Below are 72,089 nucleotides of genomic sequence, written 5' to 3' on the forward strand. Positions count from 1 at the left end.
AAATGCTGCAGACAAATCAAGGAGGGTGAGGACTGTAATCTTCCCGCTATCCAACGCAGAGAGAATGGCATTAGCTACGTTTAGAAGGGTAGTATCAGTACTGTGGCAAGGGCGATATGCAGATTGTACATTGCTAAAATGACTGTTTGAATTCAGATGAGATACAAGCTGGGATAGAACAATATTTCCTAAGACTTTTTCATATGAATGGGAGATTAGAAACTGGGCGGTAGTTCTTTAAATCGTTATGGTCTAGTGTTGGTTTCTTCAGCAGAGGCTTTACAGTGGCAGTTTTGAAAAATGATGAGAATTCCCCGAATGTGAGAGAGGTATTAATAACATCAGTTAGTGAAGGCAATACTGCGTTTAAGCACTCAAGCAGCAGTGATGTTGGAATTGGATCAAGTTCACATGACTTTGGTGCACTCTTCATCAGGATTGTGCGTACGAAAGCCATAGAGACAGGTTCAAATGCTGCTAATGGTTGCCGCTCAAATTCTGTATCCCAACTGTATGGTGTGAAGCTTATCTCTAATGGTTTGTACCTTGTCACGGAAGAAATTTGCAAACATGTCCGGAAGGTCGACTGGAGAGAAGGTAGTTGGAAGTGGTGTTGATTTGTTCCTTGACATTAGCTTGTTAGTAATCTTGAAGAGCTCTTTGCAGCTGGAACTTTACATGATCTTAGTACTGTAGTGGGCTGATTTCGCTGCATTGACTATATTTGTGACATTCTTCTTAGCGACTGCTTATGAATAGTGAGTCTGGCGGAAAGCCAGAGCCTCTCAGCCTTACGGCGGTCACTTTTAGTAGTGCGAAGCTGGTCCCTAAAAAACTATACCATGGAGAACATTTTTGAATTGATACTCTTCACTTGGTAGCTGGGGCATGCTTGTCACGCAATGAACGCAGGCAGTTAACGAGTTGTTCTGCTGTAGGAGGTAAGTAAGTTGTGAGGTTGTCTTGGGTGTCATGCATTAGTTTGGTTTTATTTATAATACAGAGGTTTCTCTTAGTAGTAGATAAAGGTGGAGGGTTAGGGACTGATATGTCAAGATGGCATATAATGCAGAGGTGATCGGATGCATGGTCATGGGATACCAGGGAGGACCGTAGAATGTTATCATCAGGTCTATGAAGAATCCAGTCTAAAATGTGACCATGTTTATGGGTGGGTTGGTTAACTGACTGTTTGAGGTTGAAAACATTAAAGGAATCTATGAGCTTTGGTGCTTGTGGGTTTCCGTGACAGTCAAAGTGAAAGTTGAAATCTCCAAGAATAATCAGGTTGCCACCTATCGAATTTCCATATTCCAGGAGATTCGGAAACTGGTCCAAAAAGAGAGAGTCAGCCAGCTTGTTTTTTCTACTAGGAGGAGGGCTGTATAGGCAGAAACAATGGACTGACCATTGCTCCAGTATGAGTGTGGTTTGGACTAGCTCAAACGATGTGTGGTCGAAATTGAATATTGTGGTGTGTTTAAGACGTTTGATTATGGAGTTCTTTGTGATGACAGAAATTCCACCTCTGCGAGAATTACATGGGAACGATTTGATGGAGTGACCAGTGGGTGTTAGATCCGCACACTTGGGCTCATCGCCTGATGTTTTTAGCCATGTTTCTGTCAGGAAAAAGAGGTAAATATTCTGTTCGTTGATAAAATTAACTATTTCTGTGCTCTTTTCCGGTGGTCCTACTGACTGGGCATTGAATAATGCAATACGCAGAGGTATCTATTGGATAGTTGGCACAAAGGTTGACGAATTGATAGGGATTTGAATTAGGTTATCTAAATTAACGGTCAAATTGTATTAAATTGTTGAGCCGAAATAAGGGAGATAACTGGAATTCTACGCCGGCCAGCTTTGAAACTTCGTTTCTTTTTTTTGCTTCTGTTTACCTTTAGGTAATGATGAATGTAGTCTAAGTTCGTTTAATCTAGAGCACAATGTAGTGTGGAGAGCCAAGGAGTGATCATTTAAAGCAATTCATGAGGGTCCATCATAGCATAAACGGGTTGACTTACGAGTATCACGTGGTAGCGGTTTGTTCAAAAACAGTGGAGCAAGACAGCTGAGAAAAAGTCTAATTGTTCTCATTTCGAAAACAAGGAGATGATGAAACACATACGAATTGAACAGCCAATACATAATGAACACAATATCGTAGATGAAGACAGGCAACAAGCACAAATGTCATGAAAACGGCACTATAAAAAAGAACGGAACAGCTGCTTCAAGCCGGTTAAGCGATAGCGGCCATCCTGTTTCTTATTACTAAGAGGACGACGTTGCAATAATCATATAGGTTCCTGCATATCAGTACAAGTATTAGTAAAATTCATGTTTGGGAATGTGTCCAAGAATTGTACAACTGTTGGGAAAGACATAGCTCTTGCCGTATAAATAATGATGTTTATTTGGTGGAGGAATTCAGCAGGTACAAAAACTGAGTGATTTTGTTACAATGGGTCTAGTGCAGTACAGAGCCCATTGCAATGATTACCTTTTCTGATACCTCTCCAAAACTTGATTATATGGTAATAAAACTGTATCCGAAATCTTTTCAAGGAATATTTAGTAGGATATATAAATGAAGGCCCGGCTGCCAGACATATCATAATCTTAACAGCAACACGGTGCCATAAGCACATGCCTCTTTTATTGGTTTCTTGTTCTCTCCTCTCTGCCGGTTTTTGTTTTCATTTTTTTCTGTAGGTGACTGGTAGTCTGACAAATATATTGTTTTATCCACATTTATTCTTAACCATATGTATTAATGGCAATATTTGAAGTATTTCTGGCAATTAATTGATAAAGTCTGAACATGGCAAATGTCTGCATTCACTGCTAAAAAAAAAATTATTTATTAGTTATGAATGCAACGTATATAACATATCAATTTGGCTGTATTTATCAACGGATATCCGTACTAGGGGCGAATATTCATTCAAAAAAATAGTGAAATCGCATACGGTTAACAGCAAGTTTCACCATGGATTTATGTTAATTGTTTGTTCCATGTTAGAAGCTTGTTTTCTTTACTAACCTTTCGGCAAAATGTCACACAAAATCAAAACTTTTAGCTTTTCAGATAAAGTTCCTGTGCCACCTTAGCAATATAACCATTCGTCATTGTACTGAACCGTATTCCAAGTATATAATGTATGTGCAAATATGTCTTGGCATATTTCGATGTAAAAGTGACTTGGCTTAGATCGGTGTTAAAATGTCTCGGCATAGGTCGGTGTAAACGTGTCGTAGCATAGGTCGGTATTACATTGTCTTGTCATAGGTCCCTGTAAAAGTGTCTTCTCATAGGTTGGTGTTAAAGTGTCTTGGCATAGGTCTGTGTCAACCTGTCTTGGCATAGATCAGTGTTAAATTGTCTTGGCATAGGTTGCTATAAAAGCGTCTTGGTATAGCTAGGTATTAAAGTGCGGTGGCATAGGTCGGTGTAAAATTGTCTTGGCATTGGTCATTGTTAGAGTGTCTTGGTATATTTTGGTTCAAACGTGTCTTGATATTGGTCTGTGTACGAGTGTCTTGGCATAATGCAGTATAATGTATAAATGTGACCTGGCATATGTCTGTGTAAACGTGTATGGCATAGGTCGGTCGGTTGGAAAGTGCCTTACCCTAGATCCATGCAAACGAGTATTGGCATTGGTCGGTGAGATGTGTCTTGGAATAGGTCGACATGAATGTGTCTTGGCATGTGTCCTTGTAAAGGTATATTGGTATAGGTTCATGTGAAAGTGTCTTAGAATAGATCAGTTTAAAATTTTGTCTTTGCATAAGTCGGTGTAAATATTTATTGGCACATGTCGGTGTTAAAGTGTCCTGGCATAGGTTGGTGTAACATTGTTTCAGCATAGGCCCATAGAAAGTGTATATTCACTGACAATAATCAAAGAGCCACTGATTCGCGAAAAACATGAAAAAAAAACTCTGTTGTAAAACAGCAATTATATCATAAAAGAAAAAGATTGGTAAATTAGGAACGAATTCGTAAACTAAATGAGGCATGGGTGGTTTCCAAAGCATTATGATCACTGAAACGTGAGATATTCAGTTATAAACCTAAACATAAAATGTTTAAATTTCCTAACATTGTTTAAGCATTATAAACTTTCCTAGCATCAATATACAATATTTGAACATTATGGAATATGACAAAGTATATAGCTCTATCTGCAAAACCAAACTGGTCGCTTGTAACGATTAAAATATTGTAATAAACCTAGGATATGTGATACTTGTAGTTACGTATTCGTTTACAGCTTTGTTACAGTTTAATTTTTATTTGTTGTTTATTGGGAGTCGAGAGTAATTAGCTTAGTTATAGGAGCAAACATTATAATGCACCATAATCACGATACTTTATGACGTCATGTATTATGTTACATGGACTCTACTTAATTTTCCAACTTAAAAAATTATCTGGATATTTCAGATTTTCGTATTTAATAATTTGATATACAAATACTTGTACATGTTGGTTGTTTGGATAGTATATTGCATTGCACAATGTGAAGTACTGGTATTCACTTTAACTTTGGAGAGGTTTGTTCAGGAATCATGCAAGAGTTTTGTAACAAAATCATGCAAGCGTGAAATTAGAGTTTAATTGTATGTGGTCATTAGAAGATTGGAGAGATATTACTTGTAGTATACACTTGCTTGGGAACGCTTCAGCTGACAACGAAAGTTTTGAGGTCCTTCGAAATCAGATAAACAATGAATTTCAAGCCAATCTCCAGCTATTGTTTAATTCTCTCTCTCTATCATGCACCGTGCTTGTAACAATATGGCAGCTTTAAACGCTTTGACTACAGAAAATTTCAGGAACAGAATAATGCGTTGAGTATATACAATGGTTGAGTAATTTTGTTCAATTGGGCCTCAAAAGACGAAAGACTTCTACGCTCAAGGCGTCTCATCTAATCCCAAAACTTGAATTATAATGCTCGTTTTATTATTATTTATCAAGAGGCGATAACAATAATGATACCTTATCTTCACAAGAAGAATCAAACTATCACTGACAAGTGGTTCAACTCGCAAACAGATTTAACCTTGATAGTCTGAAAATCTATATGGCCTATCAAAGGTTGTCTACTTTAAATTAATTCGATTCCTTAGCATTATGAAGCGGAATATTTATCATATGTGTTCATTTATGATCTCAAGAAATATTCATAAGATATGTTCTTGTGTGATCTCTAGAAATATCTAAGAGATTTTCATTTATAACGTCCAAAAATATAATGGTAAGTCATTTCGCCTCGTGTTTCCTTTTTTGTTTCTAGCTATATTCATTGTATGAATCTGACAATATCAAACTAATATGCAGTGAAGCTAATGAGATGTTAAACAAGCAATCTTGTTTTTTTATTTCATTCTGCTTTGTGAATTACGTTTTTTGTTCTTTATTGTTGCAATACTATTAAAGGTGGACAGGATTAGTCACATGTATATTTGTTTTCGTTTATACCCGTTTTGCATAGTAATTCCAGTAAAGCAAATGCCATATTGTGTGAAGAGGGCGTACTATTGAGCACAAACAAATAACAGTGCAAGCTGTGGGGTTTTGGATAGGTTAATTTGTGATTTCTGCTTGAACATGCTAAAACATCATGCTGTTTTCGTTTATTGCATTAATTGTTGGGTAGGTCTCTTAGAACAAAATATGCTGCTCTCCAGGACTACAAGGGTAAATGAAGTTATGCATCAATCAGTATACACGCAATCGTAGATAATTAGTGATCAAGTAGCAACAATTAGTTCAAAGCATGTGCATCTTGCCGTATTGTTTTCGACATACACCATTTTTATAAAATTGTCTCTGAACTTCAATATTGATTATTGTACAGGTTACATGAACAATTATAAACGTATCTATGTGTTTCTTGATGATCCAAGATGGCGACATTTGTAGTAATGTTCTAATCATTTCGATTTGCGGTAGCTACTACCATACACACGCTATGTTACACTTATTGCAAGAAAATGACATTAACATACAACTTTGAAACACTGCTAACTTGTATTAGGACATCATATGCAACCGTCACATTTACCTGCATACACCGTATGGACAAAATATAAATTTGAACAAGTACAGAAGCTGAGTAATTTTGTTAAAGAAGTCCAGCTGTGGCATACTCCTTTTGACATTTTTTCTAATCCCTTGATTTTTTTTTTACAATATACTTTCTATTACCTCCTTTCCAAAAAATAAGCGAATGTCACATTGGTACGGAAAGTATATAAGTATATAATAAGACTTCAACTGATTCAAATTGCAACGATTGATCCTTGTGTTATGCTGATAAGAGATCAGGCTGCAAGCTCCTTACATTTTTTACATGTTTCCCTAACAAAAGAAACAAGACTAAAGCAATGGCATTGATTATACAATAATGAGATTATGTGTCATTTGAACAACGTGTCATTAAGTGAAAGTTTCCAGGACTCGGCTTATTTAATAATGTATATGCATTCCTCAGAAGAAATTCAATGTTTTAAGTATTTTCCCTCGCTAAATTAGCGCGAGTTTCTCTGCGAAAGGAAAAGTTCTTGACTCCCGTTATGGTATAACGGTACCAATTGCGCAAGTCCAGGTGGGCGGAGCTTAAGGTGTATGGAACATTGTATTCAGAATTAAAGAACAACACTAGCTGTGATTGGTGCATTATGTAAGAGTTGTACTTTCTGTTTGGCTTAAAAAAGTTGAGCCTCTTGGCAACATGTGAGTTTGTGTTAATTTCTATCTAGATCATATTTTGTATTTTTTATGATTTTTTTAAAATATGGTACACATGGCTGAAAATGTGCTTGTTGTGACTAGATAACTCTTACCCCTGTCTAGTTCCAGTAGAGTTATCTCTCTTAAATGCAATGGAGTACCTGGTTATGTCATTGTCAAATTGACAATCTAGCATTGTTCTATATGACAGTGTGTGACATGCATGCCCAAGTAGGACAGAAAGTATATTTATTTCACAAAACATTAGCATTGAGGTATATGGAAAAACAATTGGTACCGTGATACCTAAAGGAAAGAATAGCCTCACAGTGTATCCATAGAAACGCATACATGTGGGCGGCATTTATGAACTATACTAGTTTGATGTAGGAAAACAAATGTGTGCTGAACAGTTTTGGTCAAATATTGAAAGTTCTTTAAGAATAAAATGTATGAAATCTTCAGAAAATAGCACAAGATGGCTTTGGATGGGGACTTTTGATAACTATAGCTATGATATATATAGACTTGTGTTACCTGATGCCTTTATGTATGTGCTGTTACCTCCTAGATTTGAATGCATGCAACAAAATAAGTTATGTGAACATAATATAGTTGATTTTGGCTAAATATTGGCTATTTTACCTGCAAAAGATGAAAAATCATGTGTACAAAAACAACTATCTTGTTCTTGTAAGGCATGCCATAAACAAGGATAGAGAACACTCTCACTTGTACCATGTGGGATGTTCTGGCATGAGTAATTTTAGGTAATTTATTAAGGATATGGTATCCCTTCCCACTTTGATTTGAATTGTTCTGCTCTAATTGTCCTTTTTTATTATAAACTTTCCAGCTTTGAAATTGTTCATGTAGTTAGTTCAGTTCTCTTGCATTCCCTTTTGTTGAAGTAGCAGTGAACACCAACAAACAAGAACAGTTTCCTTAAGTCATCATTTCCCATTGGCACTTGTTTAAGCCCAATTATAATCTACTATTGACTTTCAATTAATCCTATTTCTTTCTGTCAAGCTGCTCTTGTGGAATTTCCATGTTTGGTCCAACATTACAGAATGATAACCATTTTAGTCACACAGTGTGTATTCATTCCATAAAAATCCACACTGTTCTTGAAACTTTGCATCCCATCGCAAGAATCCAAATTGGCATGAGATGATATCTGCGTGGTTATGGAAGGCTGCACTCTACATGCCGGCATTGTAGAAAATATGAACTATGTGATATGAAAGAGCTCCGTCATCTTAGAAATTAAAATTACATGACTCTTGAGGTCTCCACTAAATATAGGAGTTTAAATGTTAGGTTCTCACTTTATCAGTAATGTATTTTGAGATAATTTAATTACAATGAAGTTAATACAGGTTGTTGATGAACTCATCTATATTACATGGATAATGTATTAGAGGTTACCACACCTTATGTATATCATTCAGTTATCTCCCTTACACCAGTCATAACATTTCAAGGAAATAAAATCTCACATTTTCAGTGACTTGTTATGAAAATAAAGAGAAGATTTGTGAAGTATTATATTAGCCCTCAATCTTGATGCAAATGTAAGTAGAATCAATTTAATAATTTCTCACAGTAAAGTTTACAGGTTTAAAGACTGATAAGGTATGTTCTGCTTGGATTTGAGATAAGTTTCTCTCTATCTTATGCCAATTATTATTAAATTCTTATGTAGAAGAAATATACTTTATATGTATCTATATTATTTAAATTATTCACCCTTTTATATTAGATGGAAATGAACACAACTTCACTTGAAATGTGGGTACCTGTAAGGGATGTGATAGCACAGTTGCCTTTGGGCTGTCCTTGGACCTGTTGGGCCCTGCCCCATATATTTGTCCAAGGTAAGGTCATCAAACTTTCACTTCTCATTTTTTGCATTGCCAATTTTGCCTCCTTTAATTCCTTTATCATAAGCTACCTCTCCCTTTTAGATAAACACTTTCCTCCTGTTTTTAACTCCATTTGATGTGCTATACTTAGTGTTTATATTTGGCATTTTTCTGTATTTTATTCCCCTAATTTCACCCCCCAATCCAACATAACCACTTAGAAGCTGTGATTTACTATATTTTGTGACTGATTGGCTTACTGAAACAATTTTATTCACATTACAAAGGAGGGAAGGTTACTATTTGTGTTACAAAGAGGATGGGTAGGTGGACCTTCGTGTGAGGACTGGTGGTTAGTGACCTCTTATATCTGCAGATACTGTAAAGTGGTCAAAGCTTATACTTTATAATAAGATTGGGTCATGTCCACCTGTCTCTGATGTTAAGTTCTGCACCTACCAAACAAATGTAAATTCCCTTCTTTTAGGTGAATTGTACATTTTGAAGTAGGACAGGTACATACTATTTGGTACATTGACCTTTGACCTAGTTATTACCTAATATGACATAATGTGATTTATCCCATATCACCTATGTGAAGTTCAATAAGTGCTGATAAGAATAAGATACAACTCATAGTTGAAAGAATTCATTTTATTTCAAAAGATGATTTTGATGGTGATGCAAAAGTTAGAAAACAATAGTTCAAACAGCTCAATGACATTTCTATACACATTCATATAAGACATAGGTTAGTACCTCATCAAATTGTTTTTCACAAGTGAGACTAAGTATATTTGTTACTTATACAGTCCTGAACTATTCCGCAGATTATTGGAAAAATTAAGGTTTGCTATAGGTATAACGGTACCAATTGCGCAAGTCCAGGTGGGCGGAGCTTAAGGTGTATGGAACATTGTATTCAGAATTAAAGAACAACACTAGCTGTGATTGGTGCATTATGTAAGAGTTGTACTTTCTGTTTGGCTTAAAAAAAGTTGAGCCTCTTGGCAACATGTGAGTTTGTGTTAATTTCTATCTAGATCATATTTTGTATTTTTTATGATTTTTTTAAAATATGGTACACATGGCTGAAAATGTGCTTGTTGTGACTAGATAACTCTTACCCCTGTCTAGTTCCAGTAGAGTTATCTCTCTTAAATGCAATGGAGTACCTGGTTATGTCATTGTCAAATTGACAATCTAGCATTGTTCTATATGACAGTGTGTGACATGCATGCCCAAGTAGGACAGAAAGTATATTTATTTCACAAAACATTAGCATTGAGGTATATGGAAAAACAATTGGTACCGTGATACCTTATATAGTGTCCAGGGTACAAGCTTCTGTGAGTTTGAAGGACACGGAACTTAAACATCAGGATAGATTCTTCCAGGTAGACCGAGAGAGTCTCGAAAAGAACAAGGTTTTTCTCAATCTCGTGATATTTCTTGACGCTAGTGTGTTATTATTTGTTTCAATTTGTTTGTTTTAAATTTATACATCACGCTTCATGTGTTGATTTCGGAAATTAACTGTTTGCATACATTCTTCTTGAATGATATATCATCTATTTATTCTATGAATTTCATGCATTACTTTTAAAACGAGTTTGATAAAATATTGTGAATCTATCTGTCTTAATTCAGATGAATATTGCAGACTTGCAACTGATATTTCTGTGTCTGGATATGTTATGCCAATGAATTGTTAGTAAGCAATTATTTACGCGTGATTACTTAAACCGAAACTTAATGTTATTAACATTAATAAAGCCGCCGGCCTACATTTAATCCAGTTAGTGCTTTATAGTCCACAGCATGGCGTAGAATAAATGGTTTATTAAGAGGTCTGGTCTATGTCATAGTTCAATTAAGGATATAGAGTGAGATATATAAACTTCTTGTACTAAGGTTTGTGTATCAGTTATCAGACAGTGAACTGGTCGTTTCTGTTGAACTACGATATGACGATCTCTGACGAAATAAGACAATGGGTACTGTTCATGATTGATTGATTTATTTTTAACGGCGCATCGGCACTGTTAGGCTATTTAGCGCCAAACAAAGTATTATTTCTATAATCTTTTAAAACTTATAAAAGGTCCTATATCGACCAGCGATATAAAAGAACAAATGGTTGAAATTAAAAAACGGTAAGATGATAACGGTGCAAAATAAAGCTTCCCGATCAACGGGAGATGTAAAAATGATGAATAGGTATTAAAATGGGACGGTATATATATTGCATAAAACTGCACAAGGTGATAGCATTAAAGTCAGATTTTAGAGTAAATATTTACGGCTTTCAAGAACTCTATAATACGAGTGATGTTTATATAATCAAAAAGTTCTTTCATGTCATGCACAATGTAATAATGATCGCGCGTAGGTTGTAGGTCAAAGCACTCTATCATAAAGTGCTTGACAGTGAATGGTTCATTGCAAGAAACGCACTCTGGTGGGTCTTCACCTTTTAGTATGTGGGTGTGGGTGATATAAGTATGACCAATTCGGATTCTTGCAATGACTACCTCCTCCCTACGAATGGTTCTGTAGGAAGGAGTCCATTCTCCTAGAGTTGGTTTGATTGCATGAAGTTTGTTATTTACAGCATCATTCCATGATGCCTGCCACTTCTGACGTAAGAACTTTCTGATACAAGGTTTAAAATCAGAATATGGTATTTTAAAATTAGATGGTTCTTGAGAAAGGGCCATTTTAGCAGCGCGATCTGCTTTTTCGTTACCTTTAATACCAATGTGGCTAGGTAACCAACAGTATATTATATTGTGGGAGACACTCAGCTCGGTATTTTTTACAAGTATGTTTTTCAATAATGGGTTCTCCAGTTTTCTATTGTGTAGTGACTGGAGTACTGATAGCGAGTCGGAGAAGATGATGCAGTTTGAAATACGGTTCTTTTCTATATGTTGCAGAGCAAGGTCTATTGCTCTGATTTCGGCTGTAAAAATTGATGCTCCATTTGCTAAGCGAACTTGCGTTGTGTGATTTCCACAAACAAAGGCTGCAGCAGCCTTTTCCTCATCCTTTGATCCATCAGTGTAAATTCTGGTGTAGTTTTTAAATTCGGTGAGGAGTTCATGGTAAGAGTTGTGGAAGATAGAAGGGTTTGTTTCGGATTTTTTTCCATCGTGTAGCGTAAAACGTACTTTTGGCTGTTTAATTAGCCAGGGTGGTGTTTCGGAGATGGATGTTTTCTGAATTTTAGAACGATCTATATTTGTAGTGTCAAGGCTGGATGATATTCTAATGCCAAAGGAAGTTATGGCGTTTGGTTTATTTTCGTATAAAGTTTTGTATTTGGGTTGAAAAACAGCCGAAAAAGCAGGATTCAGAGGGTTTGATTTTAATTTGAGAGTATACTGTGCGGAAAGCATTTCTCTACGATGCGATAACGGTGGTTCATTCGCCTCAGCTAGAAGGCTTCCACACGGGGATGTTTTAAATGCTCCCAGAGCCAGTCTTATTCCCTGATGATGAATTGGATCAAGCATTTTAAGATACGATTTTCTGGCTGAACCATACACAACGCAACCATAGTCTAGTTTGGAGCGAATAAACGTTCTGTATAAATTTAGGATGACTTTTCTATCAGCACCCCAGTCAGTGTGCGCTACTACTTTAAGTAGGTTAAGTGCTTTTAAGCATTTAGCTGTTAAGTTCTTTAGGTGTGGAATAAAGGTCAGTTTCCTGTCAAAGATTATACCTAAAAATTTGGTTTCCTCAACAACTGGAATAGGTGTTCCGTCCAGCGTGAGGTTCGGTTCATCATGATGTTTTCGTAACTGACAGAAATGCATGCATACCGTTTTTGATTTCGAGAATTTGAAACCGTTTGCATTGGCCCAATTTTGAATTTTGTTTATATTTTGCTGCAGTTGTCTTTCAATTGTATGCATGTGCTTTGACCAATAACATATTAGAAAATCATCAACGTATAACGAGTAATCCACACCAGGAGTCAAACACTTGGTGATGCTATTAATTTTGATGTTAAAGAGCGTCAAAGATAAAATACTGCCCTGGGGCACACCCATCTATTGCTCGTGCAGATCTGAGAGGGTAGAGCCCACTCGTACTTTGAATTCTCTGTCGGAAAGAAAGTTGGATATGAAAGAGGGCAGACGGCCTTTTAGACCTATATCGTGCAGGTCATTTAGTATCCCGTACTTCCATGTCGTGTCATAGGCCTTTTCTAAATCAAAGAAAACCGCTACTAAGTGTTCTTTCTTGATAAATGCATCTCGAATAAATGTTTCTAGTCTAACCAGATGATCGTTGGTGCTCCGGCCATATCGAAAGCCACTTTGGAAAGGAGATATCAAATTATTAGTTTCCAAGTACCAGACAAGCCGAGAATTGATCATTCGTTCCATTGTTTTGCACACACAGCTTGTGAGTGCAATTGGTCGATAGCTGTTAGGATCTGCGCTATCTTTACCGGGTTTGGGAACTGGTATTACTGTTGCCTCTTTCCAGATTTTAGGTACATTACCAGTAATCCATAAATTGTTGAAAATTTCTAGAAGGGCTGTTAATGAAGGTTCTGGGAGGTGTTTCAAAAACTGGTAATGTATTTCGTCAGGCCCAGTGGATGTATCGTGGGCCTTATTCAGAGATTCCTTCAGCTCATACATTGTAAACGGTTGATTATAACTTTCTGAGTTATTCGATGTGAATTTCAACCGTGTCTTTTCTTTGTGAGTTTTTAATCTTCTGAATGCTTCTGAGTAATTAGAGGATGAGGAATTTTTTGAGAAGCTATCAGCAAGTATGTTAACAATGTCATGTTTGGAATTGATATTCTTGTTGTTTACTTTGAGATGTCGAAAGGAATTGTATTTCCTATTTCCAATGATTTTGCGGATCGTGTCCCAAACTTTCTTTATAGAGGAACGAGAGTTTAGAGTTGAAACATATTTTTTCCATGATGTTCTTTTACTTTGTTTAATCGTGCGGCGAGCATTGGCCCGAACAATACGGTACTTAGTTAAATTTTCGGGTGTTGGACGATTATTAAAATTTTTCAGTGCTTCTCGGCGTTGTCTAATGGCCTCTTTACATTCTTTTGTGAACCATGGTTTTGTGAGTTTTTTACCATTTGGTGAGGACTTGGGAATGGATTCTTCTGCATTGTCGATTAAAACAGAAGTAAAATATTGAAAAGGGTTATTGTCGTTTAAGACAGTATCCCTATTAAGTCTAGTTGTACAAAGTGTTTCAAATTTGGCCCAGTCGGCCTTCTTTAAATTCCAATGTGGAACTGCTTCGTCAATTGTAACGTTGGTATTGTTAAGAGAGATTGGAAAGTGATCACTGCTATGAATGTCATCAGCGACCTTCCATTCATAGTCCAAAAGCAGCGATGGGGTACAAATTATCAAATTAATACACGTGTATGTACCAGTTCCTGGGTGTAAATATGTCGGTGATTTGGTATTATATAGACACAAATCGTGTCTGGAAATGAAGTCTTCTATTTTGTGACCTCTGTCACTTATGTGATTTGAACCCCATAAAATGTTATGGGCATTAAAATCACCGAGTAGAATAAAGGGTGCGGGGAGTTGTTGAACAAGGTCGTCTAATTCATTTGTTACTAAATTGGTGTTTGGTGGTATGTAGATAGAACAAAAGGTAATCACCCGATGCAGAGTGACGCTCACAGCAGTGGCTTGTAAATTTGTGTTTAGAGGGATGACGCTATGAGGGGCTCTGTTGTTCACAATAACAGAGACTCCTCCTGAGGCTCTGTCAACATTATGAGAGTAGTTGTTAAACAGGGAGTAGTTTTTAAGTGTGATGTTATCTATATCTTTCAAAAATGTTTCCTGAAGACATAGTACTGCAGGATCACGCTCGTTTAAGAGCAAAAGAATATCATTGTAGTTGGCTTTAAGTCCTCTACAGTTCCATTGTATGATGGTGTTCTTCATTACAAGTTTATATTGAAGATTCTGGAGCTAGGTTAGACCTTTCGCGGAGGCAATGTCTTTGGTTATTTATCTGGAGGAAGTACGGGGGTGAATTTTTTGTTGTTAGGTCTGGAGCCACCTTGAGGACATGGAGCAGATTCTTCTGCATCCATATCCTCAAAGTCTCCAAACCTATTGTGCAGTTTTATTGGGTCATCAGACCCTTTTTGCTGCCTATTTGCTGTCGACTTTTTCTTACTGTTTGGTGATTTTGATGGTGGAGGATTGTTGAACGTTGTTTGCGTCGATGTTGAGTTTTTTGGGGGTTTGTAATGCGACATGTTCGAGACGGAAGGGGATTCAGGTGGGTCTGTTTGGGTTTGGGCGTCTTTCGTTGCCTTTTGATTGCTCTTTACTATGGATGAGAAGGATGGGCCGGGGAGTGATGTTCTAGTTTGTACAAGCTTCCTGGCCTCTGGATACGGGATGTTGGATGTGTATTTGATCCTTTGGATTTCCTTCTCCTGTTTCCATATATCGCAATCTTTTGAATTTGCATGGTGTTCCTTGCCGCAGTTGACGCAATGCGGAGTGGCTTTGCACTCGGATTCCCGATGAGAAGGGTCTCCACATCGTCCACATACTTGTTTTCTGGAACAGCGGTCTTCATGATGACCGTATTTTTGACATTTGTAGCATCGGAGGGGATTTGGTATGTATACCGCAACCCTAACTTGTAAGAACCCAACTTTGAAAACTTTAGGTACCGTTGGTCTGTTGAAGGTGAGTATAATGGTGTTGGTGTCTTGCAGATCGTTGTTTCGTTTGATACGAATCCTACGAACTGCAGTGACACCTTCACTTTTCATCCCCTCTACGATGTCTATGTCGCTGACTCCAGCCAAGTCACGGCAACGAATGACGCCTTTTGATGTATTTAGAGATGTGTGTGCGAAACAAGTCACTGGGATGTCATGAAATACCTTAATGTTTTGAATGTTCTCAGTGTGTGCTTTACGTTCGCACTCCACAAGCAGACCACCTGATTTAATCTTTTTAACGCTTTTCGGTTTGCCGACTAATCCAAGTATAGTCTTTTCGATTATAAATGGCGATAGTGCGGCTAGGGGTTTGGTTTCATCTTTTGATTTGATGACCATGAAGCGAGGAAACGATTCCACACTACATGGTTCATCATCTGAGTCAGTTCCCGTTTTGGTACGCTTATTTTGATTTTTTTGATTTTCCATTTTGGCTTGAATAACAATTCAGCAACCGTGCTCCCCACCCACCAAGGAGCCCAACAAGGGGACACTTTTCAAGTGCCAGGGATACACAGATGCCATACTCAGTTGATAAAATTACCTTTGGTTGACCCTGAAGTCGCCAATTTCTAAGGTCGGTAAAATTACCCCCCGATTGACCCGTTAAGCCACCGCCTTCTAGGAAGTCTTCTAAGACTTGGAAAAGGGAAAGATAAAGCAAGACAATTTAGGGGCAACGGTGGTATCAAGAGAGATACAAGGAGACAGATAAAGAAGGTGAGAGAGTAAATAAAGACCTCCTAGGGCTCGGCGTGACCAGCCGATTTGTCGGAACCGGGCCCATCCCGACCACCCGTCTAAGAGAAGTAGAGGCCAAAGTAGTGTGTTGCAGGGAAAGCCTCTGCTCAATTACCAGGATCCTTTCCTCCTCCGACACGGGACGCAACCCACGGCAAACAGGTTGCCTCTACTTAGTCGCCTTTTACGACACGTAGCGAGGCACGTCGGGCCAATTCTACAACCCCGGACCCGCGGGGGGGAGGGGGTACTGTTCAAACCCGACGAATAATCCTGACTAATATTTAGGTTTTCTATTATTTTTAAAAGGTGAAATAACTCACTCTATATACGTGCCCATACAGAGACAAAAGAGAGGAAAATACGGTTGATGACCCGAAATGAGGCTGGAGAGAGAAAGAGAAAACTTGCGACCGATGACCAGAAATGGGGCGTGAGAGAGAGAATAGAAATGTGGACTCTAACCTATCACCATCGTTAAATTTGAACTGTATATTATGTTTAGCAGCAGGGAGGGCGAATCCTACAACTTTTCAGGCAAAGGTAGGGCGAAATAAGCCCTTTAAAACACCGCGATGACGCTTTATGTAAACGCAATTGTCGCCGTCGTGTATGCCCTTTGTTGTCGTTGCCATTCCTGCAGCTTCCTGCGTACCTTTTCGAAAACTAAGGTCTTTATCGATGTACGAAAAAATATCCAAAAGTCGTATCTAACCCGACTCGATACCGTGTTCTAGTATCATGTAAATTTATCGTGATAAATCAGTGCGGGGGGTTGACTGAGCCTGACTAAATAAATTTCTAAACTTATTTATATCCATATCGCCACTGCACCAAGTCTGATGAATATTTCGTAACGTGTGTGTGTCAACTCCTTTAAACGCAGCAAGAATATTATAGTTATCCCTCACATTAGGAATTTGTGTATATCGCTGGGTTACATAAATCACATCTGTGATTTTGTGTCTGCCTCTGGAAAATATCCTGGCAAGATTTAATTGTTTATCCAACATCATATCATCGTACACAACTAAATTATTAATAAATCTATCAATATCATTAATACTTGGTGCTTCATTAATGTCAGTTATAAATTCAATAACATCATCACCGTTTTCATTTAATGATTTTGCACTTTCATTAAAATCTTTTAACACTTCGTTGCATCGTTGATCGTCTACACTTGGTGCTACCAAATACAACTTGTCCCACTTCATCCACTTCATTATTAAATTAAGTAACAACTGCGTCTTACCTCTCCCAGATGGTCCAATTATAATCATACGAACATAATTTGGTAGCGCTGCGTGATTCTTAACTGGTTCTTGTTTCCTTGTAGCAGAAAAGTCAGTGATCTCCATTAGAATAATATAATATAAATATGGATTTATATTGTTTGAAATGTAGAGCAAGTACCCCAACAAGTGATCTAACAACCATTACAAGAAAAAATAACAGATCTGCGGTTACGGGCAAGTGTTAGCGATGCGGTACAAAAAAGTTCAAATTTATCTCCAGTGGTAAGTCAGCGCCAAAACCAAAGTCAGCGCTAGAACTAAAGTCAGCGCTAAAACCAAAGTCAGCGCCAAAACTAAAGTTAAGTAAAAAAAAAACGACGAGTTGATATTGCCGCCAAGTTAGGAAAATTACCCGGGACTCGGTGGGCTAAATAGCCAGGAGAAAAACATCTCCCAGGATATATATATAATTACTGTGGTCCTGGAAATCGACTTGATACCAGACTTGATGACCAAGATCAACCCGGAGAGGAGCCAGTAAATCCTATCGATAAAGCATGCCATGTCCATGATTATAAAAGTAAAAATCTACAAGATAGGCATCTCGCGGATGTGAAATTAATTCACGCGCTGAATTCCATTACTGATAAATCTTTCAAGGAGAGGTTAGCTAGTTGGTTGATAAACTCCGCTATGAAATCTAAGCTTGTATTAGGTGCTGGTAATTAATTATAATGGAGTCGATTTATTATTCCCCAAGAGGATACTGGAGTAGCAATTAGTAAACTTGCCAGTGCAGCAAAAGTCACACGTGATACTACAGCAGATTGGTTATCCCGACAGGTAATATGGCAAATTTATCTACCGCGTCCTAAGAAAATTAATTTTGCACATTTTAATGTTAGTGTGCCAAATGAAGTTCATCAAGCTGATATATTGTTTCTGCTGCATGATACCGTTCGTCGTCGAACATACAAGTACGCGCTAACTGTAGTTGATGTTGCAAGTAGATACAAAGATGCAGAACCCTTAACGACTAAAACAGCATCTGAGGTTGCTTCTGCTTTTGAACGAATTTATCAACGAGGACCTCTGTGATGGCCAAATCTATTACAGGTTGATCCTGGCAAAGAATTTCAAGGCGCAGTGTCATCGCTGATGAAGCAACATAATGTCACCATCAGAGGAGGGCACAATGAAATTCATCGTGATCAGGCAATTGTTGAGCGATTTAATCAAAGACTTGCTGAGCGATTATTTGGATATCAGTACGCGAAGGAATTCATTCAGGACAAGAGATCGCGCGAATGGGTTGCAAGATTACCAAGCGTGATAACTGCATTAAATAATGAAATAACTCGAACAACCAACATGAAACCTATTAACGCAATTACCAAAAAAAAAATATACTTGTACAACGACATGATTTTCCAACACAACCAATACTGGGTAATGTCACTGTGAGATATTTATATGAACCAGATGAACTTGAAGGTGGTAAAAAAAAGAGCGACTGATCCTATCTGGAGTATCACCACACACAAGATATCTAACATAACTAGATCCACTGGTACACCAGTAATATGCAGGCTGGATTCAACTGCTCCTCAACGCGGATTCACACGTGAACAACTACAAGTAATTAGCAAGGACACACAATTACCGCCCAAATCACTTAACTAGCACCAAGGGTGCCAGTGCAACGACTTCGATACATTCGAGACATGTCAGCATCACAGTTTGTCGTGTATGACCGCGGCTATTATCTTTTCTGTCTACGGTAAATTGTCTTGGATTATTACTCGAATACTGCCACAACATTATACAATTACAGCTCGCACAGTGATTATTCTGCTGTTGCTTCAGTGTCATGATAAATTCAACATCGAGGTCAAAATCGCGATTATTATTTTTTTGTCACTCTGTTTGTAACCGGTGAGTTTTTTTCTTATTATATCGACTTGACATTTATCGTTATCACCAGCCATTGACTCTTCCAAGACAATTCTTCGCAATTGAGATATTCTTCTGACTCTGGACACAGCTAAGTAAACTAAGTTTGACCATTCGATGCGGTCGTCAACAATCCAAACAACTGATTCAGAAATAGTCAATCCTTGAGATAAATGAATTGTCATTGCGTATCCAAGCGTCCACGGGGATTTATCAGCGCGCAGTGCATCTTCAACAACATTGACATCAACTGTGACAATATCATTTAATACTAAATTCTGTTTTTCGGTCTGTCTTGGTATATCAACATCAATATTTTGTAGTCGTGTATCAGCTGGTCTATAACACAATGGCACTGGCCACATTGGAAATTTCTCCCGTTGTAATTGAAATAACTGCTGTTGAAGTGTGTCCCTGACTATCTTTCTACTTGCCACTATCAAATCGTTAGGTTTCCACGTTTTCCAAAAGTCGCTCATTGAAGTCTCTGAAATTATTTTACGCGTAAGTTCACATTGAATTTTATTCGGTTGTAGTCTGATTAAGGTTTTAAATTCCTTCAACGTTGCATCAAGAGATCTATGATCATCAGACACTTCTTCAACGTAGTCAACGAAATCTTTTAACCACAAATGCGGAGATGGGCCAACAAAAGGTGGTGGCTGACCTTGATCACCACACATTATCACTGCAGTATTTTTTGTTAGCAGTCAATCAAGAAATATTTTCAATACATCTAAAGGTACCGTACATATTACATCCCAAATTATAACTTTTGGAATATATTTCTCTCCCATTCGGTCAGGAGTCCACACACCACCACTGTATTTGAAAAAAAACTGTGATAAGTACATGAATTAACTCCTCGTTGTTTCATCTCCCTGGCGAGTCTGTGTGTTGGTGTTAGCACAATCATATCTGAATTTCGAAATAATTCAATCGCTCGAGTTGTCTTACCAGACCATCCCGGTCCGTTCAAATAAACTGTTTTGTGTCTGGTGATTGGATAATTCACAGACGGTGCAGAAGACATTTCTGATAATTCTGATTTGCAATAATTATCCTTAATTTCAACATCAGCGTAAACACAATAAGAATGTAGCATTTCCTTTATTATTCTCCACGAACTCCATGATTCACCAGTGCTTGCAAAACAAGCCAGTGATTCTGAATATCTTTTATCGATATAAAATGAATCCGTTGCAACTCTAACTACAGTGTCGGGAAATCAATTTACTTGGGATAGCAAATTTATAGAAACATAAGTCAGCATCGAAAATCTTAAATGTGTGTATTGAGGTGATTCTCCATTAATGTAACTTACAATTGTGCCCAACCGTGTTTTGTCGGACAAGAAAGCGTCCTCCCGATTACAAAATATATTTCTCGCAGCGGCATCAGCAATTATAAAATTTAATTCAGCATCATCCATAATCAATCGTGATTGATTTCGTTTATGATCATATGCGCCACCCTGAGTAAATTTACCGATTATTTTTCTATCGAGATATTTTGCTGTTTTTTCACTGTTATCGAGTTTAATCTTAAGAATATTAGAAGCGTTATTATTAATGACATCCTTTGTCTGATGGGGACACTCTCGTGCATATTCTTCAATGACTTCATCGAGACTAATACGCTCCGGTGTTGGTAACCAAACCGAAGTCTGCGGTCGATATGATATGATTGATTCACTGACCGTCAACGATAACAGTATTCGGCTATCAAGCATATATCGCAACAACACTATTGGTGCCCAACGTTTCTCTGAAAAATGTCTGCCAAACCAAACATAACAAATTGGATGAAGCTCTTCAACGAACTCAAACGATGTCACACGAGCTAATCCTGTCAGGTCAAAATCGGGTAAAGGACCGTTTATAGCAACTCGTGTCATCGAGTTCGCGGGATGTCCAAATCTTTCAAAATATCCACTACACTAGCCCATCCAAAGAAAGATAACACGCAATAATGTCTACGGAAATGATATCCTTGTGGTCATACTTGGTATTCCACAAACCGACATGTCCATACTCGAAACAACACAATTGTATATCCTCGAGAAACTCACTTCGGGTTGGCTTCCATGAATTTCTTTCTCTGGCCGCGTGAGTGGCAACACTCGGAACTGTAAAACAATTAGTTAATAACTGCTCAGTGTTTGTTTGAATATCTCTCTGCGAGTTTTTCATTTCCTGTTGCAGTGATTCCGTCCGGTATAATTCACTGTTAGATCTTACAAATTGATCATACTCGCCATCTTCGGAACTTTTAAACAACCACACCGACACAGGGTCGTTTTCGCTTATGTGTTTAATAAATCAAACATATTTTTACCAGCCGGCGGGTAATAGTTCACATCATGATCCCGCTGAAATATCGTAACTGCGCTATGATCAATGATATTTATTGGAGCTTCGTTCCAATTATATTTCGATTTGCATCATACTTTCTCTGTTATCGTTGTTACGGTCATGGGAAATTTAATACTTTTTCTAGCTCGGCAACATCGTTTATTGATGCTTCCGTATCCTTGACTTTTTCAGCCCACGCTGCTATCTTGGAGCGTCTTAGATCAGTTAAACACTTTCCGCGCATCGCATTTTTGAAATGTTCCATTGCTCGCTCGGCTACACAATTCAGCTTTGAGAATCTCATTGGGGCAAGTTTATTGATTTTTGGTGTTTTTATCGGATAGATTTAATAAATGACCGCAGTCACATGATACGCTCGAGCGTAATATGGTTTATCAATCCCAGTCAACATTCCTGGTTTGGAATCTTTACTTAACAGAACGGTTTTACCATTAGCTAGGACAGGGTCATTTTTATCACGGATAATCGACGTATCGGAATCTGCTAGTACAATAAATTTTATTCTGAAAAAATATTTCTGATTAAGATAATCGATAATTTTAAATATACACCATACGTGAGATGCTCCATCATTACGAAATTCCATTTTGGCATTCCTGATAATATCAAACACATCAGTTAGGGCTCGTCTATGCGAGTCAGGGGTTAGTCTGTCAAGATCGAAACTAGAAGGTTTCCAGGGCTTGATTGCAGATAATCTTTCAAGCTCCTCCATATTATATTTAAGACAAACATTTAAATTATATATATATATATATATATATATATATATATATATATATATATATATATATATATATATATATATATATTGAATCAGTTCAAGTGGTTTAAAGTTGGATCTGAAACCGCCTGTAACAATTCCTGCAGAAAAGAAATATGTTGGGCACATTCACAAACCATCCGAAGGGGGAGTTTAGGACCAATACCCTGCCTGCGATGTGGTGTTGGGGTCAGGGGTAAAACACAGTTATGTGCAAGTTCCGGGGGAAAGAGATACCGTGAAATTAAAAGATATTATAACAAAAAAATAATGTTGCGCTAAAATGTGAGCGCGATTATAGAACTAAGTTTTCAGACAAGTTATAAATTAGACAAATACATTATTATATAAAACGAATCAAAAATTTGTCCCACATCCTATCATCAAGAATTACGAAGTGAATCGTGAGGGAATAGTCAGAAATAGCAGGTTTAAAAAACCAGTTGGTTTTGTTAATAATGTTGGTTATTTAATGGTTACTGTTGGAAAGAAACATTATCTCTGACATCGTTTCGTGTTCGAAGTATTTAACGGAGTGATCCAAGACGGTCTTGTGATCGATCACATCAACAACAACAAATTCGATAATTCTTTATCCACTCTGAGAATTGTAACACAAAGCCAAAATTGTAAGTCTGGTAATACTGGCCGTAGTAATAAGAGCGCCAATAGAGTTGTATCCATAAACTTAGATACGAATGAAGAAATAATATTCCAATCGATGAACTCATTTAGCAAGTATTTTGATATTTGTGCGCCTTCAGTACAAAAAGTAGTAGAAAATATATACAAATCTACTCTCTCAAAAAAACATAAGCAAAGGATTGTTTTTCATTACTTACTTACTAAAATCCGAGGTTGTTTAATGTAAATGGGAGATAACTCCGTTCAGCATATCTCGTGCAATTAGTTCCCCCTTGTCAAGGTGATTTCATCAGGGAGATTTTGCAACACTTCATGAGATGTCATTACAGGTAAATTTATTCAGCTCGGCAGAGCGGTATACAGTTGTTTTCTTTACATCCAATTGTGTACACAATGCGTCACAATCTTTAACACTTCCGCGTTTGTCAGTACAGGTAAGTGTTATTCTCACAGTAATATGAATTCTGTGTTAAAATTTAGATCCAACTGGATTTCAGAATTTAAATTCAGCAGTACTGTTTCAGAACTTGTTAACTGTCTGTCAGTAGTTACCTATATGATAATTTTTAAATCATGTATTATCAGATGAGATCATGGTGCAGTGGTAAAGCGTTTGACTCTCGTCCTGACTTTATCAAATGCCAGCGGTTCGAATCTCGTCACAGACACACTGTCGACGATGCCCAATTATAGAGTTTTTATAATAAAATTGGGGGTCTCCAGCAGGGGCCTTGTGTACATATCTCCTCCACGTCGAATCGTGGAGGTGTGTTTTTCACCCCTGGGATTTTGATCTTGGGGGTATGTACACAGACAGTTTCAATTTCGCTATGGAGCTCCCAAAAATAAACAGTAACCTTGGATGCAGAAAGCTCTACGTCACATGAGTCCCATTCAGAAAGAATGCGGCCACTGACTCTGTCATGAGGATGCCGAGAAAGGCTGAGATAAAATCTTCAAGATGAAATCGCCTTGACAAAATCACCTTGACAAAGTCAAGGAAGAAAAAAAGACAAAAGTCTCAAGTCTGAAAGGACCTCGTGAAACACATAGGCCAGACCCATGATTGATAACCGCTCAACATGGTTGCTGTTTGTTTGTTTCTTCTTTTAAATATATATATATATATATATATATATATATATATATATATATATATATATATATATGAATTAGAAAATATCAATGATGTGATTGTTGCTATTAAAAAAAATTATAGAGCGCGGATTTAATATATCCGACGAACTATATCCTGAAACAATCATGTTTGATTTTGAATCACTATATGAGGATGAATGCGCAGGGCGTTATATTTTGCCTACGCAGTACAGATTTATAAAGAGTATCCAGACAAATTTATATAAATCGCTGGCTACAGTAGAAGAAGCGCAAATAAATGAATTTGTTTCGTTGTCTCGTGCAATTGAAAAAATTAGGTTGGAATTAGCCCAAGAATATAAAACAAGGAAGATGATAAATACTCGTGTAAGAAAGCTAAAAAATTGTATGTCCGTTGACGAGGAAGTAAATACCTAGAATGAAATCAAGGACTTGGAAATGAAATCGAAAGTATAAAAAAATATATCACTTTTTTAACCTCCTTGATACTTGGTTAGATAATATTGCCCTTAGTCGATCGAATTTAATGCAAGAGTGCGCAAAATTGAGAATTTGATCTCGGTGGCATACAACTGAAATAATATGCTCGCGTCTGAGACTATCTAACTGTTGCTGTGTTAGCAAGAAATCTTCGTTTCCGTATTCGTCAATGATGAATTTAACATTCATTTCTTCTTGAGTAAATGCGGCCTTAACTGCTTGCCCGAGCGATTGTTTGTCATACACGAAAACATTTATGTGGTGGTACATATAGATTTAAAGATCTAAGATCTAAATACGCATATATACTCTAAAATGTGAGGTGTACTGCAATGCGCGATCACAATATGATTTTTTTTAATACTTGTAGTTGCGAATCAGTCAGTATAAAATAGTCAGTGCCGTATTCGTCAACAATTATTTTTTCCGGGGTAACGTTTCCGGTTTCGACAGCTTCATCAAGAAGTTCTTTGTTATGTATGAAACATTTTACGCGGCGGTACATTATATAATACTCACTTGATTAATTGTCAGTAAAAACTAAATTTTCCTGCAGATTTTTATACTTTACTAAATTCGCATGATTTTTACTAGTAAATACCCCATCAAAATTAGCAAATCGGACGATTTCTATGATTTTTACTAGTAAATACCCTATCAAAATTAGCAAATCGGACGATTTCTATGATTTTTACTAGTAAATACCCTATCAAAATTGAGAAATTGGTCGATGTGTACAAAATATATATAAATAAAATATTTTTACTGCGCTACGATTTCACAAGTAAATTAATATGTAGATTTTCATTTCGCAAATCAAGAAGGTGGCCAGACTGGTCTGTTAGTTTGAAATTTATTCTGGTCAGCCACGGATTATGACATCGTAGATAGACCGGATGGATCGGCTCTTGCACGATTAGAAATCCAGGTGGTTCTTTCGGGGTGAATGAATAAAGAACAAATCTTGCTGGGCTTGATTTGATCCTGTCGTGTCTGTGCCGTAGCTAACGTAGATTACATCACACACACAACTGACCGCGACCACTTCGGTTATATTTACGATTTCCGGAGATACATGTCGGCCTTCTCCAGGTTGGGCTATTGTTGTATTTGAGGATATCTGGCTCCGGTAGTGATCGCCTGTGTTGTGCAAGTTTGTCATCAAAGAACTCATTGATTAGATCGTTAACAGATTTTTTTAGTTCGGTTGCATTATACCGGGGAAATTTACAATTTGGCAGAGTGGCTACTGTTAGCGAATATGAAGTTAAAATTGTTGTTTAAAGCGATTTAAGTCGTCAGTATAATCAATTGTTGCCTGAATTACTCGCCGGTTAAAATATTCCATGTCGGATACAAGCTGATTTAATATTTCAATCCGCGTGATGATTTCGCTGCGTGAACTTGTTATATCAAAACGATGTTCTTGGAAGCGCTGCCGTAGTCGTTCTAGTTGTGCTTTATGTTCTTGATTAATGATTTTAAAATATTCAATAACATCTCTTAGGTCAAGAACAAAAGCACTGGTTCCTCCTCCGGGAAGGTGTTCATTAATTAAAAAAAAACCTAATATGGTCCTTACTGTAGAAGCCAAAATTACTACCCAACTTTGATCCTTTAATATTATCCAGACGTTGGCTCTATGACGGGGTGATTTCTTGATATGATTGTTTGTCAGTGATATAATCAGACATTTTAGGCTCTGGTGGTATTGTTGGTGCCAGTGGAGCGACTTCAGGCCATCCTAACACTGTTCTGATCGAACTATTATATATATCCACGGCGTAGTCTAGGGTACTTATTTCGATGGCAGAAGACAGCGTTGGCTCATGAACTGTTATTGTTATCTTAGATTCTTTTCCTGTGATATTTTTTATTCGACGTTGTAATTCCTCATTGATTTCTTCGATATGATAAGACCCGGTTGGTAACCCAATAACGTTCCAGTCTGGTGTGCCATTAGTGCCATCGGCACCAGGTTTATTTTTATGTGCAAACACAAACGAATTATTCGCTGGCAATCCACCAAACGATTTTGATCTCATATTGGGCCAACTGTGATATACTTGTAATTGTACTAACGCGATCTCGTTTACTGGAATTGCAGTTGAAAAATTAATACTGAATTCTGGTTTAGTCGAGATTACTGTTATCGAAAAAGTTCGTTTTGGGCTTGTATTTTCGACTATATCCAGCAGAGCTCGATGAAGCAATTCCGACATTGTTATTTATCTTTTGTTGCTTTAAATGACCGGTGTAGTCTTCATACATCTTTGCCATTAGCGTAAATTCGGAATCTGATATTACTGTATCGTCGAGACTTGATGATATCAGCGACGACAGTTTCGAGTAGGCTCTCGTGGCCGCATTATTTAACTTTTCATATTCGTGCAATTTTGTTAGCGCGCATGAAGATATTTTTTTTCGCGATGATATTAGCAACTCCTGCAATTGTCGTTGATGTTGAAACTGTAACTGATTGCGATTGCAGTTGTCACTGGTGTTAGCGCTGATAATAATACTCCTGTAGATGCAACTATCGGGGATACTGAATACACTATTGTGTCTAGGATGATTACACGCCGCTTTTATTTTTTTACTTTTATTGTGCATTCGTTGATGGTATTTTTTAACTCTGACTGCCATTCGCGTACATATCTATATTGTTGCGCATTTGTTGACTCTGTCATTAGAGTTGTCGTTGACGCCATTTGTTATATTACGCAGTAAACAATTGAGGTGTGTCAGCTACAAATTCCAAACACCATCAGTAAGATGTTGCGGTTTATTTCTTATCAGCTGCTTCCACTATAAATGTTTCTTCGGTTCCCTTGTTTAATATGATAGTCACAATCCCGGAAAACTTGCCGGTGGAATGTTGCCAGGGATATGTTGTGAAAATTTCAAATTTTTCAGCACTGAACACAGACAGTCTATACACTCCAGTGACTCTTGCTGTATATTTAATAGTATTATTTTGTTTAGACCATATTGCGAATCTAGATGATACTGTGTATACTATGTTGGTGATATGCCCTGGGGTAACTCCAGATGGGATTTTAATCAAACTGGTTTTGCTAACGATATCAGGAATCCCACTTACGATATCCCGCTGTGTTTGTTTGATCGTGTCAATGTTAGGTTTGATATCAGAAAGTTTTATGTCAACGGTGTGCAGAGTACCAAAGAATTCCTCTGCGATTTCATTAGTTTTTCGAAAGTTTCTACGAAGTCTTGAAAACGCGTTTATGTGAACATCATACTCGGCCCGCAACGTGGATAATTTACTGTCAATGGCGCTAGCGCTTGTGTCAACATAATTTTTCGTCGCGGCATCTTCCGGTGATGTTGGATCTCTTAACACGTTTATTTTGTTACCGTTCATGTAGAGTTCACCTGTCATTGTATCACCGGTCTTTTTTACGCGCTCCCCTGCAGCTTTTTGCGTATCATCTCGCAGCGCCGCGATTGATATTAGCGAATCTCTGATTTTTCCGCTATCAGTGAACACAGGGATGTTACCCGGAGTAGCTCCAATAACCCTACGAATTATCTGATGCCATTTGATATCGCTGGTTTTTAGTTTTCCATGTCGGTCTTGAAAAATAACAACTTTGTCTGGTTCTACTCCAACTAGTGATAAAAGATTGCTGACGTCATCCTTGGTCACATATTTTGATAAATCTATGTCGGTGCGCTTCACTTTTCTGTTGAGACGAGATCTTCCGTAAATATCAACCATTTTTTGATAGGAAACTGTTTAAATCGACCCGCGGTATACTCGTGCACGACTTTGTGAGGTGGTTTGGTTGACGCTGTATCGCATCGAGGACATTTAATACTTCACGACCACATATCGGAGGAGCGGTCAGTGTTTGTGTTGGCAGCGTTGAGTACTAAACGCTTGTCCCTGTCTTTGACAGGGGGATGTCTTTTGTATACTTTAGACATTCAACTGGAGGTGCTAACCTATACGAATCGAAATAGATAATTCCACGTGGATGTATCGCGTAAGCAACCCAGTGCGTTCCTGGACCGTTACTGTTATCAAGATTAATAATTCCGGTTTCTGGATTATTCGGTTGTGCTGGCAACTGATCTCGCATTAAAACGCCTCTGAAATTTTTTATATTTAATTCTTTAACTACGTCGAATAAAACAAAATTTGACATCGGTGAAAACACTTTGTGTTTCAAAACATTGTGCTTTTAGAACCGTTTTGGGTACATGAGGGCGGAGTTACTGGAAGTCTTAAATCGCGTCCTTTTTTAGTATCCTTTCCCTGTGGCCTTCTTCAGTGCCATTCCAGCAGCTGTTTCAACAGCTCCTAACGCGGCGGCCTGAGCGACAGCTGGGGCAGCAGCAGCTATCAGTGCTGGTATTGCGGTAAGAAGAGGAAATATACCACCGGTTTTAACCATATCTTTGATGCCTTTTGGAGCAAAATCAAGCTGAGTTCCAGTTTTTGCTTGTTTTGCTTTATTGAAATGTTTTAGTTGGGTTTTAGTCAGCGATGACTTGTTTGGACCACCTTTAGCGATTTGATCTTGTTTTAGTGGTATCGTTGCCCCACATGCGCTCGCGTTTTTTGATTGTAATTTTTTCATCTGACCAGGAGTCAGAGTGATATTAACGTGACTGTATGACATTTTTATAATTAACGTGATTGATCTAATTGTCTACACATTATTAAAATAATGTCTACATGTTTTCTACTGGTGCATCGACGATTCTCATTCGACCGCCAGCACCTTCAAGTAACATTGTTCTATCAGAAAGTATAACAGCAATTCCTCTGCAATTAGCTAAAGCTCCTCTTGTTACATTAGCCCGAAAGTGCACATCAACGACAGACTGTCTAGTTAAATCATGATGCTGTAGTAAAAAGTAATAGATTGGATAACAATTTATAAAATCCAATTGTGATATGTGCAAACCTGTATCAATATTTAGATCACGCGCTAGATATTTCGTCAAGCGTTGATATGCACGTGCAACATGATTATTGTCAAAATTTAATAATATGTTCTCAGATGGTTCTTGATGCCCGTTTATTCTTAAAGAAATTTCTGAGACACCGAGTTTGTCAAATATCATGTGACTCCGTGTTTGAGAGCTTGTTCGTGTAACATCTTGAAGAGCAATGAAAATATGTCGCGGTGCAGAAACCCCCTGCGGTGATGCTATATGCCACGTAAATACACCATTATTATTACTCTGAATACTATCTGTGGTTGTTGTAAGCCATGATAACAACAATTTACCATCTTGATCCATAAAAGAAAGCAGTCGCTGTTCTTCAGGAATTGCCGGAGTCATTACCGGCATCCACAGTGATAGTTTTTTATTTCTACTTTACCAGCGTCACCCAGGGGTCGCCATAAAGCATCATTATCGTCAATTTTTCTAACAAGCACGACCGTATGTTTTGCTCCGAAAATTACCTTTCTGTTTCTCTGCAAAATCCAAAGATATGCGAAAGCGGAATGACAAAAAAAAAATTCTACGATTCCCGCTCAACATTAATCTACGTGTAGCGAAACCTAAATTAAATTCTGTATTAGCGCTAATAATCATGTCTTCCACGTCAATATCAGCAGGATTAGGAGCAGCACGGTTTTGTTGTTCGTCTAATAATAAACTGATCACTGTTAGGATAATCAGAAGTGTCCTTGGCAAACATATTTGATGGATCAGCTGATCTTGTATAATCATCAGAATATCTTGCTAGACCAATTACTGTTGTAGCAACATCGACATCATTCTGAATCGATTCGATATTTTTTCCATCAATCATATATATGGCGCTACTAAACAAGGCCATAATTCCGTTATTGACAAAATCGATTTTAACATCAGGTCCGTATACTGTATCATCTGTTTTTATAATTTCACCTTCTACTTCAATATATGCTTCAGCGGGTAAAAAATATCTACTTGTATCCTGAACCTGTAATTCATTCGTCCTTGTTTATTTGGTTCTCGTGCGTCATAAGAATAATACTGATAATCACGCACTGATTCATTTTTAAGAACCGGTTCGTCTATGTCGAATGCTGGGTCGGATTCCCGTTTAAACATTTTATTATAAAAGTTATCGTCTAAAACGAAGACCACTTCCCGCCACCAGACTTGTGTTTATTTGTTCAACCCCTTGATTTATCAGCGCTGCTAGTTTTTGATTTGCGGCTTCATTTATTACTTTACTAACATTTGTAGGCATGTCTGCGGTGGCTGATAATTTTACCGGTGGAGGCGAAACTCTTTGAGGTTTGCGTATTAATCGTGCTAGTCTATCCTTAATTGCCAAAAATGCTTTACCGGCAGCGCTAGCAACAGTGCCAGTAGCTTTATCTTTAATAACGTCAATAGCTTTCACCGATAATTAATTTGCGATTGGTATTGCTTTCGGAGGACGAATTTGATGCATTGACAAATATTATAATTCTACTCGAATACATTCAAGTGATGTTCGAATAAAAAGCGCCGTTATTCGTTTCAAGTTAAAGTCAAGTGATTGTATATCACAAAGTCCGAAAGCTCCGGTCAATGATAACGCCTTACAAAGAACTGATGAAGATGCTGATAGAATGAGCACAATATTTGCGCAGATAGCGATAATGAATGATAAGTTTGAAGAAAAATTCTCCAGATTGGAAACCCAGTTGGGTGATATTATCACACAGGCAGAAAATGAGATCCTAAACTTAAAGTCAGACTTAGTGGAAACTACGAAGAAACTCAAAGAGGCGAACTCTCATATAGAACAACTGAAAATAAAGGAAGAAAAACTAATCAATGATAATAGAGGAATGTATTTCCAGATGTCATCAATGGCAACCCGGGAAGATGAGATTAAAGAATTATCTTCTCATGTACATCAACATCTAGATGTGATCATGAAAAAGATTAACTGTATTGAGGGAAAGTTAGACATAATTTGTACAAGACACAAACTTTTATACAATCAGTCTAACAAAGGAAGTGGTAGAAACGTAGACTTGCAAATGAAAGAAAATCATGGAAATCATGAACTATCAGCATACAAGGAAAGTAGACATGTTATCTCTCCATCTATTGATCAAGAAAATGTAGTACATGGACAAAAATAAACAAACAAAGAGCCTGCATGAGCTCTTCCAGCACATTTGCCTAGAAATGGTCCCGCTATGTTTACATTGAAAGATTTCCCGCCACTTTCACGGAATGATCGGACTAACATAACCGAAAATGTGAATCATAATCAGCGCACAGAAGTAACATCTCACAATGCAAGTACATCAACCCACAATCAGCAAAAGAAATTAGGATATGAAGATAGAACTAGCATGAATATAAATGAAAACATAAATAAAGATGAAATAGGGCACAACAAATCACCAAATGATGAAAGAATGCTTCCGAATGACGAGGAGAGACAAAAAAAGAAAGATACATCGTATAGACATACTGAGACAATTATTACCAGACCCAATCAAAGGAATATAGAATCGGATGTGTTTGAACCAGTTGTAAGAAACAAAATAAGACGCATTCTTGTATCAAATGTCAAATCGAGAAAAAATATAGATGTAGGTAGGACAGCTATCACAACTCAGTGCAAGGAGGAAGGTGTGACAATAACATTCGCCCGTCTCATAAAGGAACGACCCCATTTAGATGGATCAAATATATATACATTTCGACTAAATGTACTGGATACAGATTTTGAACTGATGATGAATAATGAATCATTTTGGAGTTCTGGAATAAAATGTAGGGAATGGATAACAAACAGAAAATGGAGAGAAGGCTACTCACTTGATGAAACGCATGGGAATTACAAAATATATTCCTAATGAGCATAGCCATATGACTAGTAATTGCTTCTTAATTATAATTATGCTCATTATTTCAACATGGAATGTACGTGGTATAATGCCTAGTACGCAGAAACTAACTGAATTCTTACCAGACACAGATATATTTGTTATCACTGAACATTGGCTTTGCACAAAGAATCTAAAGTATTTAGATAAATTACATGATGATTTCAAAGTAGTTGCGCTACCTACTGAAGAGATACAACAATGCTATAGAGGTAGTGGCGGGGTTGCCGTATTGTATAGATCATCACTATGCAAAGTAAGCACCTTGCAAAATGAGTTCCTAAATATTATGGCGGTGTAAATCTTAGTGAGAGACTTGGAACCTTTAATTTTGATTGTAACCTACTTTCCCTCGACAACCAGAACTGATGATGCATATGAAAAATTTTGTGAAAATGTTTTTGATGTGTATGATAGGTATCCTGCTGAAAATATATGCATAATTAGAGGCGACATGAATGCAGATCTTGTGTGTAAAAATCCATCAAAAAGAGATCTTGCCCTCAAAAAAAGAATAGAACAGAGAAACATAGTTGCTACGCTGGTGATAAAACCACATGAACATTACATCACGTATAGATCAAAAGGCATGTCACGAACGTCCACACTTGATTATATATTCATACCTGAAATACTTAGAGGTGCTGTAAAAAGACACATAGTAAATGACAAAATTGATTTCTCAATATCGGATCACCTACCTATTACAGCGGCACTTGCAAAAGATATATTGAAGGAAAATAAAAAGACATGTGTATCTCCAAGAATGAAATGGAACTTGGCAAATTCATTAGAAATGAGCATGTGTAAATCTGATGTTAGTGCATTCTTGAATTTCACCTATGAGTGTAAAAAGGTAGAATATATAGAGAAGTATAATGAATTGATAACTAAGAGTGTAATACCTGCATCAGACCGATATATTCCAAAGTCCGAATTCAAATCGCACTTGAAACCATATTGGAAGAAAAGTGGGCTTGAAAAATTACATCAGAATATGAGAAAAGCGCGCGGAGAATGGATCAAAGCAGGAACAAATATAAGCACAGAGTGTAACATCAAAAGAAAATACAAGGACATGAAAAGAAAGTTTAGAAAGAAACATAGGCTAGAGAAAAAGGTATATAAAGAGTGCAGATTTGAAGAGATAGAAAAGAGTGCAGAAATGGGAATAGACGAATTATATGCAGTCATACGGGAAAATAGAAAAGATAAATCGGACATTGGTAATATTGCATTTCGAGGAGTAGAATCTAATATTTTGGATGAACGTGTCAATCTATGGAAACTATATTTTTCTGAATTAAGTGGTACAACAGATGAGGAACATAATGATTGTGTCAAAATGAAGAATATGTACGAAGAAAGCAAACTAGAGACTGATAACATAAAATGTAATAATATTATAGAGGAAGAAGTGTTGCAGCATGTCAAGTCTCTAAAAACAAAAAAAAATCACCAGGCATTGATTGCGTATCGAATGAACACTTAAAGTATGGTGGAAAATATTCAATCAGACATTTAACTGCCCTTTTTAATTACATGATCCAGTATGAGTATTTACCTAATGTATATAGATGTGGGACGATTATACCGATATACAAACTAAATGATAATGATAAAAAGGATATGGTGAATTATCGTGATATAATATTGACATCTTGTCTTGGAAAATTGTTTGAAAAAATATTGATGACCAGAATTCAAAAGTATTTAGACAAAATAAGCTTTCCACATCCTTATCAATTTGGATTTCGTAAGGAGGCTGGAGCTATCTCCGCTGCATTTACTCTTCAAGAATGTTTGATGTACTTTAATAATCATAACTCTAATGTATATGCTGTTTTTCTGGATAACGAAAAGGCATTCGATAGACTGTGGCATTGTGGACTACTAAAAAAACTAAAACTATTAGGAATTAATGCAAAAATATGGAGAATAATCGCCCATTCCTACACACATTCAAGTGCCTGTGTAGCGTGTAGAGGATGTATATCGAACACATTTCCATTACGGAGAGGCGTTGGTCAAGGGCGTGTAATGTCGGCTTTTTTATTTGTCGTGTACATAAATGACCTATTGAATGAAGTAGTAATGACTAATTGCGGGATAACAGTGAATCAGATGAACATACCTGGCATGCTTTTGGCAAACGACACTACCCTACTAAGCTCTACGCTGAATGGATTGCAAATACTCGTGAATACAGCTTATCAGTATGCACAGAAGTGGAAATTGAAATATACCTCTAACAAGAGTAATTGGATGATATTTAGTAAAAAATGAAGTGTACTCATCAAATGGAATTACTCTGGGATGACAGAATATTCCTAGAGCAAAAAAAGTGAAATATGCAGGAGTTACCTTTTCGCAATCAATGAAAACTAATGATCGTATAGTCTATTCCTACGATAAAGCTAAACGTGTAACAAACTCACTATACTCAATTGGACTAAATGCAAATGGAATGAATCCTATAGTCTCTGTGAAAGTCTGGGAAAGAGTTATATCGCCATCTGCTTTGTATGGCTCAGAACTCTGGTTTACGATGTCATATCAGGGCACTGAATCAATGGAGAAAATACAACGATATTTCGTCCGGAGAGTACAAGGTTTCCCTCAAAGATCGCCTATTGGATCTACGACATCATGCTTTGGGATGATATCAATGGAAGCTCGCATAGATAAGCAAAAACTTGTATTCTATGGTCGCATGTGTAGAACATCAGCAAACTTAACTGCTAAAAAGGTTTTCCTCTGGGCTGTTGGAATTTTGATTTTTGACCCCCAACATAGCTACAACTCTTTTATATATGATGTAAATACTGTACTCAAAAGTATGATTTAGAAGACTATCTCAACGACTTTATTTTCACTGGAAAATTTCCAGACAAAATAACATGGAAAAACTTAATTGGGACAAGAATACAGATATTTGAGGAGAGAAAACATGAAATGAGTATCAGAAATCCATCAGAGGGATTTGGCAGATTTTTAAAAATAAATCCAGGACTAAAAATGCATCATCTATGGAAAATAGATTACACTGACTCAAGCAGAAAAATGGAATATGGGACATTAATTCGTATTGGAGGAATGCAAGGAAGACCTGGACTGTGTCCCCTATGTGGCAAAACGAGTCATGGCCGTATTTTGCACATTTCGATTAATTATGCCTTAACCTTAGACGACAGAAATCTCTTGATGGAAAGTCTATTTTCGTATATGCCTCCAGTGATTTACCGTGATTTCTGTAATCAGATCGATGATGTTATACTGATTATACTACTTGGTGGTTTAAATGATATATCAGAACGTTTAGAATTTGAGGCATGGATAAATATGATCAGACTATCTACCAAGTATTTCATTAAGATAAAGAATATTATATATTCGATTCAATAGAGAACTCACTCAGAATATAAGGAAAGAAATACTTGTACTGGATTGCAAAGCGATTAGGAAACTATTTTTGTTGTGAGGATACATTTTCAAATGTTCTATCATATCCATATCTCTATCTAGATTAGTAATGATTTTAATTTATTTATTCGTTTGCTATTGAAAATAGTTCAATAAGTAACGAATCCACTATTTTTTTGATTCTATGTATTTAAATGCATTTCTTTTTTGTCTTAAAATCTTCAGAAAATGGAGGAATAAAAGAATATCATCTCTCTCTCTCTCTTCCCACTATATATTAAGCAACTTTCATTTTCTGACTCCTTTAGAAATACAAAATAGGCACGATGTGGTAAGGTTTGTATATCCTTTCATGTGATCATTCGGTTATGATTTAATATAAAACTGTGTGTTCAAATGTGAAAAAAACTAATACATGGTTTACATTGTCTGCAGATGTTAAAACGGGTTAGGAAAATCGAAACCTTTGTTATGAGCTACATTGGAGTGCTGAGGAGTGCTTAATCTGACAAGCTACAATGAAACATTTATACATTTCTTATTTTCATTTGTATTTTCTTGTTTAGTTCCTCTAGGTCCGAAAATTAAAGATAATACAAAATTGGTACGATGTGATACGGTTTGTATATTCTTTCATGTGATCATTCGTTTACGGTTTAATATCAAACCGTGTGTACACAATGTGAAGACCATAATAAATGGTTTTACATTGTTTGCAGATGTTAAAACAGGTTAAGAAAATCGGACCCTACGTCATTGTGACAAGCTACAATGAAACATTTACATTTTCTTCTTTTTATTTGTATTGTCTCTTTTATGCCGACTTGGAAAACCTGAGCACAGTGTAAATACATATGCATGTTAGATTTATTTGTTCACTTATTCTTCTGCAAGCTACTGAAATTACTGCCACTAATATTGCTACTAATACGCCTTATAATACAACTATTGCTACTACTATCGTTACTACTACTACCACTAATATTACCAATACTACTACTTCTGCCATTGCTGCTAATGCTACTGTTACTTACATCGAGCGATTTTATATAGTGTCATTTTGTTGCTCATTTACTACTTCATGCTTATGAAGAAAAAGCTGCGAAGAATAACGGATGCTCCATAAAGGGATAATAATTCCCCCTTTCTTGGGAATATTTCTTTCGATGATAGGTTTTGGGGCGGCGCAGGGTTCCTGAGCAATTTTCTAGTCAAAACAAACGTATAAATAACACATATGCTGTTTATGGGTTTTATTTTTGGTGGGGCTTTTTGTTTGGCTTGGTTTTGATGGTCGGAGAAGAGAGGTTTGCGGAAAAGCTTAGCAAAATAAAATGTATGTGTTAATTAATATGCATGCCACAGCCTGTATTTGAGAAATAACTTTTAAAAATTTCTGCCTGATATCAAATTGGCAGTCCAAATTATATAGATCTATTACTTTATGATCGTAACACAAGCAAAACTATATCACACATCCACGAACATCCAGCTAAACAACTCCCGGAAATAATATTACATGCAGACGTTTATATCAACTGTTGATCCAATAATATTACGGTTCCTAGTGATTTTCAGCTAAAGTACTTCTCACGCCGTGAGTGAGGCGATATGAGAAACGTTTGAAGATTTGGGGTGACAAGCGGAAAAAATTCCTGCAGAGTTCAGTTGAAAGATATATCAGTCGATACATTATACAAATTGATTTATCATACATTAGATACTATCCGGGCGGAATTGCAATTTATTTGACTTCAAATTGTACCGTTGTGTGACAGTCGGACTGAGTGTTCCAATAACTTGTATTTATTAAGAGGCGAGTACGTACACATGTCTCTAGCTATTTCATTAATAGTCTCGATCAAGATTAACCTCGCCAAGCTCTGATAAAATTCGTTCGACGTAGATCTATAGAGTATGCTAAACAAGCCAATGTTATTCGTCGAAGGTGGTGAACACAAAAAGATATATCGAACAATGCAGAAAAATTGCAGCAAACAACACATGGCACGTAAAGTATTGTGTAGATCAAACGGACAGCACTTTCCGAACGCTCTCTTATTCGTTTGCATAGTTTACCACCTTGGATATTCGGTATTATTGCATCGTAGTTCAGTGATTTTCTTCGCATTTTTTAACTTAAGTCATTGAGGGCACTGCAAAATACTTCCCGGTTATTGTACAATTGTTAACGTTCTCTCTTTCTGTTTCTTACTTTTTCTCTTTCTTTGTCTAAATAATCACATTGTTTTATGAATATAATATTTATTAAAAGTTTTTTTTTTAAAAGTCAAGACGGAAATTTTATTTCAATCATAGTGATATCAATTATTAAACAGATTATTATATAGGAATGTCATGACAGAAACAAGATATTAATTATTACCAGGTATATGACATCTTTATTTAAATTATATTTGCAATGTCAAACAAGAGGTTTAGTCTTTATTAACTTATTACATTTGTACACAGACTTAATGTATAATGTAAGAGATATATTTACTCAACCGCCTGAGTTATTTTTCATCAGAAAGGTCCCAGTCTGCTACTAAAAAGGGCATCATTCAATACCTATGTAAAGTAATGTCAGTCCTACGTCGAATCAGATGTACTTCGGTGACCGGAGCAAATTCCTTATATGTGCATACAATGAAGCAAGCAATAACGAACATGCAAATTTGAACAAAAAGCTGAATGGGCAGCAAAATAAAAAATATTCCTGATTCGGAGAACGAAAACACAATAATTTTAATTTTAGTGATATGTTTTATACAGAAAGTGGATATTGTATCAGGCAAATGTATAATACTCTAGCTTTGTACTAACTATATGATTTAAAAGCATGACACTGAACAAAGTCAAAACCTTTACTTTTCTTGACATGCACGCTGAAGAGACTTCTCTGTTGTACCATCTAACAATTACTATAAATCTATTTTTCTTTAGACAGCCTTTGCAAAAGACAGTGTTATAAACCATACTAAAATCCGTGCCTAGAGAATCATGAATGGGATGAGCATAAATAGAATGTTGTAACTGTTATTTTACACACAGCTGTTCTTATGTTTTAGTATTCTTCTGCATTCAAATTTGCAAAATATAGTTTTTACGAGGCAAAAATGTATAATACTAATGTTCAAATGAAATGTTTCAAAACAGCAGCTTTGAAACAAAAGCAGCTGAAGTATGCAGTAATGAGAACAGGTGTATTTAAACTTGATTGCATAGAAACAATTAATATAAAAATGAATTAAGCAAAGCAAGTTGAATCTAAAGTCAGAGGAAAAATACTATTTTTTCTAATGACACCGTATCTACAATATATGCGTACAACAAACATTCATGTCATCGTGCGGTTTTAGTGTACAGTGTGCTCGTGGTGTCAAGCAACATAATGTTATTTAGACTCTGTCTCTTCTGTTGGTTCCTCCTCTATGGAATGAGTCACAGTAAGACTTATTTTGCAACAAATTGGATATGATATTTGTAAACATAAAACAATTGATATTAGCCAATTGTAAACTGCTTCTAAAATGTTGTTGCCAATCTAACCTGTGTTTGTATTCGTATGCTTCTGAATATGTAGTTTCTTGTCAATGTATTACTTGAATACAGTATGACATATATAATATGATGTCTGTATGAAATAGTTCCCTTATATACAAACATGCATACATATGTGTATGCTCCTGGAGAATCGTTTCATTAAAAACAAGTTAGTCTTACTTTAAATAAGTACTGAGATACATCGACCTATAATATCTGAAAAAATTAAATTGTACGAATATAATTTATGTTTCTCTGAATCGGAATTAACGGTAATTAGTTTATGCACTATTTTTTGAATGCGTCCATTGTTAGTTGTCGATCGATTCCGGCTTCATTACATATTTTAAGTAGATATTTAATCGAACATTTTTCTAGTTCGGTGTTTTGTCTTTTCCAAGCCGTTAGCATCTTATAGTACTGCCTTACAATATGTCCTCCACTACGCTCCATTTCGTCAATACTGTCATCAGACAATCCTAACAATTTTGCCAACAGCCACCATTCCTTCTGACATTTATCCAGTTTTCTTGACAGAGTGAACAATTCCTCATCAGACGGAGGTCTTTCAACATCTAAATATAAACACAAGGAAATGAATTTGGAACCGATTTTATAAGGTTTGTCGAACTTGGAACATAGTTATATCATAAACATCTGAAAAATAATACAACGCATTCTTTCTCTGTATTAACTATCCATAAATATTCATTACCCTTTCAAACGTATGTCCACGGGGCAGGCTAAAATCGGAAAATCATGGTAAATGACATATGACGTCAAAACAATTATCTTTCTGTTGCAATGCCTATATCAATATACGTATTTAGTGTACCATCAAAGACTTTAATGTTAAGCTTGTCATATACTATATTTCAGATGAGCAATGTCATAACACTGGACTTGATTAATAAATACAAATGTACTTTATGACTGATGCAATGTTATTTTAGGAGCTTAGATGTGGATATTGAAAATAAATATATGTATTAAATTAAATCAATGAACATAACGATGATTTACCTTTCACACATTCACAAATAGCATACCTCAGACAAGATATTCAACAATCATTTATAATGTTGTTGAATAATAGTTCTCGTGCAATATATTTTTTATTATATTCTTCATCATCATAATTATCCTATTATTATTAGAAGTAGTAGTATATGTATTATTATGATTATTATTATTGTTATTCAATAGTGTTTAGTCTGTAATACTTTATATTTCTATTTATACAAATATTTCGTTGGTTAATGTTTTTGCTATCGACTTTGACAAGTTAAGTAAAAGTTGAAAGACGAGGTACATTATGTGTGCTAAATGTGGCACGCGACCGTTCCCTGAGGATCAGTGTTGCATCAATAGTGAACTTCTCAAAATTGGACTTGAATATGGCGAATAGCATGCACACTGATGACACGTTTTCAGTATGATAGCTTTGCGCTATATCTCAGAACGAATTTTGTTTAAAGTAGCCCTGCACAAAACGAGTTTGGTAATTTTAGTTATATTTCTAGACGCTGACGTAAACAGTTAATGAAAAACAGGAACATATACTAAGCTCTGCTGTACGATCTGTAGTTGCCAAGCCTATATTGCAATGTATATGTGTCAGAAAACTTTGCATATCTTTGCTATCAATTATAAGTTAATAATGAAATGCATCTATGTGTTGTAGTGTCATGATTATATAAGTTTATATAGATGGTGTTCTCTCGCTGTGTATGTAGTAGTTAGCCTTGGGTGATTCACTTCATCAGCTTATAACATATACAATAAATTAGTTTTTCATTAAATGTTGTTTAAATAAAAAAACAAATATAAATCAATCAATTGTAACAACGAATACTTTAAGGATATTCTGGAAAGTTATTATGGAAAATACACTAATTGGACCACTCATTCCAAAACAATACAAACGTCAATGATTCGTAAGCACTACTTAAGGAAATATTTCGGGTAGGTAAGTAAGGGATATTGAATCATGTTCTGATAGATATAGTGAGATGTCATAGAGATGAGATGGGGGCTCCGAGTGGCCGAGCGGTCTAAAGCGCTCACCGTTCCGGATCACTGCCATTTCACCTTTGTCTGCGTGGGTTCGAGCCCAAGGCTCGGCTAGCGTGGGTATGTGGGAAAGCCTGCCAGTAGCTTCTCTTGGGTCGGTGGTTCTTTCCTGGGTTTTCCAGGGTTCTTCCTCCACCAGTTATACTGGCCGCCATATATAGCCTATCTTGTGCTGAAAAATGGCGTTAAACTCTAGCTCAATAACAACATGTCATAGAGATGCGTATATTCAATATCATTTGCAGCAATGTTTTTAATAATTTCACGTTTCCATTTTAATATGCTGTTGAGAGAACATAATATAATTGTGGATTTTAAAAGTACATATACCCACAATGATTCTATTTGATTTTGTTTCCACAATCAAACATTTTTTCACAATTATTTTTAGACCTCTTTTTTTGACATGCTAGGTGAGAATTTATATTTTTATTACTAATATATTTCTAGGAACTACTATGTCGAATTCATCTTAAAAAGATTTTTATTCGAATGAGTCTTATCTCCATTTACGTACAGAATTGACCTCAAAGGACAGTTAGTCTATAGATCTTACTAACCTTAGCAAGATCACAACGTGTATTATTTTTATCAGTAGCACAAACTTCATTTGATAACAAATGGAAACCATCTCAAAACCATCAAGTGATTTAAATTATTGGTCCACATGCAGGAATATCCAGATATGATTGAACTAAAGATAGAACATAAGTCACGTATATCTGTATGACCGGACCATGAATGTGAGGTATATTTAAGAAAAGTGAATCAGGGTGAGCTTATTGAGCCGATTACTGTAATAACATAGGAACAGCGGATATGCTCTGTGTCCTTTAATTTTGATTCATGTCGCCAATAACTTCTTATGATTTAACAATAGCAAGTCATGAATGCACCCAACGTACAAATCATATATGTAAATAAAACTTGATTATTTGAAAGAAGAGATTAGTTTCAGGTGATTATATTTCTTCACGGAAACTGAAATAAGTATAGAAAACATCGTTTAAATTGTCCCCAAAACGCACTCATTATCTCATTATTTTCCAATGTGGAACGAAGAATGGCATAACAAGTTCCCGAGGTGGGGGCTGTTTGATGGCTATCATGGTTAATATAATGGTTATGTTGTAGCCAGTTTTGTACCTTGACAATTCCCGGTTCGATTAAGAATTCAGAATATGCATGCTGCTGATTTTTTAGGTCTTCTATTTTCAGTTTTTTTCTTTTACATTACAAGAGTACATTTCATTATTATCGCCTACGTCCAGAAAAGTGGTATAACTTATCGAACCTAATGTAAAATGTCTTACCCGCTGTCAATTTCATCTGATTTTCCAGTTTTACTTCCAGTGCTTGATCCTGTACTTCTAGTTTTCTTTCCACACAACCATTGCTCGCAACTTTTGCTGACTCTTCGCTCAAACTGGAAATGGAGTAGTCATTCACTTTACTTCGACTAGGAAATACAACATGAAACCAGAAATATGTTTAACGGGTGCAGTCAGCCTTACTCAGATAACGTGAGGGCAAGTTCAACTTAAGTACGGTGATTTTTGTCGTCATTGGAGCACTTTTGTATATGTACTTTACGTACTTATTGATTTATAATTTAAGAATAATGATTATACACACATTGTTCTGTGAACACATTAATACCAGATATTTTCCTGCAGATTGATCAACACGATTTTCTACCAAGAAAAAACTGAATGCGCCCTATATCAAATTACATTTTGATAAGAAGGTCCATTTAACTGATTTTTCTTATTTATTTCCCGACTTCCATATTCGAAACTCCTTAGACAATATTCTACAAATTCTGATATATTAAACACAATCTTTGACTTGCTCTCAGATGAAGTTGGACATGATATTTTGTTACATAATTGATGTGTATTCCCCAAAACAATTCAAGTGAACTTTAAACAAAAATCATTATTATGTCAAACAAGACGTTTTCATACCGTTTCGATATCAAATTCATTCCTACATCATGACGATCGCTTTGCTCCTTATTATTTGAAGATGATGACTGGCTGGCCATGTCGTCAGATGAAACTGCATTTTCATCTTCTTTTGCTATATAATTTAACTCTTTGTCTGTTAGTTTCAAATGTTTCATTACATGTTATTTCAATGTAACATTGTTTGCTAGACTCGACCATGTCTAAAATTAAGTTCATTTCTGCTTGACCTGATTATATTTTTTTCATTTATAAAACAACAAATAATGGCTTCATTATTCTCTTGTGAACGAACTTATTATCAGGATTATTACTCAGGTAAACAAGGCGTACTTAGGATGATCAGGGTCAAGGTTTTGGAGATTCCGTAGTGAATTTGATGGGCTATTGAGTTGTACATAAAAACAAGGCTCATTAAATCATTCTAGAAGGCTATTTTACATTAGGTAATGGTTCTTTTTAGAAAACACAAATTGTGACATGGGGTCCAGCAGATAACTATATTATCTTGCGACTGTGTGGATTTTGCCAGTCGTGCTTTAACATCTAGCACTCTAAGTTGTGTTATGACTTTTTTTGGATGAATTTTATTTTTCTTCAAATTATTTAGTTCAAGTGGTCATTTTCTCTGAAAATAGAAACGACCTCTGAAAAATTCTTGGATAAAGACATTTACTGGAGTTTATATTGAATTCAAGCCTGGAATAATATGTCTGCGATTCTACAAGAGACTGTTTACACATAATTACTTTGCAGGCTATAACAGACACGTCATCGCCTTCAATTTTGGATCCTATTCAGGACGTTGTATTACTAGGACCTGGACTCGTGTCTTTAATTCATGGATTGTTTTTGGATGTAATTCGCATTAACGTAAGTTCCTTTTTCTCATTTTTTTTTAAGGAAATAAAATATTTGTTAACATTTTCAAGAGCATAGACACGTAACATAAAATTGGAAAACTCTGCCCTCGTCCTTGGAATACCCAGTTTGCTAAAATATTTCAGAAAACTTTGTTATTTAATTTAAGTCCCTCTACTTTCGGAATTTTAAAATCCGAAGTATTATTTCACAATTTAGAAATCTTTAGTGAAATTAGTAAGCTTTTTACAATGTCATCAAACGTGGTGATCTTTACTTCCAGTACTACTCACTAGCAGTTAGACTGTTTGAAAACAACATATATTACTTTAACTTGCCAAAAATATGATCTTTCGAGGCAAAAGCGTTTTTAACGAAACAAGAAATACAAAGTAGTTAGGTCCAATATTTGGTGGAAAAGAATGTTTTTGATAAAAGTGCTTTGGTTTTGATCTGTAAGTCTGCATCAGACTCTAACATCAAAACAAATGAATTAATATTAAAATACAATTAGGGTTAAGAAAGATATAACTTCATAAAGATAAAAAGGTGAAACAAATACAATTAGATCAGGAGGAAAGAGAGTTTGATTGATTGTTTGATTGTTTGTTTTTTAACGGCGCATCAGCTCTGTTAGGCTATTTAGCGCCAAACAAAGTGTTATTTCTATAATCTTTTAAAACGTATAAAAGGTCCTATATCGACCAGCGATATAAAAGAACAAATGGTTGAAATTAAAAAACGGTAAGATGATAACGGTGCAAAATAAAGCTTCCCGATCAACGGGAGATGTAAAAATGATGAATAGTTATTAAAATGGGACGGTATATGTATATTGCATAAAACTGCACAAGGTGATAGCATAAAAGTCAGAGTTTAGAGTAAATATTTACGGCTTTTAGGAACTCTATAATACGAGTGATGTTTATAGTATCAAAAAGTTCTTTCATGTCATGCACAATGTAATAACGATCGCGCGTAAGTTGTAGGTCAAAGCACTCTATCATAAAGTGCTTGACAGTGAATGGTTCATTGCAAGAAACGCACTCTGGAGGGTCTTCACCTTTTAGTATGTGGGTGTGGGTGATATAAGTATGACCAATTCGGATTCTTGCAATGATTATCTCCTCCCTACGAATGGTTCTGTAGGAAGGAGTCCACTCTCCTAGAGTTGGCTTGATGGCATGAAGTTTGTTATTTACAGCATCATTCCATGATGCCTGCCACTTCTGACGAAAGAACTTTCTGATACAAGGTTTAAAATCAGTATATGGTATTTTAAAATCAGATGGTTCTTGAGTAAGGGCCATTTTAGCAGCGCGATCTGCTTCTTCGTTACCTTTAATACCAATGTGGCTAGGTAACCAACAGTATATTATATTGTGGGAGACACTCAGCTCGGTATTTTTTACGAGTATGTTTTTTAATAATGGGTTCTCCAGTTTTCTATTGTGTAGTGACTGGAGTACTGATAGCGAGTCTGAGAAGATGATACTGTTTAAAATGTGTTTCTTTTCTATATGTTGCAGAGCAAGGTCTATTGCTCTGATTTCGGCTGTAAAAATTGATGCTCCGTTTGGTAAACGAACTTGCGTTGTGTGATTTCCACAAACAAAGGCTGCAGCAGCCTTTTCCTCATCCTTTGATCCATCCGCATAAATTCTGGTGTAGTTTTTAAATTCGGTGAGGAGTTCATGGTAAGAGTTGTGGAAGACAGAAGGGTTTGTTTCGGATTTTTTGCCATCGTGTAGCGTGAAAAGAACTTTTGTTTGTTTAATTAGCCAGGGTGGTGTTTCGGAGATGGACGTTTTCTGAATTTTAGAAAGATCTATATTTGTAGTGTCAAGGCTGGATGATATTCTAATGCCAAAGGAAGGTATGACGTTTGGTTTATTTTCGTATAAAGTTTTGTATTTGGGTTGAAAAACAGCCGAAAAAGCAGGATTTAGAGGGTTTGATTTTAATTTCAGAGCATACTGTGCGGAAAGCATTTGTCTGCGATGCGATAACGGTGGTTCATTCGCCTCAGCTAGAAGGCTTTCACACGGGGATGTTTTAAATGCTCCCAGAGCCAGTCTTATTCCCTGATGATGAATTGGATCAAACATTTTAAGATATGACTTTCGGGCTGAACCATACACAACGCAACCATAGTCTAGTTTGGAGCAAATAAACGTTCTATATAAATTCAGGATGACTTTTCTATCAGCACCCCAGTCAGTGTGCGCTACTACTTTAAGTAGGTCAAGTGCTTTTAAGCATTTGGCTTTCAAGTGTTTTAGGTGTGGAATAAAAGTCAGTCTTCTGTCAAAGATAATACCCAAAAATTTTGTTTCCTCAACAACTGGAATAGGTGTTCCATCCAGCGTGAGGTTCGGTTCATCGTGATGTTTTCGTAACTGACAGAAATGCATGCATACCGTTTTTGATTTCGAGAATTTGAAACCGTTTGCATTGGCCCAATTTTGAATTTTGTTTATATTTTGCTGCAGTTGTCTTTCAATTGTATGCATGTGCTTTGACCGATAACATATTAGAAAATCATCAACGTATAACGAACAATCCACACCAGGAGTCAAACACTTGGTGATGCTATTAATTTTGATGTTAAAGAGCGTCACATATAAAATACTGCCCTGGGGCACACCCATCTCTTGCTCGTGCAGATCTGAGAGGGTAGAGCCCACTCGTACTTTGAATTCTCTGTCGGAGAGAAAGTTGGATATGAAAGAGGGCAGACGGCCTTTTAGACCTAGATCGTGCAGGTCATTTAGTATCCCGTACTTCCATGTCGTGTCATAGGCCTTTTCTAAATCAAAGAAAACCGCTACTAAGTGTTCTTTCTTGATAAATGCATCTCGAATAAATGTTTCTAGTCTAACCAGATGATCGTTGGTGCTCCGGCCATATCGAAAGCCACTTTGGAAAGGAGATATTAAATTATTAGTTTCCAAGTACCAGACAAGCCGAGAATTGATCATTCGTTCCATTGTTTTGCACACACAGCTTGTGAGTGCAATTGGTCGATAGCTGTTAGGATCTGCGCTATCTTTACCAGGTTTGGGAACTGGTATTACTGTTGCCTCTTTCCAGATTTTAGGTACATTACCAGTAATCCATAAATTGTTGAAAATTTCTAGAAGGGCTGTTAATGAAGGTTCTGGGAGGTGTTTCAAAAACTGGTAATGTATTTCGTCAGGCCCAGTGGATGTATCGTGGGCCTTATTCAGAGATTCCTTCAGCTCATACATTGTAAACGGTTGATTATAACTTTCTGAGTTATTCGATGTGAATTTCAACCGTGTCTTTTCTTTGTGAGTTTTTAATCTTCTGAATGCTTCTGAGTAATTAGAGGATGAGGAATTTTTTGAGAAGCTATCAGCAAGTATGTTAACAATGTCATGTTTGGAATTGATATTCTTGTTGTTTACTTTGAGATGTCGAAAGGAATTGTATTTCCTATTTCCATTGATTTTGCGGATCGTGTCCCAAACTTTCTTTATAGAGGAACGAGAGTTTAGAGTTGAAACATATTTTTTCCATGATGTTCTTTTACTTTGTTTAATCGTACGGCGAGCATTGGCCCGAACAATACGGTACTTAGTTAAATTTTCGGGTGTTGGACGATTATTAAAATTTTTCAGTGCTTCTCGGCGTTGTCTAATGGCCTCTTTACATTCTTTTGTGAACCACGGTTTTGAGAGTTTTTTACCGTTTGGTGAAGACTTGGGAATGGATTCTTCTGCATTGTCGATTAAAACAGAAGTAAAATATTGAAAAGGGTTATTGTCGTTTAAGACAGTATCCCTATTAAGTCTAGTTGTACAAAGTGTTTCAAATTTGGCCCAGTCGGCCTTCTTTAAATTCCAATGTGGAACTGCTTCGTCATTTGTAGCGTTGGTATTGTTAAGAGAGATTGGAAAGTGATCACTGCTGTGAAGGTCATCAGCAACCTTCCATTCATAGTCCAAAAGCAGCGATGGGGTACAAATTGTCAAATTAATACACGTGTATGTACCAGTTCCTGGGTGTAAATATGTCGGTGATTTGGTATTATATAGACACAAATCGTGTCTGGAAATGAAGTCTTCTATTTTGTGACCTCTGTCACTTATGTGATTTGAACCCCATAAAATGTTATGGGCATTAAAATCACCGAGTAGAATAAAGGGTGCGGGGAGTTGTTGAACAAGGTCGTCTAATTCATTTGTTACTAAATTGGTGTTTGGTGGTATGTAGATAGAACAAAAGGTAATCACCCGATGCAGAGTGACGCTCACAGCAGTGGCTTGTAAATTTGTGTTTAGAGGGATGACGCTATGAGGGGCTCTGTTGTTCACAATAACAGAGACTCCTCCTGAGGCTCTGTCAACATTATGAGAGTAGCTGTTAAACAGGGAGTAGTTTTTAAGTGTGATGTTATCTATATCTTTCAAAAATGTTTCCTGAAGACATAGTACTGCAGGATCACGTTCGTTTAAGAGCAAAAGAATATCATTGTAGTTGGCTTTAAGTCCTCTACAGTTCCATTGTATGATGGTGTTCTTCATTACACGTTTATATTGAAGATTCTGGAGCTAGGTTAGACCTTTCGCGGAGGCAATGTCTTTGGTTATTTATCTGGAGGAAGTACGGGGGTGAATTTTTTGTTGTTAGGTCTGGAGCCACCTTGAGGACATGGAGCAGATTCTTCTGCATCCATATCCTCAAAGTCTCCAAACCTATTGTGCAGTTTTATTGGGTCATCAGACCCTTTTTGCTGCCTATTTCCTGTCGACTTTTTCTTACTGTTTGGTGATTTTGATGGTGGAGGATTGTTGAACGTTGTTTGCGTCGATGTTGAGTTTTTTGGGGGTTTGTAATGCGATATGTTCGAGACGGAAGGGGATTCAGGTGGGTCTGTTTGGGTTTGGGCGTCTTTCGTTGCTTTTTGATTGCTCTTTACTATGGTTGAGAAGGATGGGCCGGGGAGTGATGTTCTATTTTGTACAAGCTTCCTGGCCTCTGGATACGGGATGTTGGATGTGTATTTGATCCTTTGGATTTCCTTCTCCTGTTTCCATATATCGCAATCTTTTGAATTTGCATGGTGTTCCTTGCCGCAGTTGACGCAATGCGGAGTGGCTTTGCACTCAGATTCCCGATGAGAAGGGTCTCCACATCGTCCACATACTTGGTTTCTGGAACAGCGGTCTTCATGATGACCGTATTTTTGACATTTGTAACATCGGAGGGGATTTGGTATGTATACCTCAACCCTAACTTGTAAGAACCCAACTTTGACAACTTTAGGTACCGTTGGTCTGTTGAAGGTGAGTATAATGGTGTTGGTGTCTTGCAGATCGTTGTTTCGTTTGATACGAATCCTACGAACTGCAGTGACACCTTCACTTTTCATCCCCTCTACGATGTCTTTGTCGCTGACTCCAGCCAAGTCACGGCAACGAATGACGCCTTTTGATGTATTTAGAGATGTGTGTGCGAAACAAGTCACTGGGATGTCATGAAATACCTTAATTTTTTGAATGTTCTCAGTGTGTGCTTTACGTTCGCACTCCACAAGCAGACCACCTGATTTAATCTTTTTAACGCTTTTTGGTTTACCGACTAATCCAAGTATAGTCTTTTCGATTATAAATGGCGATAGTGCGGCTAGGGGTTTCGTTTCATCTTTTGATTTGATGACCATGAAGCGAGGAAACGATTCCACACTACATGGTTCATCATCTGAGTCAGTTCCCGTTTTGGTACGCTTATTTTGATTTTTTTGATTTTCCATTTTGGCTTGAATAAAAATTCAGCACCCGTGCTCCCCACCCACCAAGGAGCCCAACAAGGGGACACTTTTCAAGTGTCAGGGATACACAGATGCCATACTCAGTTGATAAAATTACCTTTGAATGACCCTGAAGTTGCCAATTTCTAAGGTCGGTAAAATTACCCCCCGATTGACCCGTTAAGCCACCGCCTTCTAGGAAGACTTCTAAGACTTGGAAAAGGGAAAGATAAAGGAAGAGAATTTAGGGGCAACGGTGGTATCAAGAGAGATACAAGGAGACAGATAAAGAAGGTGAGAGAGTAAATAAAGTCCTCCTAGGGCTCGGCGTGACCAGCCGATTTGTCGGAACCGGGCCCATCCCGACCACCCGTCTAAGAGAAGTAGAGGCCAAAGTAGTGTGTTGCAGGGAAAGCCTCTGCTCAACTACCAGGATCCTTTCCTCCTCCGACACGGGACGCAACCCACGGCAAACAGGTTGCCTCTACTTAGTCGCCTTTTACGACACGTAGCGAGGCACGTCGGGCCAATTCTACAACCCCGGACCCGCAGGGGGAGGAGGAAAGAGAGAGAGAGGACAATGCAGTTGGAGACGGAAGAGAGAGTAAAGCAAATGCAGTTGCAGAAAGAAGAAAAACTAATGCTGTTGGAGAAAGAGGAGAGAGAGAGAAGCAAATGCAAATATATTTGGTCAAGGTGGAAAGAGAGACAAATAAAAATGCAAATGCAAAAAGAAAAGAAAGACATAATTGCAGAGATAACGAGTGAAGAAAGAAATAAAACATCAATTTAAATTAAAAGAATTAGAGCTGGCAAGTGAAATGCACCTTCCCACTTTACATACAAATTCAAGATTTGATGTTACCAAGAATATTAGGTTGGTATCCCTTTCAGAGAAATAGAAGTAGACTAGTATTTTCCTCATTTTGAAAAGAATTGCTGAAAATTCGAAATGGACAATTGAGCTTTGGACGCTATTATTACAAAGTGCACATTTGGGCAAAGCCCGAGACTGCTATGATTCCCTGTCTGTGGGCTGACTATAATCTGGTTAAGGAATGCATCTTAAAGGGTTATGATTAGTCCCAGACGCTTATCGGCGAAAATTCAGGAATTATAAAAAAGAAACTGGACAACCTCGAATTCGCAATAGAAACAGAGCAGTCATTTGATGTGTTGTGTTTAGCAAAGAATGTTGATCAAGATTACGAAAATCTAAGACAACTCGTATTACTTAAAAGAGTTCAATAATTGCGTCCATAATGACATTAAGACTTATCATGATGAGCATAAGGTCGAAACCTTGAAAAATGCTGCACGTACTGCTGACGCGTATTCCTTAGCCCATAAAGTTTCTTTTGTAAGAAAGTATTCCACTCCGCCGTCGTCTGGCAAACAAAATATATTTCAACCTAATATGAGCCCTTTCAAATTTTAATCTGGCACAACTTTTAGAAATCATGTTTCTGATAACATTGATCAGAAATCCTTATCTCTTACAAAGCGTACCTATTGCAAGAAGAAAGGACACGTTATTTCTGATTGCTACAAATCGAAGAATAAGCAACATAATCAAGACAGCCCTATTACAAATGCTCCTATTTCTAAGAGGTCAATGCCATGGTCACATGTTGAAAGCAATACATTTGGTGGGGCAAATAAACCCCAGTCCGACTTTGTTATGGAGAATTATGAACCATTCATTTAAATGGGTTATATATCACTCATCAGTGATTCAGCCTATCATATCCCTATTAAAATTTTTTAAGGGGCACAGGATCTTCTCAGAGTCTTTTATTATCATGTACTTTGTTTTTTTTTCTGAGAAGACTTTCTTCTAATCAAAGTGTATTCGTATTCAGAGAGTAGATTGCGGCTTAGTTCATGTTTATCTCCATTGCGTAAAGTTGTCATCGGACTTAGTCTCAGGACCAGTGACAGTCGGAACAGTGTTTTATTTACCATTGAGGACATTCATTTATTACTAGGCAATGACCTAGCTCGAGATAAGTTTGCTGTTAATCCACTTGTAACTGACAAGACTTGATTGGATCAGAACGTCGATTTTATTGAACAAGAATTCCCTTATTTATACCCAAGTTCTTTATTTACTACAGCTATGACAAAGAAAGTTCTTGAACTACTCATTCTCTTTATTCTAATGAGGGTGACACGCGACAATCACTTGTCGCCGAACAGGAAAAAAATCATGAGATCTCCTGTTCGTTTCAAAGGGACACGGAAGTAAATGTTCATTATTTGATTAAATATAGGATTCTTATGAGAAAATAAAGACCTCCTGAGGTACCTGCTGTGACGAGTGTTCAGTGAACTATCAAACTGTAGTTCCAAAATCGTAGAGACAGAAAATTTTTAGTCTGACCAATGAAACTCCTTAGGCAGGTCATATAGGGATTAATGAGACTGATCACATCGTTTTGAACCACTTCTTTTGGCCAAAAATTAAAAGTGATGTTTTTAAATACTGCAGATCATATCACATATACTGTTACGAGTCTATGTTCCTAAAATAGTCCAGCAAACAATGTTACAGATTCTCTAGCATGTAAAATGAATAAACCGATAAGAAATATGATTGTTGGGTCATTTGTAAACAACATATGGCATAGCTAATTTCTTTAAATGAATGTAGATTTTAGTTTAGGATAATGATACTTTATAAGCAATATGTTTACTTGGATTTGAGTTTAGGACATCAGAAACAAGGTCGTCTACATGGTGTTTGTCAGGTCATTTACAATAATGAAAGTAAATAGACTTGACCTTGTTTAGGAATTTAATGCAAAATTTCCATTAGAAATGACCTGAGTCCATGTTTGCTGTATCATAATACTGGTGACAGTCTCTATATAATTGAGAAAAAGTAAACATTATTTATTTAAATTGTTCTTTGGATTTACAAAATTGCTAATTGTCTCTTTGGCCTAAATCACTATTCATTCTTTTTAACGCATTAAAAGACATTATGGATTATATAATTGTGATACCTCAAAAATGCTGGTACGTCGTCCCATTCACGGTCATTCTTAAAACAATATATTCAAGACCTGAAAATCATTCGAAACTCACTATACTTTAGGATATTTAATGCAACCTTTTCAATTAATATAATTTTACTTCGCAATACTGCAAGTTCTTTTTCTATTTTCACTTTGTGTACCTGACAAATAAATTATTTGTTGAATTTTACTACAGTTTCTGGTTTTTCCTTCTTTTTATATTATTTAGATTAATGTAATTGAGTCCTGACAGTTACATGCATAGGAACGCAGTTTCATGAAATATAGACCTGTCGAGTCAGAGCTATACGTTCGTTTTATATCATTTAGGACAAAAATTGAAATCAGAGCATGGTAAATTGCTTGTTAGTGTAGGACAAATAATACACAGACAAGAGAGACACAGCGATTATAGTCAAAGGAGAATCAGCTATATTGATGACTTAATGAAACTTTAAAACAAATGATGCCATTTAGTCTGTTTTCACATTGTATCGGGAAAAGCTATTCTTCTATCGGAAGTCCTAGAATGTAAACCTAATGTAAATCAGTCGATCGTGTCATGTTTTCTGATTTATAAGATAATTTGCTGTTTTACTGACGATCTATTATTTTTTTCTCTTCGAATACGAGATTCATTTCTTCGGGAAGTGGGCAATATAGTGACCCACTGATATCTTTTTTTCGATGATGTTGATAAATATCTCTTATCAAGAAAAGATTCATCGTGACCAGCCACGTGAGACTTTAAATGAGAAGAATTCTGATGTGTTTTATCATTCACTTATATGTCTCTCGCTATATCTTTTTCTCTCAAATCTAAATTGAGTTTTCTGAAATTCAGAGAGTTGGTATTTCTGTTTTATATAGTAAACGAGACGTATCAAATGTTGTTATCATTTAGTTGTTATTAACGTGTGGTTAAAATGGAACACTGTACTTACATGCTCTGCCTAATGTGTTCCCAAGTAAAACAGCGCCCTTAACAACAACTAACACTGCTTCGTTGGGTATCAGCACATTCGGGAAAGTCTTCCTTACGGCTTCTTGCAAAAACTTACATTCAGCGAATTCGCCCACCATTAGCAATGTTGAAGTTCCCGTCACACATGGTTTTGCAAGAAAATCCTTAAGATGTTCAGTGATTGTGCTGATAGAGTTTTGGAGAAGTCCCTGAAACAGGTCAGCGGCAATACTTATCCCTGAACCAAGATATGCAATTTTCCCACTAAACTGAGATTGTTTAATCGCTTCACTTATGCTCTTCTCGTATTTTCTTCGATATATTTTTTCAGGAACCTTCGTTAGAAATACATAAACACTATCGTGTCCGTTGTAACATCAAATGTTCTCTGTTTGAGGTTTGATAACATTATCTGGTACTCACTCTTCTTTTCTTCACAAAACTCGCTGAACGTCGGGGCACCTAGAATATGGATGATCATTTTAGTAAATTCCTCATCAATATTAGTGTAACCCCACGGTCCACAGCACACTTTGTATACCTCTTTGGTGGTTTCATCATCTTGCTTCTCGTAAACGCTAATGTCTGCAGTTTCATCTATAAAACGAATTTATTTCATTTATACAATGATGAGGTACTCAAATGAACAAAGAAAAACAGAATTATGGGTAGATTCTGCAGCAAAAAATTGGATGTCAATCTCAACAGTTAATCTAATAAATTTATTTTGAGCACGTGTGAAGAAAGCACTTACATAATAATTATTTGCTTGAGTTAGTGTGGAGAAAAAGATCCAAATTCAGGACATGCTAAATTTGACCAGCTCATCGATTTTGTTTCACATGAGCAGGAATTTATAACATTCTTTATCGTATCTTACAGCTTGATGCATAATGATTGATTCGAACTGATTCATCATCCTTATTTTGCAACTATTGTAGGATCATAGTTCAAGATCATACTCCAAATGTCTCAGTACTAAATAAACTACTTGTGTTGCTGTGCCGTAAAGCATCAAACAAGACCAAAAACTTTAAGACGTAATACAAGTTACCTTTTATATACATTACTATATACTTGGTGTCATCGAAATTTTCCATGCCATAAAGATGATTCGATGAAAGCATCTTAAGGTACATGGCTGCAGCATTGGGTTCCAATGCAATAGTCAGCTGACTTCCATTTATACCAGCCTGTTTAACAGAAAGTATTTTGTTTTTGTATCAATGTTTAATAATGCTCTTCTGAAAACGCAGCAAATATTTAAACTGAAAATACAGCACAATGGTCACTTAGTTCGAGGATTCTGTTCGAGTTCTCTACTTGCTGATTTTTTTTATATCGGGTATTCTAGTGTTTACATTTGTAAGATGGCGTGCAACATTTAAGTTTCCATAATGTTATGCATATATTCTAAAAGAGGTGTACATGTCTCACTATGCAAGATATATATATATATATATATATATATATATATATATATATATATAAAATTGATTTTGTTATAGATCTCGCAAAAGATAATATCCAGACAGACCCAAAAATCGAACTAGTTGCTTTTTACTAATAGACACTGTAAATTCAGCGATAGTTCTAACCTTAACTTATGTAGGTTGAACTTGACCATATTCCACAATATGTCCTAAAAATGTGACACAATCACAGCACAACTCACTCTTACTTAAATCAGTTATCCAATTTTGCATCACTGAGCCTATCAAAAAAATTATGAATGGTCTTTAATTGACAATCATATACACTAGAAATAACCACGTTCATTAAAGTATGAAATACTGACGGATAGTTTTTCATACCAAACGACTTCACCTTATATTGATAAAGTCCATTGTGGATTTGCAACTGCCAAAATTTCCATTCTCTTTCCTTTAGTTTAAAATGCCAAAATCGTTTCAAAAGAGGTCCTTTGTCCACATATTGTGCATTTCAATTCTTGATTTTGGAAATGAATCCTTTTTTTACCTCTAGATACCTTTACTTGGTTCAAATACAATCCTTCTCTCTCAAATACTGACTAATCCTTACGATTTGAGAGCTGATTCCCAAACAGAAAACAACAGTAAACATAAACGCCTCGTTCCAATCTGTTCCTGTATAAACGTAAAATTACCGAATCATGTTCTTCACAGTTTGATGCAATCATTCCAAGACCTTCAAAATGTCAGGTCGACTGGCAGAAGACGTAAATTATTGGATGCTTAATTTATGCTTAACATGCTCGAAAATTCCAGACAAAATAATTGAACCTTGATCGGATTGGATAGATTTGGGAAAGCCAAAATGTATTACAAATCTTTATTTAACCATTTTCTATAGTTTTACTTTTAACACACCTCAAAGGAATTTAGTGCGTTTAGGGTATTTCGAAAAACGTAATTGACTTTGTCTTTGTTTGAATTTTGTTTTATTTCCTTTTTGTAAAACATGTGATTAGTGACGCTTAAATGTGTATCAAATACATCAAAAGTGGATAATCAAATGGCGATTTAGCACTGGTTCTAATAATGACTAAATGATGTTAGAACCGGGTAAATGAACTAGGATTTTTCATCATATTTAAAGGGACTGAAAATGTAGGGACTTAGGATTTCTCAAGGCCAATTGAGTAACTGAGGTACTTTTTTGATACAATTTTGAGGAATTGTAATGCTGGGGATTTATGAAAAAATAAACGATGCGTAAGGTCATCTAGTAATAAAATCAATTTGGTTTAGGTTAAATTTTTATGGCATAGAATATATGCATATTATTCTACTCCTAATTTATTGGTGCACTAAAGCTAAAATTGCATGATACTGAAATAAATTTAAATGGCAATGATGACAACTATGAGAGGAAATCCTGTACATGTATACAAAATCCATGGTCAAATGTGGCATCAGGACACAAAACACAATTTTAAATCAATACATGGATAAAGTATAGCACGAAATATTCCTTCCTATCAATAAATCGGGAGATATTAACATATTACAATAATAATAATAATAATAATAATAATAATAATAATAATAATAGTAATAATAATAATTCAAATATAGACACAATATTGCAGTTTAGGAATATGGCAATGCATTACATTTGCTAATGAATCTATTATTAAATGTTTTGCACAGTCCTCATATTATCATTACATAGAATGCTCACATATAGAAAAGCGTCCAGTGGTGCATTCAGACAGTGAGCGCCTGAACACCGGCAGGTGCCTTTTAGCCCTTTTCGTAACATTCGCTAGCTTATTATTAACTCCCTTGATCCTTCTGGAAACACAGCTTGCTATCAGAACATTGCTTGTCCATTTCTGTATAGTCCAGAAATAAACTCAGAAGTAGTTTTAGGAATACACATAAATGTGTTGGGTTTGGTTACTCGCCTCTATTTGAGTGTATCACATATATTGCAACAGAGCAAAGTCCCTCATTGTACCGAATGTGACTTTGCCTAATTTCGACACGATACATTCGGATCACTTGCGCTATTTCTAGAGATAAAAATAGGAGTTGCTACCACGGTTCTAGCATGTGACTGTAAGTGCAATCAGTACATATATTGTCATACATCGTTCACATTTCGTGGCAGCTGCGCCTGCGTACAGAAGTACAAACAAAATTCCATAGTAGGGATGATAAAGACAATAGTATTGGCCTATAGCCGTTGCGCAACTACTAGTAGTAAGGACACAAATATCATAAATATTGTACGTTCTTTGTTATTTAAACAATAGAAGATATAATTGATAAGCATTTATCTCATGTGTTTAAACATCAGGATCCTTTGATAACGAAACATTCCGAATCAGAATGTTTTTTTTGGTATATAAGAGTTAAGAATTGTTTGAGACAGAAACGTCTTAGTGTGGGATGTAACATTAGATAGGATCTTTAATAGATTATCTAGCTACTAGTAATAACTTTATTAGAAAATTTGTTGACACGATTCGGTCTTTTTCTCACTGGTCAGGTCGGTCATGTGGTACATAAGATGAATTACGTTAACTCCCACTGATAGTTTAAAGTGTGTGAGTTCTTGCACGATGTTGGAAACTTGCCATTTGTCACGTATGCAATATCGGCAAAGAGCATTTTTGTCCGTTTTGCTAGTATATAAAACACTTCTGCTATGCAATTTCGGTTATTTTTATTTTTGTGTTATTTTTGAAATATCAAATCTGCAGACATATGTTATGTTGCATTTAGATAATGCCTCAGAAGAAAACGTGTATTTGCATTATTCAGTGGAAACAATAAGTGTTCATTGAACTAGAATATTATTTTGAAAACACTGTGAATTGTTCTAATAAGTTCTTTCTGAAGAACGTCATTTAGACAACGGCATGATTCTTGGTGGATCAGTATATAGCTCGTTCTGAAATTTATTAGGAACGTTTCATTCTTTCGAATTTTAGTAGAACTTTTTCAGGATTATTTCGCAATCAATTAATAATATTGTATGTTTCTCTCACATTTTCATTGTATAACATTGATAATTAAACTCTTTGTTAAGCTTTAAAAAATTAATTGGTTTTGCTTCTTTCTGTTATTTAGTTTACAGCTATAAAGTCGTAACACGAATTTTTAAATGTTTTCCTTCTTAGAAAATTTCGTCTCTATACTTTCTCGTTTGATAAAATAAGCCTTGTATGATGACCGAGTTAGAATATGTAAACAGTTTTTTTCCGACGGAATTTGATAATAAATCCTTCGAAGTGATCCATTATTTAATAATAGCTTCATTATTTTAAATCAAACATAAATTGTGTAACTATGAAAGCACTTCATTTCAGAGCATGGTTTGTCAAATTTGTATAATTATGTTCAAGGCATTTTAAAAAAATGCGAAATAGTTATATTTCATTAACTTTTAAATGACATAAATTTTGCATTACTTACGACAAATTAGAATGAGTGTAATGCCATCAAATTTAGCCAAACGATTACTCTGCTATGTTTGAAATATATTTTAATTTGTTTTCTAATTTTAATAAGGGCTTCTACAATATGTGGCATATAGATATCGTTGAAAACGCAAACAATGAAAACACATTAAAATTGGAAATATATGTAGGGTCCTTTTAGACAAATCTAGATAACATTTTTAACGGATATTAACGGAACAAGGTTGGCAAAGTGTATATATTTTTAATTAAATATCATATTGTAGGGCGGATTGGCATAAATTGTGCATATTTAAAGGTTCTTCATACCAGAATCCTTATAAGAAATGTAGTCTACTTTTGCTAAACATTATTTACAGTTAGTCACTTGAAAGCTGTTTTCTTACTTTTGGTGCCGTCGGTTATGTTTACCGGCGTACGACATTATCTTCTTGTATATTAAAGACGTTTATGCCAGGATGCATGTTGTTAAAAGTAATCCGATTCATTCTATATAGGAATTTTGAGTCGATTGGATATTTTGCTCACTATTGATATATAACACCATCTTTACTGCATATTAGCATAATTTCTTAAATTATTAAAGCAGTCTGTACTATGCTTTTTCTTATAAAATACGTAAATACGTAAATCAATAAATAATGACCTCGTTTGCTGCATCTCTCATAAACTGCTGTGCAGAATCCGTCCAGACGGCAGGAACTGTAAGCACCCAGTGAATATCGTCAACCTTTGTTTGAAGGAATTTACTCTGTCTGAGAGACCCCAACAACTCGTTCTTAAGATAATTGATTGCCATCGCAAAAACCTTTATAGCTGGCATCTTTAGTGACTTGTCATCTTCTATGATCATCCTCCCTGTTTCTAACTGTGAAAGAAAGAACATAAACCACGTTTATTTAAATATAATGTAATGTCTCGATTATAATCTATATTAGAGCACCAAGAACGTTTTTATTCCCGTAGGGATACATAGCGAAAATATGTACAACTATGTATTCATTGTTGATGGAGTATCGTTAGTTGTGTTACATCTGCAACAAACGTATGTCCAAGAATTTGAAATTGTAAATAATATACGGATAAATCTCCAACAATGTAGAAGAAATATGCCACTTTGATGAAAATGTGAAATAGTTAACACGCTTTCATCTGACATAAGACATGAAATTGAATAAGTCTGCAATTATTAATGGGAATGTTTGTTTTTTGAAAGGCATATCGACTGTGAGTAACGCTTGTACATTTGACTGCAGCAAAGCTAAAAATGAGATTGTTTGTAACATATATCATATAAATGTAACAACAACTATAACAATTTCTCTATAAGTATAATTTGATACTATTCAGGCGTCTATTATTCGTGTTTCAAATCAATAATCTTAGAAATGTTCAGATTGTTTGCATGTCAAATACTCGTCGTTTTGGCTATCTACATTTCTTTAGAATCAGTTCATTTCACTTTAATTGCAAATTACATACTTTATGAAAAAGCCTCATATAAAGAATTACGTGTGACAATGACAATATAGAAATGGTCTTTCTACTTTATCATAATACCTGTTTTCCGTTCATATGCATCGGAAACCTTCGGAAGAAATACCATTCGTGATGCAAATTAGAAACAGCCAATTCATCATATTTTCTCTCTGCTATATATCCAAAGCTGTGGAATTTACCGTTTGGACCACACAGTACACATGTTGGTTGTTTGTGAGATGTATTCCCTAAATAATTAAACCATTCTGGAATATATATTTTTGTCGGGTATTTATTATAATCATGCCTGAAGGAGTAAGCATATCCACTGTAGGTTGCTCCGATATCAATTGCGGCCACAAGAGCATTGTTCATCTTTGATACCATTTTCTACACAAAAAATATAAAATATAAGTATGGCCATATAACATTTCATTTTCTACGATTGCTCTCAGATATGCCTGAAAGTTATAAATAATTATAATTATAATTCACAAAAAATTGGAATTAATTAAATCTAATATAATAAAGCAAACGCGTCCCTAAAGGAGTATTCATCATGTATGCGTGTTTGCACGTAACTAGTCGCATGTGGCAAATCAGTATGTCATGTGATTTTTGTACTTTTACCTGTTATCCACTTTTTTTGACAATAATAAAACGCCTATTGCATTATCCGTTACATTTTGCTTACATACGCAATGCAAGATGCCAAAAATCAATGTATGATCTATTTTTTAAGAAAGATGTGTTGCTATACTTACATATTAAAACGTGCAAAAGAAATCAGATGAAAATAGTAGTCGATACCTATGATATAGTCTTAATTTGACATACCCAATGTTATAATCTGAATATAAAATGTGAAGCACTTGAGAAATTATCATAAGTGCATTTTATATATGATTTTATCGTTTTTAAATATATTTTTCCGGTAGGTTGAACCAAGTACCCAAAATGTTTATCATTTAAAAATGTGTTTCAATATAAAATTCCTTGGATCAGACCTTTTGCAAATATCCACAAACGCTGGATGAAAAACAATAACAAAGTAGGAAACTGCCTCTCCAGCCGCAGGAAATAATATTGAGAAGCTGTGTATCTTGTGCTGGTTTGAGTTAGAATGTTTGGAATATTATATTAAATCCAGAAAGAAAAAAATAACGTGTTACAAAATATCTAATAACATACAATTATCTTTTGGATCTTTTAGACAATAATGTAAATTAATTCCACCTTTGATCTTTTTCACTAAGTTTGCAAACTGTTGCATGGTATGAAGTGTTAGCATAGATACACTGCACAACTCAACATAATATAAAAACGTTTGCATTTTGGTGCACTTTTGAAGTTGATCCCAATGAAATTGAAATGAGACTCGCAAAGCATAAGACATTCGTGCATGAGTTAAAACTAGATATGTATAATTGCACATTTATGGTTGCCTATGTGCTACGGTTGAATGATAGATGGACATGGTCAGGGCGGAAGAGGAAAGGCGGAAGTGTCGTTTTGTTCACAAACGTTGGCAGTGGCAGACCATAATAGTAGTTAAATGCAATGCTTGAGAAAGAATTGCTTTCATTGTGCACAGCAATGTCAAAAATGTTAAGTATTCGACGAATGTGTAGACGCTTGTATACAAATCTCATGAACGTCCGATGTGTTTTACATACTCAGACTTCGGCTCAGCCTCACGATTTCAAAGTTATATTGTGTTGCGCGTCCAAATATGTGTGTGTTCTTAATGTCATTCAACATATTCCCCACCATTTCATACAAACACCTGAAACTATGATATATCATTGAGGATTGTATGCTGATGGTTGATGTGTGCAGTGTTATACTAGAATAGTTCGTTCTGATATTCAACATGTAGTGGTGAGGTTGAGGTTGTCATGTAGGTGTATATAACACATGTAATAATTTGGAGGAGATTATTGTCTCCCAAAACTAACACTGCTCTAGATATAAAATTAATACTTTGACTGAATTTGGAGTTTCAATCTAACTCTTGCGCTGCGCAGTGGTACAAAGGTATGGTCGATTCTGAGGTTAGAGCGGGGTGCTGACGTAGAGGTGGTCACACTCCAACATCTATATAATTGTATACATAATTTGCAGTAATTCGGTGAGTTTATTGTCTCACAAATACTAACGCAGTGATCTGTAGATTACAATAAATGTACAAAATGGTGTCGGAGCTTCTGTCCAACTTAATTGCTATGGAATATGAATCTACTTCCATCTCCAAACCATAGATCAAACAAGAAACAAGTAGTACAAAAAGGCTTTCTCCTTTATTCTTAAATTCAAAGTCAATTCAAGAGTCATAAGAGGCTCATTAACACAACCAGAACTAGAATTATATTACGTAAAGACCTACGTTACCAGATATAATAGGATTATAAATATATTTATATCTATTGGCGCAAGTGCTGAACCATGCACAATGCTCAGTACAATGAAACAAGGGTGCAAGCATAGCTTAATTTTGTAGCACAACATACTCATTTAATTTAATACACTGATTTATTTCCAGGTGTATCTTAGGTATCGACCTTATAGTTTAATTTCAAAATTACAGAAACCTAAATACCAAAAGGACGACCAATATAACTGCGGCAGATTAGGGTATCTTGTTCGAAAGTATAGTTACCAGCAATGCCAAATACCCAGCCTTGGTCCTTTGTCAAAATTCATGCCAAAGATTAAAAGTTGCGTTACATTAGTTAGGAAAATACATATTTGCATAAATATAGTTGTTAATATATTACCTTTTTGTTAAATAAAGATATATATATATATATATATATATATATATATATATATATATATATAGGATTGATTTAGTAATAGCAAAAGGCGTGAGGATACGCTTCTGATCTATTGGTTCCCAGTTTAACTAGGAGTGATTTAGGGGTGAATATATGTAATTTTAAAAATGAAATATAAAAATGGATAGATTCACTTTTTTTAAATGTAAATGTGTGCATATTGTACTGCGATAACAAACACGATAGGTATTACCTTTTTGAAAGACATTGACCTACATGTAAATCATCATCAGTTGAAATCATAAACAATTATGTTACGTGACATTACAGCGTGACTTGAGAATCGAGCCCATAAAATAAACAATTTCTGAAAAAGGATATGTGTTTATGACAGAAATGAGAAGTCATACATAATCATGCCGAAATGATTTCTAAAAAAAGCTTGTTCCTAATATTAACTATAAGTAATGCCTTTTACAAGGTTTTGAGTGGTTCTAGTGAACTTGTGATCAATTAGATTTTTTCAGTTGTTTTTACGATTGCTCCGTGAGCTCGAACCTGTATGGGAATCTGACTGGTATCTTCTTAACGGCTTCTTTGCCTATTTAGTAATCTATCGACTATCCAATCCATGCAAAACGAAATATATTTTTTCATTAATTGGTAAAACCGGAATGTCTTGATCGAAATAGATTTTCATCAACATGATGATGCACAGGTCATAATTGTAGGCATAAAAGTGCGGATAAAAAGTGAAAAATACTTTTTGTAACTTATATTGCACTCGTTACCAAGAGGGCCTTTGTAATTTCCAACTAATGGGCATGATCGTTTTCTTCGTTGTTTTGTGAAAGTCATTTTAGCAGCATTATTATTTCCAAGTTATTAGTGTATATTTAAGGCAATCGTTCTTCGATTACTTGTACAGCTTAGTCATTCACATGGTTATCCTGTGAGATATTTGCTCTTAGCCTTTTGTCAGCTTAATGTGAACAGACAAACCTGATGATTATACGTTTTTGTTATATGTATTGTCCATGATTTATACGAGTCACAATTGTAATATATTTATTAGTTTCATGAATTTTTTGTACTCACAATATAGAACATATTGATTATTTTGCTCGACCGTAGATTATTCACCATATTATGGGGTCATATATATGGATTTATCTCCTTGATTTCACCATCACATCATCATTTGTTCTCCACATTTATTTAGGTACTAAAATGATACATATATGTCTTGCAAAACTATTCGATTAGCGTGTTGTGTCTTTGGGATGGCACTAACCTGGACACCATCTTTACTCCTCAATGATGATATTTAATTTCATCAAATGTGATTAGCATATTGATCTGGTTGTTTTTTTCTCTTTTTCTGTCAACTTAACTGTTTAAATAACTCTATCTTCAATTTCATATACATACCCATACAAATGTAATTTAAATTCATCGACGTGCTGTATCTTAAATACGTATTTATGAAACAAATAGTCCCACCTAGCAAGACTATATTTTGATTATCTTTTAGTGAGTTTAGCATTCCCTTTACAGCGTAGAAGACAAATATAGATTTTTCTCTTTGAAGGATTTTGGTAGTTCTATATTCAAAGTACTACACAAGATATTTGTATATTTCTCTGTTTCCCGAGCAGAATTAGTATGCAGCAATTAGAAGTTCGCATCATGTGCAATTTATATTTTCCTTCATGTCAAGGATGCTTTTTACTCCAGTTAAGAAAAGAAATGATAAGGCAAATTTGAAAAGTACAGGAGTGTTTTCAAACTAAGTGCAACGTTATCAGGTAATTTTTCGTCAGCAAATTCCACGATGGCAGATCTTAAAATAAAACACAAAAATGTGGAATAGCATAACTTAAGATATCAAGCGATTCAAATGACTAAAGTATGTCTTTCAATTCTATCGACATGGCGCCCATAATTTCAAATTTTATTTGCAAACTTTGTAAAGTAAATAAGCTTCGTTAAGAATCTCCTCGATGGAGCGATGTGTGTATTTCTTGCCTTTTGTTGCATGAACAAATTGTATATGAAACAGATTTCAGTCGCGATGTAGAGATGTTTATGCATGAACATAGGTGCAATCGGCTTCTACATAGACACTTGTTATGTGTTGTATTGTTGCAGGTTTGGAGAATAATGTAATAACATTTATAAGCTAAATAATTAGACATCAAATTTATTGCATCATGTGATATAATAAAAGATGACAATGAGGATTTACATTTTGAAGAAATCGTGTCATTTAATTGTCTACATAGCAAGAACAACGAATCTTAACTAATATGGTTGCGTATGCATGCATTTATGATTTAACTAAATAGAAACATATTCATAATATAAATAAATATTTAAATAACAAAACATAAGTTAATGAACGTGTATGGCCAGCATACAAGGTTACCGGAAAGGAAGTGTGCAATATTTCAAAAGGTATGCTTAGTTTGATATTATGGATCGGGTTTTATTACAGCGTTCAAAAGCGCTCTTATTCTATCATACATTCATTTATGCAACCTTCCAAAGATTGTACATATTTCCTGACAACGTTCGTTTCCTTAAAATATAATTAGTTGTCATGTGATAGCTGTCGAAATTGAACTTCATTCAGTAGATCAGCCTCACTTGATAATTATGACTCTTAAACTATGTCTGATATTTGTTAATATTTGCTTCACATTCACATTTCCATGAACAATAGACAGAGGCCAGTTGTTAAAGCAACGTATAGCAGCCAGATTTACAACTCAGTGTACATGTAATTGTTATATGATGGCAAAATAAACGCGTTGTCATGTTCTATCAGCGTGATGAAACTGAATGATTTTTAGGATAGCAAAAGGTGTCTGGTTCTTGCTGTCTGAATAAATATCTTGAAAAGCATGTGTCATTTCGTTTGTTCTTTTTTGAACCAACGTTACTTTCTCTAAATATTTACTAGCCTTTTTTACCGAAACCTTGAAAAGGAATTTTCGCTGCATGATGTGACACTCGAACTCTCTAAGGATATGCAGGTCGCTATATTTGGGTTGTCACGTGACCAGCAATGCAAAATGTTGTGTACGATGTCAAATGACGTCAACGATGTAGTACGACCTCCACTGTCAAAGAAAAACAAATGTTATACGTGCAATTTAGAAGAAGATGAATAATCCTTTCGATATAACAATAATAATAATAATAATAATAATAATAATAATGAGGACTTTGTATAGTGCCTAATCTTTAGAAGCTATAAGCGCTTTACAACATTAGACAACACCTATAAGATAAAAAAAAAACCATAAAGATATTATTGCAAAAACAAACACCATGAAATTAGAAAAAAAAAAAACGTGCTGAGAATATTTAAGGTAGGAAACATTAATAGGTCTTTGTTCTTGCAGTTGAAATAAGCGAGTTTTGAGAGCACTCTTGAATGTGGTCATTGTGTCTTTGTGTCTATGTTCAGTGGGCAATTCATTACACGTTCCTTGGTTCTGGTATTCAAAAGAACGCTTTCCATATGACTTTGTTTTCATAGTGGGAATAATGAATATTCGAATGTAAGAAGAGGAGCGTAAGTATCTTGCTGGTGTATACACATGGGTGAGGTAGAAAATGTATGTTGAACTAGAGTCCGACAGTGAAACGTAGCACAGAGAACACATTTTGTGTTTGATTCTGGGTCGAATGGATAGCCGGTGTAGGTACAGAGCAGCGGGGAGGTATGCTCTGATCGTGGTACTCTAAGTATGATCCAGGCAGCTGTGGTTTGAACTTTATGAAGTTTCTGGAGCAGATATTGAGATGAACCAGACAGAATTGAGTTACGATAGCCTAGTCTTGAAAGTACTACTGACCACACAAGTGTTTTATTGGCATCAACTGAAATATATTTGCGAATTGAGCTGATGCGTCTCAGCTCAAGATATGCAGCCTTGCATATGCTCATGACATGTTGGTGCAATGTGAAAGTACTGTCCAGAGTAACACCTAGATTTCGTTCTGATTGTGTGAATTTAATGTTGGTGTTGCTGATATTTATTGTTTGCGGTAAAGGATGTGAACGAGAAAGTCTTTGTGTTGTGATCAGAATGGCCTCAGTTCTATCATCATTCATCTGCAGCTTGTTTCATGCCATCCATGATTTCACATCAGAAATGCACCGTATCAAACAGTTATAGCTCAATGTACTGTATCTACGTCTGCTATTCTGATAGAAAACGGCCACAATTTGCGGACACCACGGGGTTCCTGACAATTTCAAAATCTTGATAACAAATCGGTTCTGACTGCCAACCCAAGACAAGTATCGTAAGATCTAATATGGGTTGGAATCGTCAGAGGGTAATATAACAGACATATTGGCAGCACATTCCGGACATTTTATTTCCGTTGCGCTAAAGTAAACTAGAGAAAATATAACTTAATAAGCGGGAGCATGTAAATCAAAAGGCAAACTTTGTGTGAAAGATGAATAATCATAAATCACTTGCACCGGCCTACAATTCCGATTCAGAGAATAAGAGTTGAGGAATTAAATGAATTGCACGTAAAGAATGGGTTTGGGTTAAGACTCAAGAGTGTGTATATTAATAAGACCGCCACATCAGAACAACACCGATCTAAGTAAAACAATGTTTATAAGTAGGTTGTGGCCTATATATGTGTTTAAGTGTGTATATGTGTGTATCCATTAATGTATGTACGTATATGTATGAATGTATGTATGTATGTATGTATGTATGTATGTATGTATGTAGGTATGTATGTATGTATGTATGTATGTATGTATGTATGTATGTATGTATGTATGCATGCATGCCTGTATATACGTATGTTTATGTATGCTATCTACCACAATCACTCAGCTAAATTTAGATCAAATTATATCAATTTAAATATAGCACTAGTGTTATTTTAAGATTTTATTTTCCTGACATTTAATTAAATTAGACGATAGCTTGACAATGAGCACCAACTATTATGTTCAGTCCAGACTAAAATGTTGTTCTTCCTCATTCACTTTATATTATGTCTACATGTATCGTCTGATCTGTCGGTATGGAATGTGTACTGTGTGCATTGGAAGCACTACAAAATCGCATCCAACGAAAGTCCAGAGCCTGTACTTCTTTCCCAGAAAATCTAACATACCTTTATTACAAATATATAGTGATGTCTAGTACTGACGCATCATGTTGCAGAATGTAGTATAATATCCCACCCATTACATTATCCTGACACCATACCGACCAGTCTTAACACTTACCTCTTAATCCTGAACGCCGAAATGATACAGAAAATAATACAGAAATAGTGTTAGAAGTTTCCTTAATGTCGATCAAGAACAATGATGTATGTTTTATTGGTCAAGAGCATATTTTACAGTGTAATATATTCAACCAACAATTTGCTTATGTATCAGTCTTAAATTAAATTTTGTCTTCTGAATTAACGGATATTAACAGACCAAGAGCAGCTCCAATTATATTAGCTCTACAGCATTGTTGATGAATATAGCTACAGTACTAGACATTACTATATATTTGTAATAAAGGTTTGTTAGATTTTCTGGGAAAGAAGTACAGGCTCTGGACTTTCGTTGTATGTGATTTTGTATATGAAAAAGGTAATGACGTTTAGAAGGTGATATTTTACCTGATTTATATGACTGATTCGAATAATACAAGATAAGAAACGAATATAATCGCCACTTTACTCAGATTTTCAAATAATATAATCAAAAAAGGCATAAAATGGTAGCATATATGTGATAACCGGTCATTGTTTGCGTGACCTTGCTAATACTACAGACGGGGAATTTAGATAAAAGTAAATGATGTTCACACTGGTTATATTGACAGCTTATCATGTAGACTTGGACAAGGAAATACTTTTGATCGGACCGCTATGATCCTTTAATTATGGTCGGTTAGGGTGGAACGTCTGAATGGCAAATTACATATTGTCATATTGGTAATCATTTAACAACAATCCTGTCTAAAATAAACTTTTTCTATCTAACTCGCTCTCATTCCCGCATTCTTCACATTGCATTTATATTGTTAGTATAAAACGTTATTTTAATTATTCTTGTCACCATTGTAATGATAATTGCATGAGATTCGGTTTGATTGTGTTTGATATTCATTACTCCATTCTTTTGATGACATCGTGATCAGCAAATTGGTATCGGATAAATGACGGTTTACCTTATATCTGGTCCTGGGGAGATTTAACATAATCAAATATAAAAATATGACAACGTTACTAACTGCAACTAGTTCAAGTGTTTCGCAATAACTCGAGGAAATACTGACTAGATTTTCATCGTATTTAACCAATATGCACGAAGACAGGTTGTTACTGAAGTGTACTACTTTTGTTATCTTCCCTCTTTACTTGTACACAGAAGAAGCAGTCTTGGGTTATCAGTTATCATTTATTATGTATTGTACTGTATGTTGACTGTGTCACTAGTATGTTGACTGTGTCACTATACAAATCATATCCCTTGCCTTATTAAAGCAACCATTATAAAATACAGACGAACCTGATCTGGTTATCCTGAAAGCAATACACAAATATTTATACAAAAAAACAACTTGTACTTACAACGAGAATGATATTTAAATTATTCATATCTGTCTTTAGCTATCTCACATCAACTTATTTTATATTTATTTATGGGCTGCCTGTACCATCAGTTTACTTTCATTATAAGCTACAGAGTATGCTGTACATTCATCTTGATGTGTGTACGATTCTTTTTAAGCTGGATATGGTGTATACTACGGAGTACAGCCAATTACAGTTGATTAGACCGTGATTAGACTCCAAGCAGGTCACTTATGCTTAGGAATCAGCAGACGATTTGAATGTCGATAACTGTCATTTTATTTGTCATACATCCATTCTCTTTCAGTTCAGATTGTACCATAGGTCAATCATTTCCAGTTGGACAATATTAAAAGAACACACTACAACTTCGCACAAATTAAATATAAATGCACATAGTTTGGTTATATTTTAAACCATGGTTTCATCTTATAGAATTCATATTTCATCCATGTAAACATCAAGCAACAGTGGATAAAGTTGATAGAGAAGAAATACGTTAATGTGCATGCAATGTAAAGCCTACAATGTGCTAATTCACAAATACGAAGTACCTTTCTGAAAATAAAAAGATATGTAAATAAATAAATAAATAAATAAATATATATATATATATATATATATATATATATATATATATATATATATATATATATATATATATATATATATATATATATATATAAAGCTCGCAACAAGTCTGCTGCATAATTTGGTACGCACCTAAAAGCACGTGGCTCCCTATGCAAACGATGGTGACATTGGAACGTTGTTAATTTTATATTTAACTCAAATGATATTATGATCTCTACTGATAAATATTTAGCACTAAATAAAGGTTATGACCGTTTTCCACGTATGTATTCTACACAGTGCCCACATTACACACGTTATTTTGGTTTTACTGTTATTTTCTCACCGAAACAATACATTAATCTAAAATAAATTGCTTTAAATAATTGTCGAATAAGCAATGAAATTTGTGAGCACATATTTAGTATTACGCAGATTGCAAGCTGAATATTATATAATTTAAATCAAACCATCACATTACCGTTCAGTCACATGCAAATATATAACAAATACGTAAATATAATGTGATTATAGGAATAATTACATGTATGATGACAAGCGCATGAAACGTGTTTTGATCTCACTCATCAATACCACTGCTTTTGGTACGGATTGAAATTGAACAGTGAATATGTGAGATCACCGAGACGGATCAAAATATGTCCACAAAGAATTTTGTGCTGCACCCTTCGCTCCTCGGCTGCTTACTAACCCGTCTGATCACTACTCACTGATATAGCTAGCTATATATGCAACGGAGTCTTTTATATAAACATTAAAAATATGCGTCAAAATCCAAGTAAATAACAAATTACAGCACCTATAAATATGGTAAGGATGCAGTCAGTTGAAAGCGTCATCAATGGCCCTGTGTTACCAATTTCAGATTAACTTATGGTACGCCTTACGCTATTGTTTGCACATTAGGTCACATGTCAGTGATGACATGATTTACAGATTAAAATGTCTTTTCATAATTTAGGTCAGTTGCATTGTGCAGTATTTAAACTTATTTAACGCAAGGATTACAATTTTGAATGGCTATTGACAGTTTCGAAATGTTAATCATCGATGCAGTTTCCTTTCACACGTGTTACATTTGGTTAATTAATGAAAGTATATGCATGTGTATTTATGGATGTGTGTATGGAAGGAAAATGGATTGGTGAATAGTAATATAAATGAATGGATTGATTGTGGATGTATGCACAGAGGTAATAGGAATAGGCTGTGGTAGTCATAACAGTGGTTGAAGTAATAGTGGTATATAACGGAGGCAGTTTAATTTGATTGTAGGTGGGGTTGCATCCAATGATCAGGGTCGGTTATTCTCTTCCTTTCGTTTATCTCTTCCATTCTTTTTTGCGTCGTTGGCATCCTCGCTGTTATCGACGTCAGATATAAATAAAACAAAGAGTGCCTGTTTTAAATGATAATGAAAAAGAAGACATGAAGAAATCCTAATGTGTTGAATTATTTTGACAAATATAAATTACATTTGATTCATCTTCCATATGTGATCTGTTTCAA

At 35.7% G+C, this 72,089-nt stretch overlaps 1 protein-coding gene across 1 annotated transcript; it reads right to left on the minus strand.

Moving 5' to 3' along the window:
* Positions 1-38,415: 38,415 nt before the first annotated feature.
* On the minus strand, positions 38,416-59,952 carry LOC149789568 (uncharacterized). Its single transcript, XM_089971582.1, has 6 exons — positions 59,750-59,952; positions 55,246-55,384; positions 54,615-54,788; positions 43,571-43,685; positions 42,917-43,029; positions 38,416-40,105 (listed from the first exon to the last, which is right to left on the minus strand). The coding sequence occupies exons 1-6, from the start codon at positions 59,924-59,926 to the stop codon at positions 39,819-39,821; spliced, it is 1,005 nt and encodes a 334-aa protein (XP_089827708.1). The 5' UTR covers positions 59,927-59,952; the 3' UTR covers positions 38,416-39,818.
* Positions 59,953-72,089: the final 12,137 nt, after the last annotated feature.

The sequence above is a fragment of the Sinohyriopsis cumingii genome, chromosome 10 (assembly GCF_028554795.1).
Source record: "Sinohyriopsis cumingii isolate HCF-2022 chromosome 10, ASM2855479v2, whole genome shotgun sequence".
In the NCBI taxonomy this organism is placed as follows: domain Eukaryota; kingdom Metazoa; phylum Mollusca; class Bivalvia; order Unionida; family Unionidae; genus Sinohyriopsis; species Sinohyriopsis cumingii.

Bases quoted from the DNA above. Each gene is read 5' to 3' on its own strand.
- LOC149789568 (XM_089971582.1), bottom strand. From the start codon at position 59,926: ATGCCAGCTATAAAGGTTTTTGCGATGGCAATCAATTATCTTAAGAAC. The intron at 54,789-55,245 runs GTAACTTGTATT...TTCGTTTTATAG, and splicing joins TATAGTAATGTATATAAAAG to ATGAAACTGCAGACATTAGC. The intron at 43,686-54,614 runs GTGAGTACCAGA...TAAATTATATAG, and splicing joins GTTTTGTGAAGAAAAGAAGA to CAAAAGAAGATGAAAATGCA.